Raw genomic sequence first — 72089 nt, 5'->3', positions numbered from 1 at the left:
TTCCGGGATTTCCTTCCTTATGTACAGAGATGGAAGCGACCTCCAAATCTGACTCCTCCGGGGATACGACTCCGGCTCCGTCTGCGTTTGATTCGGTCGCGGGGGTTGGGACAGACAGAGATGAGATGAGATGAGATGGGATTTTCTTCTTCTACTTGGGGTGGGAGGCGGAAGGATTAGACAGTAGCGTTAGCACAAGGAAGACGAGGAGAAGAGGGCGGAAGGAACAAAAAATAAAGGAAAATATATTGGGCGTGTATATGAAATAGGGTAAGCTACCGTGTAGGAGTACACAATATTGCGGTAGTTTTGGCGGAGGGCTCCTTCCAGATTCTGGAATTCACAAGGTCGTGAATTATTGGGGGAGAGCTTGCTTCTGTCGCATCGCAGGAGCTTGCTTCGGTGTGAAAATGAACTGCTGCCGTGGCTTTGGACTTTGGTTCATCTGAATTGCACACTACGGATTATATTGTTTTTGCGAATGGCCCGGCAGAAGCAACTCACAACGAAAGAGAGAACCAGCTTGAAAGGAAGGTACTCCCTTCCTCTGTAAATGAAGGATGTCTCAATTTTATTAAATTTTACTTGTAAAACAAGATGCATGTATATTTTGATAAAGTTGGAAACATCCTCTTATAGACAGAGGTGGTAATTTCTTGAAAACCCGACACAAAGGTCATATGCTCTATATGTATTCACACAGAAGAAAAGAGTTGCCATATATTAGTGAAACCGAACGAAGATAAGATACAATGGTCACAAAATCCCCCGTCTGCAGCTATAGCGAAGGAGCCCGCGGCAAACGTTGCTCCAAACTCACCAATACAGTAGTGACCATCGAAAAAACAACGCACAACCACACTGTATATCATATATCATGTAAACATTATATATCTTATAAATACCATCAAAGTTTATGCATACATTTTCAATATCAGGTGGTTAAACCAAATCAACAGTACGCGGGGGGGGGGGGACTTCTTTCTAAGACCAATTGAAAGATCGTGATACCATGACTAAAAATGGTGAGTAAAAGTCTTCACAAGATCATTCAATTATATTAAATAACATCTGAAGCTTCAAGAATATTATAGATAACTCACAAGAAAGGAGTACGTAGATTGAAGAACAAAGCAACATCAATGCTATACAGATTAAATCTAAGGCTTTGAAAAGATAAACTGAGAAGGTGATACATTGAAAATGTATGCATGAACTTTGGTCATTATGGTATGATATATATGTTGATTGAATGCTATATGATGTTTTCAACATGTTTTACATTGATTTCGGGTATTTTTTCATAAAGTTCCTATTTATTTGTTTCTTAACTCTATGAGGAAGAAAAAATTCTTTTCGGTGTTTTTGACTTTTCTGGAGCCGCAGGGCTTGAAAAGGGCAAGATCAAAGAGCACGGTTCGGAATTTTCGATACGGATCCAACAAGCCAAAAGTATGGCATCAGAAGAACAACAGGTCGGGAGAAGGCACGGGCCCCTACCTAGGTCGCACCATGGGGGATCTTCCCCCTCAATCGTCTGATTCACCTCAATCTTTAGATCACTGATGTGTTTTTATCGAAAAACACCTATATATACCCCTAGTGTTTTATTTCGTGACACACGGAGGCGGAGTCGGAAACAATGAAACAGAGAGACAACAGTTTGGTACTAGAGGAAGAATGGAGGAGGAACCGTTTCCGAAATCGCCTCGGGTTGCTTATCCTCCTTCACCAATACATCCACGTCACTCTCCACCATGAGAGAGGAGTAGTTCACCCCCCGGACGATTTGTGGTAGTAGCTTGATCCAATCTCTCTATGTACTTCAATAATTAGAGCCACATGAGCTACCTACGTGATTGTGGCCATATATGTATTACCTTGATGATGGTTATTATGGTGTGAGATGAAACATGTTATGCATTTATCGATGTGTTGGAACTTTTATAGCTTGGCATACTTTGCAAGCACATCATGATTGTCTATTGCAGTGGATAAATATTATTGAGTTACACGTAACGCCTTGTTTGCCCATGTCGTGAGGTGTTTGACAACACCAAGGGTAGGTAGATGAGAGGGGTGCGGAATGCGCACGACAAATAAACATTTGCATGTGCTTTATATGTGTGTTTTTATATAAAGGAGTGTGATGTACGTAGATGTGTGTGTGGTATTGTAGGGTGTAGCCGAGTGATAGCAACGGTTGCGCGTAGTGACAACAAAAGCAAAACCAACACCCTTTGATATACGTGCGTCTAGAGATAAATGGAAACATCTACTTGGGGCCAAGTGACAATACTAGCATGGATGTCATCACCCTTTTAGTATTTCCCTTCTCAACTTTAAGCTTTTGGACATGTTTCCCCTATAATTGTTACCATTTAAAGCATGACAATTGTGTGTACTTTACTATCTATAACATGATTTCTACCATTGTTGAGAGAGAAATATTAAGTGAACCCATGAACCTAGCTAGGACCATTGTTAACTAAGAAGTAAAACCTTTGTCTTTTCCACTTGCACTGTAGAGGATTGGAACATTTGTGACATCCTCACAACCATTACTTTGTTAGTTCAAAACTTGAAAACAAACAATCACCCTTTGCATGTTTAAATTTTTTTAGTGCATAGATAACTAGAAATGTGACACTCTAGTTCGACGGAATAAATTTCTTCACCTTCTTTCTCCTACGGTTCGATACCCAATACTTACACATTGAGAGGTGATACATCGATCCCCTGCACTTGGGGGTATATCAACATGTATAAACTAAAACTAAATAAAGTGAACAAAGGCACTGATTTGTTTCGCAAAGTTCAAGTTGCTTGCACCCATCTTCGTTTGGAGAGGCTATGCACGCTTGCACCCAAGTCCTCAGACTAAGCCTTATTCACCATCAACACAAGCTCTTTGTGAAGGGTGATCTTCGGACCTTCCTAAACTTTTCATGGCAAGTGCACACAACGGATTCTCGATGATCAATACCTAACCATCTAGGAGATTCAAATCTCCAAGAGTAACACTACTAGGAAAAAGGCAATCAGTGGCGCACCACATATAGCCTTCAGTGGCGCACTAGTGGTGCGCCACTGCTAACTCCTAGTAGTGGCGCACTAGGGGTGTGCCACTACTAGCCTGGATACCAGTGGCGCACTGCGTGGTGCGCCATTGACATGTCCAGCAGTGCGCCACTATTACTTCAAAGTGGTGCGCCACTGTTGGTCAGTGGCAGTGCGCCACCACTGTCTAGACGAGGTGCGCCACTGATACCGTTTTGCGTGCGCCACTGTTTCAGCGAGGTGGTGCGCCACTGCTGCGTGTGGACGTGCGCCACTGCTGTCTCCAGGACGTGCGCCACTGCTGAGGTTCCTGGTGCGCCACTGCTAGTCTCGGAGGGGATCACAGGGCAGTGCGCCACTGGATCCAGCGCAGTGCGCCACTGCTACTTAGTGGACGTGCGCCACTGATGGGCCACTAGTGCGCCACTGCTACGATTTCGAATTTTTTTTTGTATCCTGGCAGGTATTTATACAGGTTGTATATCACAGTACAATAGCACAATACAGGATATATAACACATATAAACAACAGCACAACTTATCCATACATAGTTCTTCACATTAGCCCCACATGATTCACAAGATTTCACATTAGAGAAGTTACGAGGTTACAATGCAAGTTACGGGGTTACAAAGTCGCAAATGAGCTAGTGGTTACACAAGATCGATCATCTAAAGTACAATCACATAGAAGAGAGCTAGAGTCACTACTAGCACCATCCCGATGATAGTGGTCTTCATCCGGTTCCTCCTCCGCTCCCTCCTCTCTCCCGCCAAATAGCGTGCGTATCTATCTTCGGCCTCCGCTCTAGTGGTGTACCCTTTGTAGCTGTTACCGCTAAAACGGTGAACCTGTGTCCGACACTCCTCCCAGGCGTTGTAGACTCCGGGAACCTTGCCCTTGTACACGACATACCACGTCATATCTCGCACATATATGAACAAGCCAAAGAAACATTAGTGCACGCTCATAGATGTTTGCAACGAATAAGAGCAAACTCAAAAACGATCCAAGTAGTATGAACTAAAAGGCATGCCTCATACATTGTTGGTCGGAACAAATATTAACATTTAGGGAAGGGGTCAGTGAAACCAAGTAGGATGCACAAGAGATTGATACTTGTGTCATTGCACCAGGTTCACTGACCCCTCCCCCAAGTGTATAGGTGACCAAACATTCTAATCATCGGCATTTTGAAATACGAAAGCAAATGGAAGAATGACAAGGGCCTCATACTTTGTCGGTCAAAACAAATATTAATATTCCGTGATGGCGTAAGTGAGGCCAGGTAGGATGCACAAGACATGGATATTTGTGCCATCACACCAGGCTCACTTACGTCACCACGGAGTGTACAAGTGACCAACCATTCTAATCATCGGCCAATGCAATTAAGAAGTGCCAACTCAAATAAGAAACAAGTAGCTAGTATGAACTAAATGGAATGCCTCATACATTGTTGGTCGAAACAAATATGAACATCCCGGGATGGCGTTAGTGAGGCCGGGTAGGATGCACAAGAGATTGATATTTGTGCCATCACACCGAGGCTCACTAGTGACACCCCGGAGTGTACGATTGACCGAACATTCTAATCATCGGCACTAAAATGGAAGAAAGAGCATATGCCTCATACATTGTTGGTCGGAACAAATATTAACATTTAGGGAAGGGGTCAGCGAAACCAAGAAGGATGCACAAGAGATTGATACTTGTGTCATCGCACCAGGTTCACCGACCCCTCCCCCAAGTGTATAGGTGACCAAACATTCTAATCATCGGCATTTTGAGATACCAAAGCAAATGGAATGACAAGGGCCTCATACATTGTTGGTCGAAACAAATATGAACATCCCGGGATGGCGTTAGTGAGGCCGGGTAGGATGCACAAGAGATTGATATTTGTGCCATCACACCGGGCTCACTAGCGACACCCCGAGTGTACGATTGACCGAACATTCTAATCATCGGCACTAAAATGGAAGAAAGAGCATATGCCTCATACATTGTTGGTCAAAACAAATATTAACATTCCGTGAAGGAGTCAGCGAGACCAGGTAGGATGCACAAGAGATTGATATTTGTGTCATCACACCAGGCTCGCCGATGCCTTCACGGAGTGTACAGGTGACCAACCATTCTAATCATCGGCATTCTGAAAAACCAAAGCAAATGGAATGACGAGGGCCTCATACATTGTTGGTCAAAACAAATTTTAACATTCAGGGATGGAGTAAGCGAGGCCAGGTAGGATGCACAAGACATGGATATTTGTGCCATCACACCAGGCTCGCTTGCTCCACCCCCGAGTGTACAAGTGACCAACCATTCTATTCATCGGCATATGCAAACAAAATTAAGGACCAAATCAAGTGCGGAAAACGACAGAGCCATATATATAAGTTCACAAACATAGTCGAACTAGTAATTAAACAGACATGCAAGTAAAGTGCTGGATAAAGTTTATTACAACACAAGCTCGTATTTAGTTCACAACTACATAACTAGGCTCGCACATCAAGACTTTCTTGGAGCGTGGATAAAACCGCCGCCTTTCTTCAAGCACATCCATGAGCGGTAGTCGTCACCCTGCATTTGGAGCATTGTGTCTATGTCACTGTTTGACGGCTGATAGCCGGCGTAGAACTCCCCGCGCTTCTAACGACATCTTGATGGATGATTTCACAAAACTCTACTTGGATGCGGAAGAAGTCTTGCTTGATGCCGTCGTCGGGGACCCGCGACAATTTGTTGGCCCAGTCTACGAGATGCTCGGGTAGCGTAAGCTCGCTGCCGGTCCCGTATGAACTTATCCATGTGATAGAGGGCGTAGTAGGCATCCTTGTTACTAGAAGGCGGCTTCTTGACGCAGGGAAACTTTGTTTGGTGCTTGAACACATGCTTCCCGTACCTAACATTTGGCCTCTCGCATGTTGCCTTTCGCTTTGACGTAGGCATTGAGAGCATCATCAAGTACGCCCTTGACATTCGTGTAGTTCGTGGTTGACTTACCGTCCGCATCGAGGTATGTGGCCACGGAATGTTTCGGGGTTATGGAGATGAGTGTGCAGGTTTTGTCTCGCGTAGAACACATAATGTTTAAGAACATGACGATTGAAATCTAAAAAAATCACGAGTTAGGACCGGTACGGTGAGGGGTGACTTACTCGGGAAATACGAGCAGGAGGATGTTACACTTCTTCCGGTTCGCTAGAAAGAAGTCTTTGAGGTATCCACTCGCGACTGCCCGGTCTCCGGCGGTGGCCAAGTGGACGGCACGCATGTAGAAGGGGTCGGCTATCGCGATGTCCGGGATGTTGTGTCTAATGATCCGCATCGCCTTGCTGAGCGAGTATAGGCGAATGAAGGTGTAGTGCAGCGGATAACTGTTCAGCATGGCGAAGATGTCATCATACCGCAGGAAGATCTTCTCCGCGAAGCCACTATTGACAAAGCCATGGCCCGAGGGCACCTTGGCAATATACATCGGGTATCCATGATCTTTCTCCCTGAGACGCCGCTCCTCCATAAACTGAATACCGTCAACCAGAGATCGCATAGGACCGGGTGCAGCATCGTACAATCTTTGAATTAGCATCCGCTCACCCGACACATGCACCGTCGCCTCGATATTCTTGGGCACTGGTGGCCCGTCCTTAGCATGGATAGGTGCCGGCTGGGCTCGGCGGACTTGTCGTCCTTCTTCTTTCTTTTCCGTCCCTTCGGCTTCATATTTACTCGGGACTGCATTCTCCTCTTCGCAAGCCTTCTTCGGTGTGTTAGGACCGATAACACTTCTCACCTCGGCTATCGGCTGAGTCTCGGTGAAGTCGGCAGCTGGAGGCGTCTCCTGAGAACAGAATAGGCGCCGCTTGTTGCAATAGGTTTTCCCCTCGGCGGCAGCTTGAGAGGGTTGGCTCCTGAGATCGTAGTCCATCACCCCAAAATCGAAGTTGTAGTCCAGGTTGGCGAACGTACTGTCCTCGTCCGGACCATCGTTCGGATCCTGTGCCATATGCATGTCCTCGTCGGCTGATGGCGGCACCGTTGGGGTGGTCTTGCCATGGCTTGGCGCCGGCACGGCTTGGGGTGCTGTCCGTGGGGTGGTGTCGCTCGCCCCCAAACGAATCTGGCTCTTTGGCCAAACCATGGACCAATTGAAGCATTGGTGGAGGGTAAGGACCTCATCTTCATCGGCGCCATGGGGTTGAAAGGGAGGTACCACGTCGTTGTAGCCACTAAGCACCCGAACCAGTTGAATCCTATACACGTCGGGTGCCATGGGTACACCGTGTAACTGGCGGTTGCTCGGTTGAACGATTTTGGCCTTGGCAACATCGATCAACTCGCCGTTCACAAAATGCAGGAGAGTGCATGGGACGTCGGCGGCGGCACCCTGCGGAAAACATGTAGGGCGTTAGGGATGGCTAGCGTAGTCAAAGGCAAGGATATGGAAGTCATCGGAGACGAGGGTTGGTTACCGTGATGGCATCCAGCTCGGCTAAGGTCGAGGCACCGCCGGCGGCGGGCGTGCCACTGATGGAGTGGCCGCTTGTTGGCGCGGTGCCGGGCGGCGTATTATCCGCAGCGACGGGTGCATTGAGCTGAAGTAATGGCGCCGCGGGAGACACCAAGGTTGGCGCCGCGGGAGCCACCAAGGTTGGCGCCGCCGGAGCCACCAAGGTTGGCGCTGCGGGAGCCACCAATGTTGGCGCCGCCGGAGACACCATTGTTGCCGCCTGCGGACTCACCGATGGCTCCACGTTGTGGGAGTTGCTGCCCGTGGACCGGGAACCGGGGAGGCCCCTTTTTCCTCCCCTATACCACGCGTCCAGACCGGCAACCAAGGTAGGGATGATGGAGCTAAGCGTCATGCCCACTTGGTCCTCCACTTGCCGTCGTTGCGTCCTCTGTTGGGTCTCCACGATATGTTGCACTTGTTGCCGCACTTGCTCCTGGACCAATGTCGGGATCTGCGCAACTTGTGCCTTGAGCTGTGCGACCTCCTTCTCATCGATGGTGGCCTTTTTCTCCTTTTTTCCCGACTTATAGTATTCTGACCATTTCATAGAGCATCCTTCGCCGACCACACGACCAGCCGACGTCGGCTTACTCAATGGATCCCTCTTCTTGTGGGCATTCAACGCCCTATTTAAAGGGTTGTCCCAAGGGGCACACTGCGAGGAGCTCGTGGACCCCGCGCCGCTACTAGCTTCCTTTTCACTTTTCGCAGCAACCTCCTTAGCCTACGGGAGGAACATGCATGAACCATTTAGAAATTTGGATTCATCAATAAGAATGCAACCATAAAGGAGCTAATTAAGCGGGTGCATTTCTTACCAGAAGAGCCTCAAACTGCTTCACATCCGGAGTGGTGGTGAGCTCCTTTGTTTCCGGGTCAATACGGTACCGGGCCAGGAGAAAGTTCCTGGTTTGCTTGTTTTTGTATTGCGGGAAGAGGGGCTCGAGGCCGTTCTTCACACGCTCCTCATCCGTAGCGTCCCATTTCGGTTGCGCCACCCTAAAACCGCCAGGACCAAGTTTGTGGGTGCCTAAGTTCAGTTTTCGCATGTCCTTCCCCCACTGACTAGAATCCGACGTTGACTCGCTCTCGCACTTGATCTTGAAATCAGCGTAGTCTTGCTCGGTGATCGAGGGATTTGACTCCTTGATCTTCTCGTAACTCTCACCACTATTAATCATTTTCTTCACTCGGTTCCTCCAACTAGCGAGGGCGGTGCTCATCTTCGTGAGGGCGGCATTGTGCACTTTGTTCCGCATGAGACGCTTTTACGAGCAGTCCACCGGGAACTCGTATCGTTCGTGCAGCTTCTTGAAGAGGAGGGTGCGCAAATTCGCTCGGTCAGGATGCCTGAGGTTCTCGGTGTTGATCGAGACCGTGCTCCGGAGGATGCACCCGAGTTGGGCAGCGTACCCTTTGACTAAATCAGGGGGCACCGTTGGAAGCCCAGTGGCGTTCACTTCGGTGAATGCCTGCTTCACGGTGTTGAGCACATTCGGGCGACGCTCCCTCCGTAGCTTCTTCAGTTTGCCGGTGTCATCCTCGCCGGCACCATCCGTGGTGTGGTCATCCTCGCCGGCACCATCAGTGGTGTCATCGTCGGCGGCATCGTCCGCTCGGTACTCGGATCGGTGCCATCATCCTCGCCGTCGTCGCGGCGAGGTTGTGACTCCATCACCTCCATTTCATCGGTTAGCATCCAGAATGGCTTGCTGCCGCTGCCGCCGGCCTCATCGTTGTCGGCCATGTTCGAACTAAGTAGGAAAAAATGCATAAATTAGCGCAAGATTTCACGGAAAAATTGGGCATGACCTATGCTAATCTATGGACATATGAGTGCCCCATTTTCGCCGAAACGGAAATGAATCAACATTTCGGCGATAATGGGCAACTCTGTCGATCCCTGCACAAGAAAATGACACCATATACACATGCAAAACAATTCACCAGCTGAGCACCATGGCACATACACAATTGTTCCTCCATATACACCATATGCATCAGCTAACCATGGGCAGTACAGCAAGCAGCAAGCAGCAAGCATCATCAAGCAGAAAGCAGCTAGCAGCTAGCAGCCAGCAGCAGTAGCAAGCAGCAACAAGCACCATCAGCACCAATAGCAAGCACCATCAGCACTAGTAGCACCAGCAACAAGCACTAGTAGCACCAGCAGCAAGCACCAGGAGCACCAACATCAAGCACCATCAGCACCGGTAGCAAGCACTAGTAGCAGCAAGCACTAGGAGCACCAGCAGCAAGCACCATCAGCACCATCAGGACCAGGAGAGGTGAGGTGTTGCTCACCGTGAGTCACGTGGAGTGTCCGAGAGGTGAGTTGTTGCTGCGGATCGAGGAAGATGCGGCAGCGACGGTCAGGTGCTCTTGTTCAAGGGCTGTGAAAGATGATGTAAACTATTAAATGAATAGAAAAATCAGTAACAAATCAGTAACTTTAAGAACCTACCAGCAGCAACAATCAACCTAGCAACTAAAATGGTGGTTATTCATATTTGAGTGTACATGTACAGTACACAATGGTGGTTATTCATTTCAGTGAAAACAATTGTGGTGTTACTTGTACAGAGGCTGGAATCAAAACACACATCATCAGCAAAAATACTCCAAATGTCAAGAACACAAACAATTTTTTCAGCCTTCTAGTTTTGAAAGCCTACAGACACTTGTATGCTTTCGACAGAGTAAGGTACCCAGGTTTAAAAATCTCAAATTTCATTTTACTACTAATAATGTCAGCAAACTGAATTACAAAAAATGTGAACATCTGGACACAGGTTTGATTTATAAACAATAGGCTATGGGAAGATTGTGAGTTTTGATTTATAAACAAGTGTACTTTACATGTAACAATGCTCTTAATAGCATGCAATTGTGAGTTACTAAGCAGCGAGGCTTGCGGTTCAAGGTGTTCAAATTTCACTTGTGAGTTACTAAATCAATTTTAAGCAACAACACTATCTGCTCCTAAGCAGCAGCAGCAATTGTGAACCTAACAGCAGCAGAGCACCTAAGCAACATCTAACGAGCAGCAGCACCTAAGCAACAACCTAACAAGACGAGCAGCTTTTCCATGATATTTTCCATGATTTTCCCCCTTCCTTTCTTGCTACACTACCAAGAGTCCAAGATCAATGGAAATGCTGCTACCTTTATGATATGCATATAACCAGAGACATAGCATAGACATATTCAACATCACCTAGTAGCAGCAGCAATCTAGCTAGCAGCAGCAAGCAAGCTAGCAGCAGCTGAAATAGTACTTGGCCCACCTGACAATGAATCAGTAACCTAGGCATGGAAAAACACATCCTAGATATAAATTCACAAAGATTCAGTAACCTAGGCATATGTTTCAATAGTGAGTTGTACTCTGGATATGTTTCAAATGGATTTTTATAAATTTTTCTTGGTCACAGAATTGCTTCTACAATATTATTTTGCTTCAGTTAGCACTGCAGTACCTTTCATCAAATGAATTGATAGTAAATTACTTTCGGGTTCAGTTAGCAGGGCAGTAATTCGTATTATCAAAAGCACACCTAGCATGTTACACCATAGCAAAATAGATGTGCATTACACTAACTAACTGCATTTGCAACAAAGAACTCCAATGAACTACAGAGAACCACCTTTTGTGAAATCAAAATTCCTCATTTGGTTTGCATAAGGTGCACAGACTAATTACTTAGCAATTTTGTTTTGCTTCACTAGACTATCAATTAAGCATCTTGACAACCCCTATGTTATCCATGTTAGCATGAACTGCCGATGAAACGAATCACAAAATGATTAGGCCAAGCTATGTTGCATCAATGAATGCCAGTGCTCAAGTCATTTAAAGAGAACATTTCCATCATGATTAACTTATTTTAACCTTGATTTGATGAATAGTAGAGTACTTGAGCAATTACAGCGTATGGAAACCACATTTCTACAGCATCATCATGACAGAAATTAACAACGAGTAGGAGTGCCGATGCTCATAGTGCCATGCTTCTTCTTCATTACTAATTCTTTTGCAGTTAAATCAGCAGTAGTATGTTGTATCTAATTTTAGTTTCTCTGCCATTTAGTAACTACTAATTCTTTTGTAGTCAGTAGCTTAAAATCACAGCAGCCTAACAGCAGCAGCACCTAACAGCAGCCTAACAACAGCAGCACCTAACAGCAGCATCAACCTATCTAGCAGCAGCAGCACCAAGCAGCAGCAGCAGTGCCGGCTCAAGGGGGAGCACCGAGCAGCAGCATCATCGCCGGCTCAAGGGGGAGCACCGAGCAGCAGCAGCATTGCCGGCTCGAGGGGAGCACCAAGCAGCCAGGAGTAGCACCTAGCAGTCAACCTAGCAGAGGAGGAGGAGGGGAGGAGCACGGCGGCTACCTGGGAAGGATGCGCAACGGTGAAGGCGTGTGGCGTCAGCGGTCGAAGGCTCCTCCGCGGTGAGGTCGAGGACGAGGTCGCAGGCGGCGTCAGAGGTCGAGGGCGTGCGGCTCCTCGGCGGTGAGATCGAGGACGAGGTCGCAGGCGGCGTGCGCTTCTCCTACTCCTGCTCCACGGTGTGCGGCACGGGGAGCGACGAGGCGAGAGGATGGGGCGCCGGCGGTGGGAGAGGTGGTCGCCGGCGGGGATTCGAGGGGGAGAGGGTCCGGTGGAGAGTGGCGTCGGTGAATGCGGGCGAGATCGAGATCGAGAGGGGGCGCCGGCGGGGATTGGGGAATGGTGAATGGGGATGGGGAGAAGAAGATGGTCGGGATTTGGCTAAGTCCCCGACTCCCCTTAGCAATAGCGCACCTCTAGGGGTGCGCCACTACGAGGCTTAGCAATAGCGCACCTCTCGGGGTGCGCCACTGCCTCTTTAGGTTTAGGTCAAAAGGCTCGCGGCACCTACGAGTTGACAAGATCCGAATTGTACCGCGAGTGGCTTGCTCCCCCTCTCGTTCGGTTTACCTCGGCCGGCCAGGTTCGAACCCTGGCAGCCCCAATTTTTTTCCTTTTCTTTTTAAATTGATTTAACACTATAATAAACATCCAAAATAGCATAATACACCAAAATAAAAGGCATAAATAATTATAATTATGTAGAATATTTAAAATACTATAGAATCTAGAAAATATAAATTATATGTCTATTTTGATCGGTACAATGTGTAGATTAACAATATGACATCCATTATTCATACAAGAAAATGATACATAATTATCTTTTCACAATCTTCTTGCCCTTCTTTCTCGCGGTTGAATAATTTAGCCCCGGAACTCCTTGACTTCTTCTCTTGAATGGACGGCCTTTAGGTAGGGTGGTCCTGCTTCTTCTTGTTGTGTATGGTTCTTCATCATCGTCGTCGTCATCTTCCATCTTCGGATCGCCGTACTGGTCAAAGTCTAGCTCGTTGGCGGCTCCATCCATTCCGATGATGCTCCTTTTGCCTCTCCTCACGACAACACGGCTGGGCTTTTGCGGGTCGGTAATGAAGAAGCATTGGTCCACTTGGGAAGCTAGTACCCATGGCTCATATTTCGCGGTGACCTTTGCGCCCGCTGTCTTGGATTTGGCTTCGGGTATAACCATGGTGGTGAAATGCCGGTCTTCTTTTATGACGTTCTTGGCCCACCTGACACGGAACATCGGCACATTCTCTCCGGCGTAGCTCAGCTCCCAGATCTCCTTGATCTTTCCGTAGTATCTCTGCTTGACGTCACCGGTGTAGGACTCCATCGTTACCCCGGAGTTCTGATAATCGCTCTTCATGTCCTTTTCCTCGGTGTAGAATGTGTAGCCGTTGATATCGTACGCCTGAAATGTCATCAGAGTTGTGTTCGGCGCCCGTGACAAGGCGAATATGAGTTTTTCTTCCGCGAGAAGAATCCTCGTCTATAGGGTACGTCGGCATCTTGTCCTTGAACCACCGCGTGAAGGTTGAGTTGTGCTCTTTGATTATATCTCCGTCCGTCCTCTCGTTGGCCCTGATCACCGTACGTCTTTGCGATGAAGGTTTTGTGCTCTACCACCCAAGGATCGACCACGTCTATGTGTTGTAGCGCGACTAGGTTTGCTCTTTCAAAGTCGGCGATTCGACCCTTGAAGTCGACATGCATTTCGCGGCTACCGTCGCGGTGACCCCATCCAGCGAGCTTCCCGAGATGCTCGTTTACGGGCAGGCCAACGGGGTTCTCGATTTGTAGATAACTCGTGCAGAAGGAGATGCACTCTTCGGTCGAAAAGCCCTTGGCTATGCTTCCGTCCGGACGTGCCCTGTTGCGAACGTACCCTTTGATGACACCATTCATCCTTTCGAACGGCATCATGCTGTGCGGGAACGTCGGCCCCGGTTGGATGATATCCTCCACGATATGTACCGACAGATGCACCATAACGTCGAAGAATGCGGGCGGGAAGTACATCTCAAGCTCGCACGATATCACCACGATCTCTTCCTCGTAGCCTTCTAAGTTGCCTCACGCCAACGGACTTCCGAGAGATGACGTCGAAAAAGTTGCATAGGCCAAAAAGCGTTTCACGGACGTGCGCGTCCATGATCCCACGGATTGCAACCGGAAGTATCCGCGTCATCGGCACGTGACAGTCGTGAGACTTCATCCCGCCGAACCTCTGCTTCGCTTTGTCTAGGTACCTGCTTATCTTCCCCGCGTAACCGTAAGGAAGTTTTACTCCTAGGAGACAGATCGAAAAGCTGCTCGATCTCCTTCGACTTAGAGTGAAGCACGCGGGGGCAGTAATATTCAATCTTTTTGGCATTTTTGCCCTTGCGACGACTTTGCGTGTCCTCCGCCTCATCATCGTCATCGTCATCATCATCATCATCATTAGGGCGTCCCGCGTGAAGCTCCTCCCCGATCCCAATTGATTGCAAGTCGTACCTTGCTTTCGGCCCATCTTTGGTCTTCTACGGCATGTTGAGGAGGGTACCAAGCGGACTCTCGCACACGTTCTTCGTGATGTGCATGACATCAAGGCTGTGAGGCACACGGAGGATCTTCCGGTACGGCAAGTCCCAGAAAACAGACCTCGTCTTCCATACCTTAAGCAGCGGCTCCGGCGCCTTTCGCTTCTTTCCCGGCGGTGGGCACTCTTTCCAATTTTTCAATAGCTCGTCTATTTGCTCGCCGCTTCTCGTACGTGGCCGTCTTCGGGGTTCGTCTTGACCATCGAACAGATCCTTGCGTTTCCTCCATGCGTCGTCCTCGCGAAGCCACCTTCGATGTCCCATGAACACCGTTTTCGAGGACCCGGGATCTCTATCTAGCCGGCGGTACGTTGTGTCGTCCATGCACCCGACGCATGCATTGAATCCGTGGACCACCTGCCCCGCGACATATCCGTAACCGAGAAAGTCGTGCACCGTCGTGAGCAGTGCGGCTCTCATAGGGAAATATTCTTCCGCCGCGGCGTCCCACGTATTGGCAGGCGTGTCCCATAGCGTGGCTAGCTCCTCTTTCGAAGCCCCATATACGGATTGATGTCGTTCCCTGGTTGTTTCGGCCCTTCAATTAGCATACTCATTTGAATGTACTTCCTCTTCATGCACAACCAGGGGGGAGGTTGTACATCCACACAAACACGGGCCGGGTGCTATGCGTGCTGCTCCGGCTGCCAAACGGATTGACTCCATCGGTGCTCGCGCCCAGCCTTATGTTCCTAGGATCGTCCCCAAATTCTGGGTACTCGAGGTTCAACGCATTCCACTGGCTAGCATCCGAAGGGTGTCTCAACATCCTGTCCTTTTTCTTTTTCTTCGGATCATCCGCGTCATCTTCTCCCTTCCTCATCTCCGCGTGCCAGCGCATTAGCTTTGCTTGCTTAGGATCCGCGAAATACCGCTGCAGACGAGGAGTGATCGGAAAGTACCACACCACCTTCCGAGGAGCTTTCTTCCCCTTCTTGTACCGACCGACGCCGCACTCCGGACATATGGTACACTCGCGTGCTCGTTCCGATAAATGATGCAATCGTTCAAGCACACATGGTATTTCACATGCGGTAAATCCAGAGGACACACGATTTTCTTGGCCTCCTCGATACTAGTCGGACACGTGTTACCTTTGGGAAGACGTTCCCGCGAAATGACATGTTGTCGTTGAAGGATGTGTCGGTCATTTTGTGCTTTACCTTCATCTCCGAGCCATGAGCGTTACTTTCGAGCGGGTATCCTCCGGCCTGCATCCTTCATACAATGGAGTAACTCGCGTCTACCTCCGGTTGATCCATCTTGGCTTTCTCTCGGGCGGCAGCTCTTGCGTTACTCGTCTGCTTGAGAAGCAGCTCTTGAAGATAAGGGTCCTGCACCCAGTCCATCGACGATGGTCCATCGTCTTCATCTTCATGATCGTCATGATGACCTCCATCTTGATCTTCCTCATCATCGAGGTCCAGGATCTCCTACATTGTGATCATGATCATCTCCGGGATCTTCTACATCCCGATCATGCCCGAGATCTTCTACATCCCGATCACCTCCTTCCTTATTTCTTGTTGAATTCCCATGGACAAATTCATAATCATCTTCGTCGCCTTCCCACCGATAGCCATCCATGAAACCACGCATGAGAAGGTGGTCCCGCACCATATCGGCTTTAGGGTCCATAAGGCTCGTCATCTTGCATCTTCGACACGGACATCTTATCTCCTTTTGGTTATTTCTAATCATCTCGGCTGTCGCGGCTTTCAAAAACCTAGCCACAACGCCTTCGCTCATCATGCGGACCATGGTCGCCTGCGGATATAGAGAAAATGGATATCTTAGCATACCAAAAGAAAATTTTGGCATGACCTTCCCTAAAAATAGGACATGTATATGCGTAGTATGCCCAACATTCGCCGAAACGGAAATGAATCAACGTTTCGGCAAAATATTGGCAACTCCATCGCATTTCAAATCCCTGCAAACAAAAACACATGCAACACATGTGTGGAGGCTTCGCATATACAACACATGTGGATCCGGAGGCTTCGCATACAACACACATGCACGTGACGCTTTTCGCGCATGCGCACAACACATGATCATCGAGCTTCGCACATAACATATGTGCACATACACGTGTACGTGACGTGTGCAAGACGATCGGAACCGGTCACACACAAAGCATAAAACCAACAAAGTTACCGATACGGCGAGACCTAGAGTGTTGGATGAGGTAAAAAGTTGAGATTGAGTAGGGTATTGAGCTAAGAAAGCTTCACCATTACTTACCTATGAAGAAAATTAAGTTTACCAACTTAATTTTGGTGAATGAAGAGGTGAAAATGAGGTGGGAAGGAGGGGCAACACGACCAGATCCAGATTTGGTGGGAGGTGGTGGTGGAAGAGTGTTTGGGGAAAGTGGGTGGCACATGTGAGTGGAGGGGTTAAAAGCGAGGAAATGGTCCCGGGTTAGCGGTGGCGCACCACCTAGCCGTGCGCCACTCGCTAGGGTGACATAGCAATGGCGCACTCGCTAAGTGGTGCGCCACCGCTAAGCCTCTCATCTCTAAATGGGCTCGGCCACCCCCTAGCAGATGGCGCACCTGCTGACATGCGCCATAGGTAACCTATGTAGCAGTGGCGCACCGACGAAGTGCGCCATTGCTAAGCCTATCATCTCTAAACGGGCTCCGGACACCTCCTAGCGGTGGCGCACCTCACCAACGTGCGCCATAGGTAGAGAATGTAGCAGTGGCGCACCCCTGTGACGTGCGCCACTACTAGGTTGGGGGAGGAGCTGGCCTCCTGTCACCACTTACTTATGGCGCACCACTATCAAGGTGCGCCACAACTACTTTTGTAACAGTGGCCCACCGTTTTGTGGTGCGCCACTGCTAAGTAGTAGTGGCGCACGGCAGTCATGGTGCGCCACTGCTGACAGTCTTACGGCTAGGCCTTTTCCTAGTAATGGTTAGGGGTCGGTAGGATAAGACAACTGAGAGAGACATGATTACGACTCAAGACTTGGCAAAAATATAGTCGTGAGCTGAAAAGTAGGCGGCTTGAGAACCACTTTAGCTTGAATAGAGAAGTCCACTATACATGGAAACCATCTGCAGAAGCTGTGTAGTCAATTCTTGTCGAAAACTGAATTTGATAGTGCGAGTTTTGCAGCTGGCTCTTCTCTATACCCGACTCCACTCAGTTTTCCGTACACATCTGTGTTGCTTCGAATACGATGGCCATATGCCCATATCTGTATTAGTGACATGAACCGACCAAAATCACACCTTAAGTTTCGAACATTACGGAAAAACTCATGTGTATAAAGCATACGTACACCAATGTTTGTAATTTTTTAATTATAGCAAATTATTATTCCAAAGCCATGCAACATGAAAGATGAGATTTGTTTTCAAAAACTTCTACAAGTGTATTTTTTAGTGCACACTTTTTTGAAGTGATGTGTAGAATTTTTTCACAACTAAATGTCTATATTCGAGTCGGTGTCTAAATCTATATGTATCTTCGCCACCTTCAAAGAATACTTAATTAGAAGCATAGCATAAACTTGATGCAAACAGATTAATGGTGTCTCCATTAAAATAAATAATGCCCTCTCTATATTTAGTACATACCAATTAACAAAAAAATATTCTAGAATATATTTTTGTAGACATACTCATGTTTTTGTATCACCGTACATTTTGTCCATATAAAACTTAATACTTTCCAGAAAATGCCCATGTTACAAATGGTAAATGTTTATGCATTGCCCTTTAACATAACCTTTTCTTCGACCATCCAACATCCATACTCCTAAGACGTGTCTGAAGTAGAAAAAGTTATAAACTTATATCTCTAGAAAATGATAAACTTATACCATGTGCAAATAAAATGGGTTGTGTCATGTTTTTACATTGTACCACTCTTCTCCGGTCCTTCATTGACCTCATAATTTCCACGAGGTAAACGGGAATTTCCCTTGTATTTATCCGTTTATAAATAGAACCCCTATATGAGTGTGTCCCTGCGATTTTCCGGGGACCATTCTATCCACTGTTTCTCATCCGAAAAATAGGAGCACGCGAATCTCCGAATCGATGAACAGAACGATAGGCCAAAAAATAGGGAATTTCTTTCTTCTCTTTTCATTTGAATTGCGAAGGTGGTTGTTATTCCCCGCGTGATTAGTCCCAGAAAAAATGTTTCGATTTTGAAAGTTTATTTCAGATCTTTGTCGTTCTTGCGGTGCCTTCTGAATTTCCTTTGCTTCCCCACAATTATTGACCACATTTTCTCAACCCTTTAATCCAAGAAGAACATTCGACCAAGAACCTGCGTAAGCGCGTACTAATCTCTAAGGAGATTGCCGGAGCCTGAAGATGGACAGGCCTCCGGTTCAGAGCGGTGGTGGTGGCGGCGGCGGCTGCAATGTCCTGCCTCCGAAACCCTCGCTCTCGCTGTCGCCGCCGCCGACGGCGCCTCCGGAGAGTGACATCAGCCACATGCCGGACTCCCCTGCGCGCAGCCTCGGCCACCGCCGCGCGCATTCAGAGATCATCGGCCTCCCCGACGACCTCGACCTCGGCGTCCCCGGCGCTTGCGGCGACGGGCCGTCGCTGTCGGACGAGAACGAGGAGGAGCTCTTCTCAATGTTCCTCGACACCGAGAAGTTCAACGCGCAGCTGCGCGAGGCATCGGAGACGGGGTCGTCCTGCGCCTCGGCGGGGCCGAGGCCGCGGCATCACCACAGCCATTCCATGGACGCGTCTAGCTCTTTCGACGCGGAGCAGCTGCTTGGGACGCCGGCGACGGAAGGGATGTCGACGGTGGATGCCAAGAAGGCAATGTCGAACGCGAAGCTCGCAGAACTAGCCCTTGTCGACCCAAAGAAGGCAAAGAGGTTTGCTTCTTGTTCTTTGAAATTCCATCTGCAAGGGTACTCATTGTTTATCTGAATTTAATTTCCATCGTATACTGTTCCATGCGATCTTCTTATCCAAGTATATAGTTGCATCTGTTATATGGATGAACAGAATATAGTCGATCTGAAATTTAGTACACAAAAGAAAATACACAGAACAGTACAAACAATTGTATGAGGGGATTAAAGTTGATGAATTGCAATTGATGGAATGTCACCTGAAGACCTGAAGTTGACATTTTATCAAGAACTCAACGTGTGCGCTCTGCCCCTATTATCGACTGACAATTAGAACTATCCGTTAACTACAACATCTTTCTGCTATGTTTTTCCAATTGGTGTGAGTTTAAGGGGAATTTTTCCCAAGGCAAACCTTTTGGACAAAACAAGATGTGATCTGAAGAACAAGCAAATCTTTTCCTGGGATATGGCAACTAACTATAGATCTTTGCTTGAAATGTGATTAATTGTCTATATTTACTTCTAAGCTATCATAATTCATGTGATAGGATTTGGGCCAATAGACAATCAGCAGCGAGATCGAAAGAAAGGAAGATGCGATATATTTCTGAACTTGAGCGGAAGGTGCAAACGCTACATGCAGAAGCAACGACATTGTCAACCCAGTTGGCACTTCTACATGTAAGAACTGCCACTCTTGAATTTATTTACTCATGTTGTCTCAATATGCATGTTTTCAAATGGGGGGAAGAAAATCTCGATCTATCTCTTTTGATCAGCAGATGTAAGCTTTTTTAGACAGTTAAGAACGAGGAACTAACTAAACAATATAAACAGAATAATACTCTATCCTTTGGTGTTTTTTATGTGGATCATGCATTTCCTCATGTAAATTTAAATAATTTACACTGTGTAGTAAGTTTTCTATTATGTAAGCATGTCATTCAGTTACTTTCAACTTGTAGAGAACGATATTATTTCCATGTCTCTGTTATTTTGTTTCATCCTTCTTGTTAGCTGCTGCTAGCTAGCGGTCATGCACCCCTAATCCCCCACTGTTATGGCTAACAGCGAAGGGGGAAGAAACAATTTGCCTGATCTGATGCAATTGGCCATTTTTTTTCTATTTCTGTATTTACTGAGGATGTGCTAATTATGATTTTATGAACTGTGCATCACTTCAGATATCTAACCATGCTCCTCTTGTCACATAATAAATAAACAGAGAGACACTGCTGGGTTGTCTACTGAGAACAGTGAACTGAAGATGCGCCTGCAGAATGTGGAGCAACAAGTCCATTTACAAGATGGTACAGCTTCTAACACATCTTGAGTGGCGCTCTATATATCATGTAAAGGAACGAAATATAGTTTCTCTGCAGCTCTGTGTTTTCATCAAAGACTTACCATCTGCTGTTTTTGCTGCAGCTCTGAACGACGCCCTGAAATCAGAGCTCCAGCGCCTGAAGATGGCGACGGGCCAGATGGGCAGCAACGTCGGAGGGATGAACTTCATGGGCCCGCCCCCGCCGCACTCGTTTGGAGGGAACCAGCCAATATTCCACATCCAGGGCCAGGCGGCAATGCAGCCGATGCACCAGATGCAGATGCGCCCTCACCACCAGCAGCCACTGCTGCACCCTCTGCAACTGCAAGCCCAGCAGCTGCAGCTGCAACAACAAGCTGCTGCTGGTGCTGCACAACCACCCAACCTGAAGATGAAACGGACCATCTCGGCCCCCAACCAGTGGATTGGCGGGTGGTCCGAGAGCAGTGGCAATTGAACGATGTCCGACTACTTCGACGACCTATATGGAACGCAGGAATTTCACGGAAAATCTTGAAATGTATTACTTGAGGGACTCGGGGAAAAAGATGCTGCATTCTGAACAGACCGAGGGAGGCCATATTTTTAAGAAAGTAGTTAGATATCAAAAGATCGTTTGTTCTTGGGTATTACCCAAGTGTAGATTCGTCGTTGATCAATAGCCTATATATAGGGTTCAAGGCTGCTCAGGTTATATGCTCCGTTGTTAATTCTTCATTCTTAAGTATATATTGTTTTGTTCTCTTAGGTTCTACCGGAGAAGTAAGATTTGTTTGTCATATCACGCACATGCGCTCATGAAACTCTAATTCCAATGCGGCACATTGATACCATTGTTCCACTGCATTGACCAGTGTTTGTTTAGCCAAAAATAGCGTGAGTGGAGGAACCGCCTACATATCATGTTCGGATAGAAGAAATCAGCACATGTGATCAATTATATAATCTGAAATCCTTCTTGGCATACTCAAAGTAGGATGTGACCTATTGTTGGGACCGGATCTGGCATCTTGTTCCTCAAGGCTGGGCACAACCCACTTTATTTGCATTTGAAGGCCAGTTGGATCCATCTCTCGTGGTAGGACCTTATCAGAATTCATAAAATCATACAATTCACAATATATGAATTGCAATTTGGTGACATTTTTTATTCCAACATCCAGTTCCATGAGCAAGAAATTAGGCCAAATGTATCTGAGAGGCGTTTGGTAGCCTATGCCGATTTAGGGCTCCATGTGCGCATGTTCTATGGGTGTTAGCCCGTTTGGTTGCTCGTGAAGACATTTTTGCACCGAAGAGAGAAACACTCCCCCCCCCACCTCACTATTTGGTAGACTGCACATAGACTTTTTTATCTGCTAGCGCAAGGTATCTCTTGCTGGTTGTACATATGGTAACCAATTATTTTTTCCTTCTGGGTCTCAGTATATCTAATTATTTTCATAGAAACATGTGGTTGGACTTAAATGCTGCACATGCTTTAGAGCATCTTCAACAGACGCTCAAAGAGGGCCACTCGCTTAAAATCATCGTTGTTGGGCGCGAGAGACAACAAAAAAGGAGCTCCAATAGAGGCTGTAAAATAGAGCACATGCTAAAAAAAACATGCACTAAAAGTGGTATCCAATGCGCTAAAAATACTGCCCATCTTTCGTGCCCTGGAAAATCGAGTCCACACGCGTGAATTCCATCTGCCACTTGGAAGTATCCGCGCGCGACGCCTCCTCCCGCTATGCCACTGTCGGCTGTCCAGCTCTCCTGCCCGGTGCCCACGCCTCTAGCTACGCCTGCACGCGCCACCCTGGCCCGGCCACGTCCAGCTCGATGCAATGGCCGGCTCCGTCGATACCGCCACCACGCTCTTCACCTCGTGTTTCGTACGCTCACCCGTCCTGCTGATCCCGAGCTCTGATTTCTGCTTTCTTTCTCGCGTTGGGGCAGGAGACGAGATTCTTGTTGACCTTGCTGATAAGCACCATCTTGACGACCTCCATGGTGGGCGCATCGGTGATGTGGAGGCCATTGCGGAACTGCGGCTCGACCCCGACGCGGAGTAGCCAGGAGTTGATTGACTTGATATGGTTGGGGCTGGATGTGGAATTAGAGAGCTGGGCCTTGGGTGCGAGGTGAGGAGCATGGCTGCATCTTGGGGCGGCGACGGTCGTTAACTAGGGTTGGGGTGAAGGGATTATGATTGAGAGGTAATAATAAAATGGTTATTATCTTATTTCATGTTTATAATACACGTTTATTTCTCATGCTAGAATTGTATTAACCGGAAACGCTAATACTTGTGTGTTTAATAAACAACCAAAAGTTTCTAGTAAAGCCTCTCTTTTAACTAGCTCATTGATTAACCGATGATCAAGGTTTCCTGGATGTTGTTAATAACATGATCACGCTCATTAGAAGTATAAGAATGATGTGATGAACATACACCTAAGTAGGTATAGCAATGCGATCAAGTCATTAAGTTTACATTGCTATATCAAACACATACCAAGTAGCTCTATTTATTAGACCATGAGATCATGTCAATCACCAACACCAAAAGAGTACTTTGATGACATCAAACGCTGCACTGTGACGGGTAACTTAAAGGTGGATTTGGGTACTACAAAAGTATTAGTTGAGGCTCATGCATCAAGAGTGAAATTTTTCCATCCTCATGACAGAGAGATATACTCTGGACGCTCTCGGTGATATCACATTGACACCGCTTGCAAGCACGTGAATAGGTCATAGGAATGTCATATCACAGAACGAGTAAAGAATACTTATTGGTAATGGGATCAAACTAAGTATTGTTGATACCGATGATCGGGTCCTGGACAAGTAAAATATCACGATATAAATGGAAATGGTTACGACGTTTCTGGTTCATACGGTCACAAGTTTTATCGCTGAATGGGTTGGAGTCATTGTGAATCTCTAGATCGCGTTGATGATTATTGATCAGAGAGGTGTCTCGATCATGTCCACATTATTCACGAATCATAGGGTAACACAATTAAGGTTCGTCTACGCTTTTGAGTGGATACGAAACATTGAAGAAAAGTTTGGACACCATACAGACCGTTTTGAGAATTGCCAGAATTGTCTCCGGATGTCGAACTAGTTCAAGGGGATGAATGTTAATGTTTGTTAATTAAAAGAATTGAAAAATATTAAGTACAAAAATAAAAATGTTTTATTTTTTATTGGAAAAAAACCCTTAATTTCTTAGTGGAGTTTTAAATCAATTATGGGACTTTTTGAGTGGGTGAGTGGAGTGTGCACCACATAATGAGGGAAGAGGTGGGGGCAACCTCTAGGGACCGTCCCCCCTTGGGATGCTGCCCTCCTCTCCTTCTATATATAGATGGGTGGAGCATCTCTTCCTAGTTGCTCATCTCTTGACTCTTTGGTTGGTCTTTTCTCCCTCTTCCCGCTGATCCACCATACGAGCTATGGTTTAGGCGAAGCCCTTCTCAAATTGTTTCTTCACCAACACCACCACTCCATAGTGCAGTTGGAGTGTTTCGGTGGATCATCTACTTCCGCTGCCCCGCTGGAAAGAGGGATCTGAGGTCGTCATCGAGCCATACGTGTGATCGAGTACGGAAGTGCTGCCCATTTGCAGCGCTCGTCTTCATCACGATCTTCATATCGGCAAGTGAACCTCTATATCACCCACGAGAACCATTCTCGTTAATGCTTTGTGTCTTCGAGGGTGAGTTACTCTTAAGCACGATTTATCTATTACTTGCATCTCCTAGATATGATCTTGGTGCGTTTGTGGTTGCAAACGTAGGAATTTTTTGTTTTCTATACAACAAACTCATCACGGGGCTCGTGCTCGACGGAATAGCCAGCCGGAGATGGTCTTCTGGTGGAGGCGTTGGACGGGTTAGCGACATAGAGTAGGTGTTGACCGCCGGTGCGTGCGGTGACCAGGGAAAGCCCCAACGCTCATCTAGCTCCGTCATCCCTGAGCTCGCCCTTGTCTGCGCTCCGACCCCAATCGATCGACTCCTCGCGTGGGTGAAACAGACGTAGTTGTACGGGACTCTATTGCTTTTCCAAAAAAAAAGTATATGGTTTGTTTTGCAAAATTTAGGGACCTGGTTGTGGCACATATTTTGAACACATAAATTTGTGAAGCTCTATTTTACACTGTCTGATAAAGCGTTGCCTGCTCCGCGCTGCATTTTAGCGGGTCTGAAAAAGGTAGACATAGCCGTGCGTCCAAAAACAGCAAAAATAATGCTGTAAAATTTCTTTAACGTGCGGATTTTTTAGGCGTGTGTTGAAGATGCTTACTCTAGCGGAACGCGTGAACTCCATTGGCGAGGCTGGCGACTCTACCAATTTTACTTGAACAGGAATTTCAATCCCAGCTATGAATTCATTAGCCTTGAACTCATGCCTCGATTGTTCTGAACTTCTAACATAACCGGCTCCGTGCTCGTTCCCCTTCCGCCGTCGGCGGACAGGCAACTCAGATGCGCCTCGATCGACGACGGCCCCGTCTCTCTGGGCCCCGCCCCATCACGAAACGGCGGCTGCGTCCTCTCCCGCCGCCCTCGTCCGCCGCTGCAGGCAAGCATTTCTGGTAGGTGTTGCAATTTCTCCCCCAATTTTACACTGCAATTCTACAGCTAAAATAGGTGGGCCGCAATCCATTGCAATGCAAGGTTTATGGAAACAATTGCCATTGTATAATACAAATACATTTGCAAATATTTTATACAAGTCTGTTTGCAATCATGAGCATTATCCCGAATACTAATATTTTAGGAATTCAAACTAAATTTATTCTCAGAAAATAGCAATATAGCATATGGCTGGTCCAAACTAACCATTCATGTTACAGGGCGCTTTAGATCATGGCAGTAGAAGGTTGTTCCAGCTCATAGCAAGTGATAGAGTCCCGACTCTGTATTGCCAAGGAGGGGTCTCTTCCTGCTGACATCCTGTTGGTACTAAGCTTCGTCTCAACTGCAGTGCACAATTTCTTGAGTACCCTGTCGGTGAACTGAAAGTAGGCCCTCCTTGTGGCCGTGCTGCATATCATGGTGGTGGAAACAGCGGAGATTCCAAACGCAAACCCCAGCAGTGTAAATAGGCATGTCAACGTGTCAAACCTGAGCTGATGTTTGCGGTGTCGATGCCTGTTACTCTCCGGTACACAAATTCTGGAAAGTGGGGGTCCACAAAGATTCGCATTGCCCAAGAATGCGTCTCCATCTTTTTTTTTCGAAATGGGGGTCTACCCCGGCTTCTGCATCATGGTGATGCACACATCCTTTTATTTAAAAGAGTTCAAAGTAGTATTGTTTACAAATCACTTATCATCGAGAATTGATACAAGAACCAACCATCGAAAGAAACACATAGCAAGACTACAAATCAACATAGTCTTCTAGTATGTCGCCAACCAGCCTAGCACAAGATATCCTGAGCGACCGTCAGGAGCCGTATGCATCCAGTAGCCATGGCATCCCGCTGCCCCTCCGGAGAGAGTAGGGCCCAGAGCTGGAGCCAATGGGAAACCATATGAATAACCTGCAAAAAATGAAATGAAGGTTTTTGTTAAAAATTATATCATTCCTGGTCCTCCAAATAGACCAACATAAAGCAGAGACCCCAATCCGGATAAATGCCTTAGATTGTCTATCTACTCCATTCAACCAGTTACCAAACATATTAGTAATACTGGTGGGAGGTGGAAGAGCATAAGTAAAATACACAGTGCGCCATAAGAGTTTAGCTAAAGGGCATTCAATAAAGGTGTTGAATGGTCTCCTGTTCCCCACAGAAGACACACTTTGTACACCCATTCCAATGGCGTTTAGCTAGATTATCTTTTGTTAGCAACACCTTATTACTCAAGAACCACATGAAAATCCTAATTTTTAACAGAATTTTAACCTTCCATAAATATTTTCGTAGAAAGGGGGTATGATCGCACATAATATCCTCATACATCGACTTCACTGTAAACAAAACCATTAGATGTCAAATTCCAAACGAAGCAATCCTCATCATCATTCAAATGTACCATCATTAATTTCCGACATAGTTGTAACCAGGACAACCATTTATTACCACTTAGCAATCTTCTAAACGTAATATTCAAAGGCGACTGACCAAGAACTTGTGCAACAGTGACATTTTTATGATGGGCAATATTATATAGTGACGGGTATTGTTGGGCCAACAAAGTCTTGCCTAACCAGATATCTTCCCAAAAACGAGTACTGCTACCATTACCCACTTTGAAAAAACCCCTGGAAAAAAACTCCAGTTTGACCTCCATTAGTCCTTTCCAGAAAGGCGAATCAATAGGTCTCGCTTGAACCTCTGATAATGTCTTATGTCTCAGGTATTTATTATGTAGCAATTCTTGCCACACTCCATCCTCATTAAGAAGTTTAAACAGCCATTTACTCAATAAACATCTGTTTTTGATTTCTAGCACTTCAATACCTAAGCCCCCCTGATCTTTAGGTCGACAAACAATGTTCCATTTTGTAAGCCGGTATTTTCTTTTGTTTTCGTCAGACTGCCAAAAGAATCTAGATCTATAGTAGTCCAATCGTTTCCTTACCCCAACAGGTATTTGAAGGAAAGATAACATAAACATCGGTAAGCTAGTTAATACTGAATTGATAAGCACTAACCTATCACCATAGGATAGTAACTTCCCTTTCCAGCATCCTAATTTACTCTCAAACCTTGTTTCTACTGGATACCAGTCAGAATTCTTGAGTTTCTTGTAATGGATTGGAATACCTAAGTATCTAAAGGGGAGTTGTCCAGCATCACATCCAAAGATCTGTTTGTACTGATCTTCCTCCTCCTTTGCCTTTCCAAAACAAAAAATCTCACTCTTATGAAAATTAATCTTGAGTCCCGATAATTCTTCAAAGAGACACAAAATTAGTTTCATATTAACAGCTTTGTTTAGGTCATGCTCCAAGAAAAGGATAGTATCATCAGCATATTGTAGTATAGAGAGACCTCCCTCAACCAAATGTGGAATGAGTCCTCCAACTTGACCATCTTCTTTGGCTCACTCAATTAAGATGGCAAGCATATCCACTACAATATTAAAAAGCATTGGAGACATCGGATCCCCTTGCCTTAAGCCTTTTTTTGTTTGGAAATAATGACCAATATCATCATTGACCTTCACACCAACACTGCCCCCTTGAACAAAATGTTGAACTAATCTACCCCATTCTTGAGCAACACCTTTCATTCTTAAAGTTTGTTGTAAGAAGGGCCATTTTACCTTGTCATAAGCTTTTTCGAAATCTATCTTAAATAAGACACCATCCATCTTCTTCGTATGTAACTCATGAATTGTTTCATGTAGTATGACTACCCCTTCCAAAATATTCCTACCTGGCATGAATGCAGATTGGGTTGGCTTTATTACTCTTGGGGCAATCCCCGATATACGATTAGTACCAACCTTAGTGAATATTTTGAAACAAACATTTAGTAAACAAATAGGTCTATATTGTTGTATCTGAACCGCATTTTCTTTCTTGGGTAGTAATGTGATAACCCCAAAATTCAGTTTATATAGGGGCAAATCCACATTCGAAAACTGAGAAAATAGGGCCATCAGATCATGCTTTATTACTTCCCAAAAATGCTGATAGAACTCAGCTGGAAAGCCATCTGGCCCCAGAGCTTTGTTCCTTTCCATCTGAGAAATAGCTTGACGGACCTCCTCTTCAGTAAAAGGGGCCGTCAAAATTTCATTCTCAATTGCCGATATCTGTGTAATATCATGTGTCTCCGCTTCATTTAAAGAAATATTTGTTAGAGTGGGTGCTCCAAACAATTTCTTATAGAATTCCGTAATATAGACCTTTAGATTATCTTCCCCAACAATCGTCCCCTCTTGTTGTTCAAGTTGGAAGATTTTCTTCTTTCGGTGTTTACCATTTGCTATTAAGTGGAGATATCTAGTATTATTACCCCCTTCCCGAATATGTTTAACCTTCGCTCTCTGTGCCCATTTCGATTCCTCATCCCTTCTTAATTTGTTCAGACTCTCATTTGCCTTTTTTAGTTCTTCCCTTTCGTTCGTATTCCAAAAACTTGTTTCAGCTTTCAAATCCAGATTATCAATGATATTTAATAATCATTATTTTTCTTTTCTATACTTTCCACTTTGGTTCTTTGCCCATCCTCTAAGAAAACGTCGTATATGTCTTAACTTATTCAGCCAGATATCCATTGGAGTAGCTCCACCTATAGCTGAATTCCACTCCTTTACTATCATATCAAAAAAACCTTCTTGACGCAACCAATGTAGCTCAAAAGAGAATTTTGCTTGATTACCCAGGTGTGCTTTCACTCCTGAATCAATTAGTATTGGAGTATGATCAGAATCAGCTCTAGTTAAAGCTCTAACAGTTACCAAAGGGAACTTTTGCTCCCATGAGATTGATGCTAGAACTCTATCTAACTTCTCATAAGTAGGCTCAAGTCTTCTACTCGCCCATGTAAATTGTCTTCCAGTAAGAGCAATTTCACGCAAGTTCAAGTGTTCAATAATTGCATTAAAAACAAAGGGCCACCGCGCTTTGAAATTATCATTATTTTCTCCTCACGTTTACGAATAATATTGAAATCACCACCTACCAACATAGGTAATGTTTTAGATTCACAAGTTCTCACTAGTTCAGCCAAGAATTCTGCCTTGTGCTCATCTTGGGCAGCCCCATAGACCGGCACCAGGATCCATTCAAAACCATCATTCTTACATTTAATATGGAGTTTAACACAAAAATCTCCAGTACTTACTTTTAACACTTGTAGCGTATCGGAGTTTATTCCCACTAAAATACCCCCTGAGCGACCGTGTGGTGGTAAATAAAACCAAGAGAAGTTATATCCCGCCGCCAATTGGTTCAAAAAGGGAATCGAGAAATTAGATCTTCCAACAAATCTATGAAGTCTAATTTATGTTCCCTAATCGCCTCTTTGACAAACAAATGTTTAGCAGTATCTCCAAAACCTCCTGGATTCCAGTTAATACCTTTTAGATTCTGCATTATGACAATTGTTTCTTGATTCTTTTCCTAGTGCTCTTACGAATATTGTTAGTGTCATAAATTTTGCGTTGCCTAATTTTCTTCACTTTCACCACCGGTTTGAGATGCTCGAGGTGATCATCCAAATCGAGAGTGGTGTCATCCTCATCAACCAAATCTTCACAAAGGTTGGATACTTTTGACAACACAAGAGTCTCCAAACCTTTCTTCATATTTTCATTCTCATTATTCTTTTTCTCTAAAAACGTTAGAATACGTTCTTCTTCCACCATTTTAAGCCATTTAACCGATTTACCTATCTCTCCTGCTGAATTGCCTAGTGATATACCTAAGCGATCCGCTCTCCTAGCAATCTCAGGATCTGGAATATTAATAATAGAATGCCTGGGTATAGTGGACTGACCTGAAGTGGAATATTCATCACGCAAACTCGCCATCTTCATTGCCTTTTCCATCTGAGGCATGTCAGCACTAGACTGACCACCCAGCCTTGTACTCGATCTCACAACAGAGTTAGACTTCGGAATACCCCCAAAAGCAATTACCTCCTCTATGGAAGGACAATGAGAAACCGAATCATTCTCCACTAAAGATAAAGCACACGTATGCATATTATTTTTAGGTAAACACTCAAAATGTATAGGTAACTCACCAGTATTCTTCATAAATGAGGCATCCCTCATTGTATTCTGAAGGTCCACTCCCAATTCCTCCCCCTTCTTCTGAACCATAGAGCTTCCCATAGCATAACCCAATCTTTTGTCATCTGGTTCCAAAGAACATTCAGAATTTAGCAAATCAGTTGACATAAAATGCCCCGAATCAAAAGAAGAGGAATGCGTCTCCATCTAAAGTGTCAAGTTGATTTCCCGATGGTATCATTCCTGAGAGATCATTGTAGGACAGATTCAGAAAGCTCAAATGTGTTAGTGACGTCAAACTGTGAGGAATCGGACCTGATAGATTATTCCATGTTAGATCAAGTGCCTCTAAATCCGTAATGTTTCCCAGTGTATCAGGAATACTTCCTCCAATGTAATTTCTTGAAAGGTTCAAGGCCCGTAATGCAGATAGATATCCTACTTCAATGGGAATTTCACCAGTCAACTGGTTTTGCGATAGATCAATACAATTGAAGTATCTCAATCTGAAAGCTTTGTATGATGTTAGCCACAAATTTGTACCCCTAGAGCGCAAAGTAGTAAAATTTCCTAGGAAAACTGGCACAGGGCCCGATAATTTGTTGTTACGAAGATCCAAAAACTGCAGAGCTTGAAGTTGGGACAATGATTCAGGTATTTCACCAGAAAACTGATTGGAACCTAAATTCAGAGCTTCCAGAGTCAGTAGGCTGTCACCTATCCATTTTGGAATGTTTCCTGACAAATTATTCTCTCCAAGACGAAGAAACATCAACCTGTTACATGACTGCAATGAGCTGGGCAATATTCCAGACAAGTTGTTCTTGCTCAGATCCAAGGTCATAAGGGAATTTAGATAACCCATGGTGGATGGTATTTCTCCCCAGAAACTATTGCTTGAGAAGTCTATGACATAAGGGTTTGCCTTCTCCTGCCAACAGTTTGGAAGCTCCCCTGAAAGATTGTTATTAGATAGGTTGATCACTTCCAGAGTTATCATGTTGCACAGGTCCACTGGGATTACTCCACTAAGGGAATTACCTGAGAGCAACAGGTACTGCAGTTCTGTTTCTCCAAAGCTTTGTGGCAATGATCCAGAGAAGTAGTTTTTGGACAGATCCAACACCTGAATACCAGTTGGCAAATCAGGAATGCTTCCCTCAAATTCATTGTCCCCCATGTAAAGATTTATCAGCATTTTTGATTGGCCCAAACTTGCAGGCAACTTTCCAGTTATGCTGTTCGTAGAGACATCCAAGCTAGTGACTGAAGAACAGAAGTTCCAGACCCAGCCAGGTAATTCACCCCTGATTGCTGTATCTCCTAGATCAATCATCTTGATTCTACTTTGTGATTGCAGCCAAGTTGGAAATCGGGGCCCTACAAGGCAATCATGCAGCCGTAGATTGGTGAGCTGAAAGGATGGCACCCAGCTTTCTTTGAATGCAATGGTCAAAGAATTTGATGCTAAATTTAAAGTATCCAATCTTGATAAATTGACCAAGTGTAGTTCTGATAATTTCCCACTAAATGTATTAAAGGAAATGTCCAAGTATGTCAAGCTCGATAGGTTACCGATACTGGCGGGCACAACTCCAGATAGTGAGTTCCCGCTGAGATCGAGAACTCTTAAACTTGTCATGCCCTCAAGCCAGCCAGATAGATTCCCAGTGAAGTTGTTGCCAGCAAGGTCAAGGATCTGCAACTGGTTCATACAGGGAAACATGCTCTTTGCTGCTTTTGCAATATCTCCTGACATTCCAGAAAAATCGATTTGAATCAAGTTGCACAATTTACTAGAAAATCTTGGTATTGGTCCCTTCAAATTGTTGTCCCCTAGTCTTATGAGCCTAAGCGATGCTAGTTTGCCTAGCTCATCAGGAATCATACCTGAAAGCCCACAGCTAGTCATGTCCAACTCTGAAAGAGCAGATAGCTTCCAAATCCAATTTGGCAAGGAAGAATCTAAGTTATTGCTCCTGAGATAAAGTAGCTTAAGGGCAGTGAAGTTGACATGAGAAAGAGAATTTAGGTTGGTGGCAGGAAGACTAGCATCGTTCAAGTGAAGCACTTCGAGCAACGGAAGCATGTTCACTGCCTGCAGCCAATTGGTGGAAGCAGCAAGATACAACCAACTGAGGTCGAGATACCTCAGAGACGTTAGCTTTGAAACCCAATGGAAGTTATCAACAGTGAAATGAGCCCAGGTCAAGATAGCTGAGCCTGGACAAATTACCAAGTTGCTGAGGAGCCGTCCCACCAAAACCGGCATGCGACAGATCAAGATACCTCAACATCTTGAAAGAGCATATGAATTCTGGGATGGGCACCCCACCAAAGTCACCGTAGTTCATGTTGAGGTGCACCAATCTGGTTAAACCGCCCAAAGATGGATTGATCTCGCCTTTGAGAGAGTACTCACCAAGGTCCAGCTTGACGACATGGCTAGTCTTCTTACTGCAGCTCACACCGCTCCAGTTGCAGCAGTCCTCTCCTTGCCATGAGTTTAACCTCCCGTCAGGATCACCGATGGTCGCGTTAAAGGCAATTAGCGCATCCCTCTCAGTCGAGATGCAGGCAGATATCTCCCTGCTGTTGATCACGAGGCACCAGAGGGCAAACGCTGTGCACAGTCCATGCATCTTTCCTCCCATGGCTCTGGATTAAACTGCCAAGCTAGCTGGGGAATGCATGAGCTAAGGTCTTATTGCAGATGTAGGACTTGGACATTCAGTCTTCTCTGCTAGTCTGGTATTTCTGCATGTTGCTATCAGAAGCCTTATTCAGTGTATTATACTTGCAGTTGACTGACCAATCTATTTGAATTCAACTAGTAAGACTGAAAGGTCTAAAGGTCCTCGAAATTCTAAAATAGATGGGGAGAAAGAAAATATCTATGGCGTTTATTTTGGTGGCCGCAGGTTAATCATATGTTGATAATGGAGAAGTAGTGTTATGGCCGGGCTCCAGTATGCACGGAAGAGGCCCAATAGTGGGCCGAATTAGAGGCTTAGCCAAAGTTATCTAGAGTTTAGAGAAGCTATTCTCCTATATAAACACATGTACCCCTTCGATTATAATCAGACAAAAAACATATACTGTTGTCGTTTTCCTCAGAAGACGGGAGCCCCAAACCCTAGCCGCACCCTGCCCTAGCCGCCGCCTCCTCCCTTTCGCAGCGACAGCGCCCAGCCGCCGGCGTCTGCGCCTCCAGCCTCACTGCCCTCTCTTCCATCCCTATAATCTACGCCCGAGATCTGGTAGAACCGTAGTCTCTACCAAGTAGCTATATCTTTGATGAGGATATGTTCCCCAAATTTCCATTCCCTTTTTTGCCTTTCAACTGTGAGATGACTTTAGTAGAATTACTGTTTTTCAGGCCTCTGAAGTGTCGTTTACTTCTGCACCTGCATCAACACAATTGCTCTATTGAATGCTCAGTGTTCGTTTTTTTTTCATGAGTAAATCTGACTGTTGCATTCTGAACCTGACACTTCACTGAAAGTCTTTAACACATCAAATATTCCCATAAAACACTAGGCAAGATAGTAGAAGAATTAGCACATATCTTTGTATAACTGAGGCTACCCATTCCAGTCACCACCAGCGTTTCTATGTACTTGCCTTATAATTTTCTGCCGGAAACAATTGTCACTCTACATACATGGTAGTTCAAAAATAGTAAACTGTTGGCTTCAGTTTCCTCCTGTAAAATGTTTGATACAATTGTTTTCACTCATCATCAAGACCTGGTATGAACAATAGGTTGACGTCGAATATGACGGGGCTGCTTGGGGCCACTCTTGGCCTTCCAGGAGCTGAAGTAAGGCCCTTAGGAAATGCCAACTGTTAAGATCAACACAAATGAAAATCATCACAACTTTGTCCAGATACCCAGAGTGAAGAAACAGTGCCAGATCATTCGAGAAAAGGGTGAAGTTGTCATGCAAAACAGGCTAGCTTTTGTTTTGGTTTCTCCATTTGTTTATTTCGCGGTATCTGCATTGGTTTCTTAAACTCAGCGAGGCGATACTACTTACCGGACCGGGTATGTACAACCGACGCAATCCCCCAACTTTCATCGTCAGGAGCCCTTCATCGAGCCCCTTTATCACCTAGCATCACAAAAAAAAAGGATCAAGTATGAACACCTGACACCATGCCAAACCTTCTAGTACTTAATTTGAAGCTGTAAACTGCATACAGCTTTTTCAGATTTTCTAGCAAGCCATGTTTCCAAGTTACAGGTACCCACTGAAGATGGCAAAAATGAGTTAAATACAGTAAACTGCGCTATGACAAGGATCATATGTGTTGCGGATTAAGCTGAGCTCACTATAAAGTAAATTATGGCTGCTACATTCAGGTCAATTTTGTGGTAGGATGAGTCAGTTTCAGTAGTAATCGTTTCAGAAGCGCATGGTACGCATAACAACATTGTAGAAAATACCTGTCCTGCGCCAACACGGAATATGTAGGGCTGGCCTTTCTCCAGCGAGCTGCACAACACACCAGGACATGTTAAGAAGATGAAAAAAACGAATAAGTTTTTTTGAATTTTGCAAGTTCGGACTGAACAGGCACACGCTGAATGCACTGTCAGTCGGCCACCCATAAAATGTTCAGATATCTCTCACAGTCTCACCTGTCGAATATCTGCCCAGGTGGCACCATGGCGACGCAATTTGCAGCAACCTACGTAGATATATGGCAATTAAAAAGTGATCAAGCGCGTACGCGTTTGCACGCAGTGTCTTGCATGGGATGTGTCTTGTGTATTGTACTCTGGAGAAAGAAAAGGAACAAGATGAGCACCTGGAAACCGACGGGTGGACTCGGCCCTTGGCCGACTATGATATCCTTGTACTGCAGACCAGATTCAGTAGTCACCATAGGCACCTGAAAATCGCACAAGAAAGAAAAAAGCTTTTAAGGACTAGTTTGGAATCCACGAAATTTGACAGCAAATAATTCAATCTTTGCAGGAACCAACGTACATTTTCGAGCTCCTTCACGCAGGCGTCGTCGCAGAGCTTGGGCTTCTCCTCCGGTGGCAGGCCCGCGGCGACGGCGTCGAGCGCGGCATGCAGGCAGAGCGCAGACGACGACACCCCGAGAGCCACCGCGCCGATCATGCCCCTCCGGGTGCTGCTGCTGCTGCTGCTACAGACGACGACGCTGCCATCGTCAGCCCCTACGCATTGCCCCGCGCTTGCTGCGGCAGCCCTGCAGCGGCATGGCGCTTCCGAGCAGCTCAGCGCCCTGCAATTGCTACCTCGGATGGAGGAAGCCTTGCTGCCGCTGCGGAGCCATGCCCTGGAGGCGGAGCTCGGCGCTCGGAGAAGGAGCGGCGAGGCGGTGGCGGCCATGGAGAGGAGACAGAGGAGGCCGTGCGTACGGATGCGGGGGGAGAAGAGAAGAGCCGGAGAGTGGATAGAACGGAAGCCGCCGTTCCCAGCCTCCACCACTCGCTGCGCGCGCGCAACGCCACGCACCCGCGATGTGACTGAGACTGACCGTCCAGCTTTTCCCAAAATCCACACCCTTCGTCCTAGAAAGACATCGAGACCGCATATCAAACATAACCGGTCAAGCAGTTCACCTTTATTTACTTACTCTGATTTAAATTAATTGAATCCACTTTATTTAGATAAGGCAATTAAGCATTTCAAAAAAGAAATTTAACTACACATTTGGTCAATAAAATATAAGATATGTGCCACAAAAATTATACAATTGGATTCATATTCAAAAGAAGTTTCCAATATATATTTTTTGTGAGATATGTCTTATATTTGTTAACGAAATTAGTAGTTAAAGTTTTTTCTGGAAATACGTAATTGCCCTGTAAACCGGTACGGAGAGAGTATATCTAATCAACAAATGTATCAAGGTATATCAACATCTATCTAGATAAAGTGAAGTTAATTAATTTGAATAAGAGGGAGTACTAAGATGCATTTATAAGTTGATTATCAAAGTTTTATCTTTAAGGTTGGATCCTTATGCACAAGTTGTTTAGTATTCATCAGAATGCTTCTATTCAAGGGAAGAATATAATGGATGGGGATCATTTTTAAAATGGATTCTGAAAAAGTTTATGATAAGATGAACTGGGATTTTCTGATAGGAGCTAGAGATTTCTCTGAACAATGGTGTATTTGTTCTAGGAACATTTTGCATAATGAGAGTGTTAGGGCTTGTTTGATTCAAAGGATTTCTAAAGGAATCTTGTAGGATTTTTACTCATAGGAAGTTTTCCTGTAGAGCTTGTTTTATTTAAAGGATTGAACCTTCCGAAATTTCTATGAATTGATTTCTCATAGTACAATCCTATAGGATTTCTAACAAGAGGTTAGACCTCTTGAAAAAAAATCTTATGTGTCTATGGCAACTATGCTATGGACTCAATATCTATAGAAATTTCCTATGACTTTTCTATGCTACCATAAAACAACTAGTTGTACCAATTCTCATATATTTCTTTCCCATAGGATTCAATGGGGCATGTCAAATCGAACAAGCCCTTAGTGTTAAGTTGAATAATTGGTTGGGCCCCATTTTCAAAGTGCTAAAGGGGTGAGACAAGGAGACCCATTTTCACCCACTCTTCTTAATATGGTTGTGGAATGCCTGACTAAGATGGTATCGAAGCTCAAGAAAATAATTTGATTACTGGTTTTGCCTCAGATTTAATTGATAAGGGAGTGGATGTGCTTTAATATGCTAATGATACTATTTTCTATATCCATCATGACATGATCATGGTATTAACCTGAAATTGTTGTTGTACATGTTTGAGATGATGTCAGGATTGAAAATTAATTATTTGAAAAGAGAAGTGGTGGTTATTAGGGGAGATAACCATATTATGGCATCTTACTCTGAGATGTTCAACTGCCAAGTTGGCAATCTTCCTATGAAATACTTAGAGGTGCCAATAACCTTTTGAAATTTGAAGAACATTGATTGGGATTTCTTGGATGCTAAAATGATTAGAGAAATTTGGATACTTGGATATGTGATTCAGCTTCTTGTGGTGCCATTTTAACTTTACTGATTCATGTCTCTCAGGAATTTCTTCTTATTATATGGAAATGTTTCTGTTAAATAAAATCTTTATGGAAATGTTGGATAAACATAGAAGGAGATTCTTTTGGGTTGGAAGAAAAATAAAAGAATTTATTGTATCGTGGAGTGGAAAAGGGCTTGAAGCTCTAAAGAGAAAGGGGGTCTGGGAGTGAAAGATCTCAAAAAATAAAATATTAGTCTTGTGACTAAGTGGTGGTAGAAGTTGGATCCTCAAGATGGCCTTTGCAGAGAATTGTGAAACAAAAATACTTGAGAAACTAATTTTTAGTCTCTGTGAAACCTAGATTCAGTGATTCTCCTTGCTGAAAATCTTTGATGAAAGTGAAAAAAAATGTATCTCCACGGAAGGGAGGTTATGTTGAATAGAGGTGACTTGGTTAGATTCTGTTTTGACCCTTGGTTGAATAATGTGAAGTTATGTGAAAGGTATCTTTAATTGTATCATATCTCTTTGGCTTAGGAAGTCACCTTTGGTCAAGTTTTGATATCTAACTTTAACATTCCTTTAGAAGGCGTTTGAATGTTGAATTACTAAACTAATAGAATAATATAAAGATATTCTTCAAAGGCCAGTTAGCATGGAACATGATGTGGTGAGGTGGAGCTTGACTGGTAATAAATATTTCTCAACTGGTTCTGTCTCTTGAAAGTAATCTTGCTGACCCTAATAATAGATGGATCTGGCGAGCTAAGTTTCCTTTGGAAATTAAGATCTTCTTATGGCAGTTTTGCTATGATGCTATTTTGAGTAGAGACAATTTAAAGAAAATAAAATGGACTTGTCGTTGCCTATTCGACAAGACCCAAGAGGAGGGATCCTCATGGAGGGGGAAGAAGTAGGGGCCATAGGGCGGAGAGCAATCGGGATGGTGGTACGCGATTTACCTAGCTTCGGAACACCTGCTCCAGGACAGGGTCTACTGCTGCTTGTCTGGAATTATCTGGGCGCTTTCGCGTTGTTAAAATGAGTTGTGGTTTAGTTCGAGATCTGCCTCCAGGGTTTCTACGGAGAGTCCTACCCGGAATACAAGTTGCCTAACTACGGAATATTACATTGACGTGTACGTCAAGGATCCACCTATTCCTAACTTGTCGTCATGGATCCGGCTTCCTTCATGGGCCTTCATGGATCTGACTCCTGGCATAGACCTCCAAGGATCTGGCTACCTCGGTAGGTCGGTTCGGATCCAGCTACCTCATTAGGTTGGTTCGGTTCCGGCTACCTTCGTATGTCGGTTGGGATCCGGCTCTTTGTTCATGGGTTGGACATCTTCCATCTTGATCAACAACAAGTGGGTTGTCCCGTGGGCTATATGCCATCACCACCATTTGTGGGCCATCCGTGCTTGCCGGAATCGGAACATGTCAATGGTATACCTATGAAGTATATCCACAACAGGACTGGTTCCCCTAGTTGTAACTTTTGCAAAGAATGTGATGGTGCAAATCATTTATTCTTTTCTTGTCTTGTTGCTAAGGTGACTTGGGGTATTACTGGTGCTTGTGTGCGGGCTAATAGTTGCCCTGCTAGTCGTTGGCAATGTGTGGTGTGGCTATATGCTTACATGCCAGGGGACACGAAGTTTTTTACGCTATTAAGTGCTGCTATTTTTTTGGGTCATTTCAAATACCAGGAATAAGATAACCTTTGAAGGTTTTATGCTCGGATCACCTGTGTCAGTGATCTTCAATGTTTGTTCTTTTCTTGAATTATTGGGCAGGTTTTTGTAGTGGATCTGTATGGTTCTGAAACTGTTCTATGTTGTGTCTTTGTTTATCTCAAACTTCTATTAGAGTTTGCGTTAGTGTCATCAGGTTTTTTGCCGGCGGGTTTCCTGATGGTGCGAGGGCGACCTCTTTCCCGCTCCATGTTTTCTGCGTTTGTGGTTTGTATGTTACAAAGACTTTGTATTTCCGTTATTTTCAGTAGTGGAAAGGGGCAGCCCGTTTGGAAAAAAACCATCACCGCTAGATTGAGAGTGGCATTTGCTCGGGACCTTTCGTGCATGCCTACATTCTCTCTCTTGATTTTTTTGTCAGATTATTTTCTGTCCTCCTACACTCTAATAAAGTAGTTCTAAAATTTGAAAGTTGCATAGCTTTTAAATCAACACCTCAATTTTAAGCTATTTGAATATCTATGTTTCTAGTGAAGAGAGCTCCAAAACAAGACTAATATTGCATATATCTTGAAAATATTTAAAAATCGACTTTTGAAACGTGACGGAACTCTGAGAAACTTAATGATCCCTGCTGAAAAAAATAAACAGTGAGTTTCAAACTTTGTTCATCATAGTTAGAAAAATAATTTGTAATTCCCTTCGAGTTTAAACCATAAAATATATTGATGAAAAACAATATCTAGAAAAATATCGAATGTGTTTTATTATGAATCATGAAGATTCATTGTGTTTCAAAATTTAGGTTTTGAATTTTGTTAATTTTTAGATTTAATGATTGCATTGACTATGTAGCCTTGGTATTGCGGCTCAAAATCAGAACCATGGGAAACCCTCGTTGCTATTTACATGTTTATGGTTTGGTATCTATGTCACTTTTCTGCGGATGTCTTCAGAAAGTATAAAATTGTGTCATTAAAGAAAAATATTTGAAGACCTCAATGTTTTAATCGTTTCTTTTACATTTTAGTTATAATTGCTAGAGACAGCCTATGTATTTCTGACATGTATTATTTACTACTATAAAAATAATAATATCATGGCGTTGGTTTAAAGAAAAGCATAACCAGTGGACTGTATTTTCCAAGTACCCATAGAAGTGCACTAGCTCGCTGGATCGAGTTGGTTATACTTGGTTCCTGGAACCAGCCACGGCAGCCTATCAGAGTGGACGGGCCGGGAGCAACACAATTCAGAAGAGGAAGAAGATTTTAACGCTCTTGAGAAATCGTCTGCAAGGACCTCGTGTTTATCAACGTAGAAACGTGAAGCTTCAGAGAATCGTCCTTGATAACCTTTCTTTGTCTCTCTCTAGCAGTGGTCTCTGCTCGTGCGCACCTTGCTTCCGGGAAACCAGCAAAGGTCGTTCAGTAATCTATCTGCATATCGTCTGAACGTGCAGAAAACGGGAGTCAGTTAAGCTAAGCTAGCAGCATAAATCTACAGCGTCCGTACGCACATGCTTGACCGCCGCATCTCCGGCGGTGAGGAGGAAGAATAATACGATGATGACGACCCACATAGTATTTTGACTTGTTCATGCGGAGAACATAATGTCTGAATATAATAGTATCTATGACTTTTCTCGTTTTCCACACACCACCAAGTACACCTTTCTAGCTCACAGATTGCAGGTACGCGCAAGCTGCACGCACGAGCTACCAGGTCAATGTTCCCCTCCCCCCAACTTTGATCGTTACTGCGTTCCCCTGGTCAACACCAACGAATTCCTGGCGCACACCGTACGCTGCAAGAATTCCTGGCCCTGCCCAAAATCATATATATAGAGCACCAGCCAGACCACCAACACCACATCACAAGTTCAGACTTCAGAAACACAAGAACGACCGAGGAGCAAAGCTCAGCGCAAGCACAGCAGCAGCATCTCGATCATACCAGTTCGCTTCCGTGATCAATCAACCGCGTTCTTTTTAATCCCTCCCATGGATTCATCGACGAGGCGCGCTCTTCTCGCGGTGGCGGCTATCGCCGTCCTTCTAGCTACGACGTGCCGCGTCGCCGATGCAGCGAGGCCGGCGCCGGCCGAAGATCATGCGATCCAGCTGCCCCGCGCCGGTGGCGAGGTGGCGGCAGCGTACTACTACCCGGCGGTGGAGAAGGCCAGGGCGACGGTGGAGCTGCTCTTGGCGAGGTTGCCGGCCGGGCCCAGCCCCAAGGGACCCGGCCACTAGGCCACTAGCTAGGCACACGAGCAAGAGATCGAGTTCTTGCGATTCATCCCCATTCTTTTGTTCTTGTGTTTCTTTGTCCTCACGGAGAGGAGAGAGAGACGACTGTTCATTCTTTCTTGACGAAAAGAACAACTTTTCTTTCGTTGTTTCGTTACCTGTACTATACCGTATATACTGATACTTACTGGTGATAAGTGTAGAGAATTGGAGTAACTAATACACGGATTATAGTTTCTGACAGAGTAACAGTCTGATATATTGTTCTCCTGCTGTTTCGTGTAATTCAAGCAGCAAACTTTCTGCAAACGCCCAGACCTTTGTCCAACTTTCTATGTCTCCTGAAATTCAACTGAAGCAGAGTAACCTACTGTAGCTCGTTATATGAATCCGGCCAACGCCGCCAAGAAGCCGCTGCACTGTTGTTCGTCTCTCGCCCATATCACGCTCGACCAAACCACCGAACACTCGAACAGGTGTGGTCAAGTGAGTTCAGCTAGGATAGAAGGATACGGCATTTGGGTCCAACGGGGAAACAGGTTATCGGTCGGGAGGAGAAACCGGCTACTTTGATGTGTGTCTGCTTACCGATGGTCCTGAAGTGCCGGAAAGCGCAGTCAAATGATTGAAAAGATGAGATTTGGGTTCAGTCAAAATACTTTCCCCGGTAGCTATGGGTAGGTGACCAAATTATCTGCTATAATTATGGTACCGTGAAATGGTAACCCAATTGTTGTGGTTTTGTGATCTTTAGTCTCCAATTAACATGGGTTTTGTCATATGCCTCGGTATGAATTGAAGGTTTGGTTGAAACAATACGAGTTACACTATTGACCGTGAAAAATCATTATGTTGCGTCCTATAAAGCAAAGTCTGTACTATTATTTTAGGATTGGTATGTCGCACTTTGCACTTTTACCTTCACTAGTACAAATGCCCGTGCGTTGCTACGGATGCTAAAATTTATTTCTTAATGCACATATATAATTCACAACACACGTAAATGCGTAACACTTTTTTGAATGTGCGTGAACAATTGTCGGACAATATGAACTTTTTTTTTCTAATCCATGATTTATTTTTGCTACGAGCGAGCATTTTTTAGCACGCGAACTTTTTTATTTTGTATTATTTCAAACTTAGTGAAATATTAAAATTTTGAGATTCACCGTGACCGGTTATTGAAAGCTAACTTTTTCTTAATATTTAATTTTAGATAAACAAACATAATGCATGAACATAAACCTTTGTGTCGCATATGTAGTTCGTTCATTCACATGCTGAAGATCAACACAAACAACTAACTTGCTTTATATTAGACAAAGCAACTTGCCATCGGGTCGTTTACAAAAACATGGGGCTCCTTTGAGTTGGAGGATAGGGAAATCAAAGGAATATGGTAGACATGGGCACAGGAAAGGATGGAATGCATAACTATTTCCTCATTGGTTGTGCAAAGGAATTGAAGAATGAAGTCTGAGTGGATTTTTATTTTTTTGTAGGATTTGGCTTGAAACTGAGCTCCAAAGGAATAGTTCCTTTGACTTTCCTTTCCACCGTTCCTATGAATCAAAGGAGTGAATAATAGCATCTTTGAAAAAATTTCTAACCCTCTACTTTTCTTCTACATTTCTTCCAAATAAAGGAGCCCTTAGATCTTCCAAAGCATATTAGATCAATCTTGTAAGCCATTATTTTAACACAGAAGGTGGGGCTAGGTGGAGTCCCACCCTACTGATGTTTAACCACACTATGAATCACCAACTACACCAGGAATTGCGACAGGTTGCTCTGAATCGCCGCATTGGTGGTTTTCTTCCCCTCTAGTGCGCATCCACCGAGTCGAGATATCCTCCTCCAGCTCGTCCCTGGCCTGTCGCATTACCCCATCCGCTCCGATGTGGTCATAAGCTGCCATCTCCTTCCGAGGAGCCACCGACCCTCAAGCACCACCACCACCATGCCTCAGTCCGGCCGCCGCCACCAATGACTGCGTTGTCTTCCTTACGCCCTCTCGGGCTTCCCTGACCCCTCCTCTGCCTTCCTACTGAGCATGCGGAGCTATAGCGCCCCTTTTATCGCTTCGCCTTGGCCTCCCCGCTAGAGCTTGCCGCTAGTTTTTTCTGAAGCATTAGAAGTTCTACTGAAGCAACCAGTACACAAAATTAGCACATTTACAACTTAATTGGTTGAAGATCAAAAAGATTTGCATTGCCAAATGTTCAAGCGAAATAAAATTTAGTCTTCATTTCTTTTGGTAGTATAAGGTTTAGGCCGCAAATATTGTATTACAAAGTACATAGAATTATCTCTCACTCAAGGGTGATTAAAAGATGGGATAACAATATTTAAACCTTTAGCCGTTAGAGCCTGAAGTTGATCCATGGACTATCTGAACAAATGAATAAAAATACTTTTTTTTGTTTCTTTAAATATATTTTTAAGACATAAGGCAATTTACAAAAGTAGACTGGTTTAGGCATAAGCTACAATGGTCATATGACTTGGTTTTACATTTTATCCTTGGGCAAAGTAAGCAAATAATAATCTTAGTATAACATACGTAGACTAATGTCTTAGATCTTATTAATTGCACAATTTGCATGGATTGAACAAAATGACGATTCGAAAGGTGGAAACTCAACTAAAGAACATGCGTGATGTCTGATGTACCATGACGATTCCAAAGGTGGAAAATCACCTAAAGAACATCACGTGGATTTTGGAATGACGATTCGTATGATTGATATCTACACCATGGCGCGATTTTATTTATAGAAAGCTTCACTATGACCCACATGTAAACCATGGCTAGAGTGTAAACCATCTTTGCCTGATTGAAGTCATAATGTCTTAGTCTAAAATGGAAATATCTTCCACGAATTGAATTTTATATAAAAACTGGATAACATTTAGAAGTTACAGATTTTCTGCCAACTCCATTATGCAACAAGATTTAGAATAAGAAATTTCATTGTACAAAAAAAGCTATCAATTCTTGAACACATGCCAAAGCGTGTGTCTTTGTGTATTAGAAGAAAATCGCAGAGAAAGCGGGTGGTACACCAGGGTAGCGAAGCTACAAACGGTGAAGCATAGTACCTTATTCATTCTCATGTTGTATAATCGCATTCCGGTAACTCATCTATAAATAAAATCTCACATCCTTATCTAAAATATCTTTCCTGAGCACATGAAAGAGTCCAACCATCCAAGCAGGCATTCCTGCATTCATGGAAATAGGAACACAAGGAATTAAATTAGAGGAATGCCAAACCTGGGAGTTGAATGACCTGAGTTTCTTCGTTGATGGAGCACCACAATCATCGCAGATCCAGTTTAGAAGTCCAGGACTCTCGTGTGAAGAGGTGCTCTTGCATGGGTCGCGGATCCCTGGTTTCAGCTGAGATGAGTACGGGAGCATCGTGAGTGCGGATGAGCGGAAGGACGGGCGGGCGTGGGATGGCTGGGTACCAGGGGTCACTACAGGAATCTGCCGCTGCACCGACGGTCGAGAGCCCTCGGCCTAGCCATGGAAGGCCGTTGGTGTATCCTACGCCGAGGGCTGCCGTCGGCGTAGCCCCTCAGCGAAGGTCTCCCTCGGTGGAGACACACCGGCCCTCGGCGTAGAACTGGCCCTTGCCGTAAATGTTGGATGCCGATGGTCGTGCCGGGCTCTCAGCGTCTGAGCTCTCGGCGTAGCAATGGCCGGTGCGTCGTTTGAACTACAGCTGGAAGCGGAGAAAATTTAAACTACATGTGCATGTGCATGATTGTTTGCCCTTAATTTTTTGAAAAAAATATTTTTAGGTTCACAACTATCTATTTCATCATAGATCTATAAAGAGTTTTAAAAAATTATGCATCTAGGTTAGAAAGTTCATGCCCGCTGTTTTGGCCGCATTTTGAATCGAGCACAACTAATTCAAAAGAAATCAAAAAAATGTGAAACCTCCGCACTACATCATCTTATGTTACTTAGTTTCTAAGAAAAATATAAACTTGGCGTATCGCAAAAATAGGAATGCGCTACGCCAAGGGTTGCCGTCAGCGTAGAGGGTATGTGTGACGTCACGTGCTTGGAGTAAAAAAGAAAAAAAAAGGGTGAGGCTATGCCGAGGGCCCGCGGTGCGCCGAGGGCAGCCGTCGACGTAGCGTCGCCTATGCCGAGGGCATTACTACGCCGACGGCCTCGTTGGCAGGCTGGCCTGGATGGACCATACGCAGACGGCCCCGACTTTTGGCCGTCGGCGTATGGCTAGGCCGTTGGCGTTTTGGCCCATTCCTGTAGTGGGCTTCAGGGCAGCACGGTCGGCAGGAATCACGACGATGCATCACACGGAGGCTGAGCTTGATGCAGATGTAACCCGATTTTTTGTGCCACTTTTAAGGGACAAGAAAGTGGATTTAAGAATTGAAAGGAGGATATTTCGGTCTGCATCATGAAGAAACAATTTACCACTATATATTGCACAGATGAATTTCAGAGTAAATTTTTTTGAGAGCACAATATACCACTTTGCTTGCATCTAGATGCAAAAGATTCATATCAAAGAGAAGTGCAGAACTGCATATGGATTTTCATTGCCTTTTTACTGACTTTATTAACCAAACCAGATTTAGTCGTACTCCTACTTAAATACATAGCAAGCCCAGATGTTTAGGCATTCTTCAAGAAAGGAAAATGGAATACGAAGTAGTGAGGCGCAATATTATTAGTTGATGATGGCATGTCTACTGCTTTGCATCTACATGCAAAAGATTCTTATCAAAGAGAAGTGCAGAACTGCAGATGGGTTTTCATTGCCTTTTTCTTGACTGTATTAACCAAACCAGTTTTAGTTCGTACTCCAACTTAAATACATAGCAAGTCCAGATGCTTAGGCCTTCTTCAAGAAAGGAAAATGGAATACAGAGTAAGGAGGCGCAGTATTATTACCTTGTGGCTGATGGATGGCATGTCTGCTGCTTTGCTTGCATCTAGATGCAAAAGATTCATATCATAGAGAAGTGCAGAACTGCCATGGATTTCCATTGCCTTTTTCTTGACTGTATTAACCAAACCAGCTTTAGTCGTACTCCAAACTAAATGCATAGCAAACCCAGATGCTTAGGCCTTCTTCAAGGAAGGAAAATGGAAGACAGAGTAGGGAGGCGCAATATTATTACCTTGTGGCTGATGGCATGTCTGCCGCATGAATCTTACTGCAGAAACGTTGTAGGTACTCTGAGGCTGGCGGCATCTTCTCCATGCGCTACTGCGGGCGTCAGTGAGGAACGCCCTGTCGCCAGGGGCTCAAAACGTAGGTGGAGGGCGGTTATGCCACGTCGGGGGTCCGCGAGGTCGCCGGGCGTCGAATGCATCGTCTGGGCAGAGGTTGAAGGCGGCATCGGATGGACCAGCGAAGCCCAGGATTGGGCACGCCGCGCGACGACGACCGCCCCGTGGAGATGGTCGTGGAGCGTGTTCTTGCAGCCACTTCACCACACGCGATCTAAAAATCCAAATCAGGGTTTCAGCTTTCGTAGAAAAAGAGGGGATCAGAGAAAGCAAATCTCACCTGGCTATTGCAAACCAGATGTTGATCAAATCGAGTAGCTACTCTGGTTTAAGAAGGTCTTTTCTTTTGTTGGTGCTACCGTTGGCCGTGTCGTTGCGCCGCTGTCGAAAGGAGATCGAGATGTGAGGCGGAGGGGCCCACTACGGGAAAAGAAGCCGTTGCCGTGCGAGGCTTTGGACGGCAAAGAGGCCTATACGCACGGCAACGGCTTTGCCGTGCGTGCACTCACGGCAAAGTGTGCACGGCAAAGGGTGGCCCACGGCAACGTCCCGGCCCTTTGCCGACCATATTTTCTTTGCCGTGCGTCGTTTATTGGCTTTGCCGTCCTGGATTCTTTGCCGTGCGCATTTGATGGACTTTGCCGTGCACATTAACTTTGCCGTGCGGCACTGGTGAGTTTGCCGTGCAAATGAACTTTGCCGTGCGCCCCGCTCTAACTTTACCGTGCGTATATTGTTTGCCGTGAGTGCCTCTTTCGGCGCACGGCAAAGATGTCTTTGCCGTGCGGTGCCTCACGGCAATGATATGCCTCACGGCAGCGCCTGTTTTTCCCGTAGTGCCGCACCGTATGAGCGATTGGAAGCGGAGGTTAGGTCCAAGAGTGTTGATGGCCTCCTGCTCATACTCGTTCACGCCCAGCGGCATGTCCAGGGCCGGAGCTCCATCTTCATCTCGAAGGCCATGCCGAGGTAAGACGAGGAGAGAAATCCGCATCCACCCCAAACGCTGCCGCTAGGAGGAGGATGAGGACCGAGGTAATAGGGTTAGCCATGTGCGGGGTTGCAATAATGAAGCGACACTATTGGGCGGCAATACGTACTCCTTCCGTCTCATTGAACCCGGCGTAAAAAAAAAATTCGCCAAAGAACAGGCGCGGGGCGCAGGGCGTGTTTTGCTCCTGATCTCCCCGTACCCTCCTTAATTAATAAAATGATGCATGCTCCTCACAAAATACGCTGCGAGAGGATTTATTGATTCGCTCCTATGCATGCACTCCTCGCTAAATCTCCTTAATTAACGAGACGAGCCAGCTTCCTTTCTTTCCTACTCCCGCATGAATTTCTTGATTCGATCTTTATGGACTGCATGCAAGAGTCAGGTTTAAGGAGATGGAGAGATTTTCTAGGGGCAAGTTTGGAAGGTTTTTTCTGTCGGATCACCTCGTCCTTAGTAATCGCCCCAGAAGAAACGGAGGGGTATCAGATTTGATTTGGTGGGAGGGTAAAATTGTCTTACTAAAAATATGCTTGACGAAAGCACTCCTCGCTAAATCTCCTTAATTAACGAGACGAGCCAGCTTCCTTTCTTTCCTACTCCTGCATGAATTTCTTGATTCGATCTTTATGGACTGCATGCAAGAGTCAGGTTTAAGGAGATGGAGAGATTTTCTAGGGGCAAGTTTGGAAGGTTTTTTCTGTCGATCGCCTCGTCCTTAATAATCGCGCCAGAAGAAACGGAGGGGTATCTGATTTGATTTGGTGGGAGGGTAAAATTGTCTTACTAAAAATATGCTTGACGAAAGCTACGACCGGAGGAAACAGAACCAGTTCCTCCTTTTTATATAGTAGAGATATAATTAGAAGCAATGGTAATCACGGAAAATACTTAATATGTGGTAATTAATCAATCACGATATATAATATACGGTGAGCAATACATGGTAATTATCTTTTATTGGCACGCGAGAAGGATTCATCCCCGTCGAGGACATCGACGACTCCATCTATCACATCGTCGTGATGGCACTAGCATGACCGGACCGACGGGCAGGAGCCTCACTAGCTATGGGTAAGTGAACAATACTTAATATGTGGTAATTAATCAATCACGATATATAATATACGGTGAGCAATACATGGTAATTATCTTTTCTTGGCACGCGAGAAAGATTCATCCCCGTCAAGGACATCGACGACTCCATCTATCACATCGTCGTGATGGCACTAGCATGACCGGACCGACGGCAGGAGCATCACTAGCTATGGGTAAGTGAAAAAAATTATCTACTATTATGGCACCGTGAAATGCTAACCCAATTGTTGTAAAATTATCCGGTTTTCTTCTAAAAATTAGATGCTCTCTTCTTCATTAATAAAATGAGGCAAAGCTTTTGCATCCGTTTGTAAAAAAAATCCCTCATGTTCCTGGTTTAGTCAAAATCAAATTTATAAAGTTTGATCGAGGATATAAGAAAAACATCAACATCCATAATTTTAGATACATATAACATGAAAGTATACCTTGTGAATATTCTAATATAATAAATTTTACATTATTGGTGTTTTTTTTTCTAAATATATGGTCAAAATTTACCATATGTTTGTCTTTAACTGGACCTAGAACGCGAGTTAATTGTGAATAGAGAGTGTACACTATTGATCATGAGAAATCATAACACTGTGTCATATAAAGCAAAGTAATCATTAATACTAGGATTCACAGTGAAGGGATGAAATTGGGCCCGTGCATAGTATGAGCCTATATTTTTTGGCTGGTGCTTGTGCTTAATATCAGAAATTGCTCCGTAGACAAATAACTTCTTGGTTTTTTTGGGGGCTAATTAAAACGGTTTTTCTATGTTTTAGTCAACTGAGAGTTTCTTAAGTCTAAGTCACTTACAAAAAAGTGCTTGAGTTGTACTTTTCTGTTAAAAATTGCAATTGCACTTTTTTGCCGGAAATGTGCAACTGAATTGAGTTGCACTTTTCTTTAAACTGCAGTTGCACTTTTCTAAGGTGACTGAGACTTAAGAAAATCTCAGTCAACTAAGACATAGACACACCCTAATTAAAATCACATTGAGAGAGAGAGAGGACGCCTCCGTGACACGAGCTTCACGACATAGGTGGGAGAGAGATAAATGGAAGGATGCACCCTATAACGGTTATGGTTTTACCTCTAGTGCCGCACGAGTGCAGGGGGATGGGACGAGTCGGGTGACGTCCTGGTTGCCATTGATACACACATCACGCAAACTGTTGTGGTTGCACCAGTCGCAAAGAGTGCCGCACCGTTCCTTTGTGATGGCGGTGAATCATCACCTCTCCACTGTTGTTGGTCTTAGTGTGCCATTTGTAAGATTATGACGGACATCTTGAACATTATTTAAATAAGATAGGATGACGTTTAGGGCACAAGTATAATCATTCTATCGTCTGACTTTTTTCCGATAAAAATAATATATTAATATCGCAAAGATACTAGTTACAATAAGAGTCTGTCCAACAACGCAATATCCAAATGACATTACTATGCACACAACCTCAAATGAGAAAAAGAAGTTAAAAAAGAGAAGTCCAGCTACAGTTATTTATTTCTTATAACAGTCAGGGCGGAGCTCCCATTTGGGCAAGGTATGGCACTTTCCCTACCTTGATTTTTGGCAAAAGTCGAGTATATATATATACATATGTGGATATACTATCAGTTTTGTACAGTTTTTTAAGGGAAAACAAAACAAAAGATGAGTTGGTGGACGAAAATGAACTATTTATGTCATGCGATTCGTTCGCTCGTGATAAGGACCAACCTCGATCCTGATTCCAGGTCCAAAAAAGAAAAAAAGAAGCGATCGTGAGTCAGTTTCGTCTCTTTGTCTTCGAGGCGAGTCATGCCAGATGTGACTTTCGCCCAGGAGACCATGACTCGTCTTTGATCGTTTGCGCTGCCGGCTGTTCGTGCCCTAGCTGCTTCCTCCCGACGAGATCCCTCTGACTCCCTCGCCCCCCGCCAGGCAGCCCATCCGCGCGCCCCTCTTGTAAATCAAGGGCGCCTAAGGGGGAGGTACAATTGTAGAATTTTTTTTTCAATTTGCTGAAGTTTAAATTTGTGAATTGTGAGCTCGGTAACATGAACAAACTACTAATGCGTTTCATTATCAAGATAGAGTTGCCCAACAAGATGTCCGATAGTTGGGTAAATGATTTAATAGTGTGCTACATCGAACGAGGGAATATTCAAAAGTCTTGATCTTCGTGCAATTTAAAAATATTTTCAAAAGGAAGGTAAAGCTTTACCATTACCTGGAACTTCTAGACAACACTAGTTGAATGCCCGTGCGTTGCTACGGTTCCTTAAATTTCATGCTTCTAAATATGTGAAAATGTATGCATTGTAGATATTTAAAAATGATTTAATTTGAATATAATGATATTTTACTACCCATCAAGTCACCGAGAAGTTGCATTAACAATTTAAACCTTATAGAAAACTCCCAATTATCATTATAGACTCTTGTCGTCATTGCTTGTGGCAGTGATGACACTTTAGGCAATACCACAAATCTAAGGCATTCACATCTTCATGGAGAAAAAATATTATACGGAGTATAACATTGTAAGAAGTGTTGTAACAAAGTTGGTGCCCTTAAGAGAGTGCAATTTAGGATTAACAAAGAAGAACAAAGTACAGAAACCATTTCTTCATAAAAAATATTTGCTTGCCATTTGTGCTTTACATCAACTTACATGTAGAAAATTCAGTAATATCATCGTATTAGATAGCGAGGGGAACAATCGACATCCCAAATATCATATACCCAGTTCTTTTTCAAAAGATTACCCTTGTCTTTGTTTATGCTTCAGATTAGAGCAAATGACTCAGTTGACATTTTGTACAAATTTTACGAATGGAAGCTCTTATTTTCATATTTCCGTATCCTTTCTTAAACTATGAATCTATTTTTTTAAAATAAGTCTCTTCGCTTTAAATATGGGTATTCCTACTACTTCTGAAATTTATTCTGAAAAAGAAAAGGGTGATGAAAAGCATGTCACGCCAGCGTCAGCAGCCCCGCGCAGAGTGGCCACAAGGGATCACCAACTCCTCCTGCTTCTTCAACATGGAGAAGAGCGACAACGCCACCATCACCAGTCCTAGGTTGATCACCGATGCCACCAACAACCCCTCCTCGTCCATGGCCTGCATGTAACAGAATGAGAACTATCCTCAAGCAGAATTTCCAGAAACCAAAAAAAAAAAGGTGCATGTAACACATTTGTCTCAAATTCTTACTATTAGCAATCCCTCTTCAAAGTTCATTACAGAATTAGGTGAATAATGCAGTGAATAATGCAGTGAATAAATAACCCCTGACGCAATACCTAGGTATGGTTTGATATGAAAACTCCAAATTAAGGACCACATTATCAATTTCTGATGATTATTCTCCAGACCTAAAAGGAAGCAGCGGTATATACATACTGTGTTGGCCGTAGAGCACAATCTTGATAATCTTGATTTGGTCGTAGTGGAACCACAACACGATGAACAAGTTCACCACTCAGTGCTCACCAGACACTGGTGGCCGTTGGAAACGCCACATCGACCGCCTCAATGAGCAGGGAAATCACACACCTGACCACGTTCAGGTCTAGTATAGAAATGTTTGATTATTCGTTTCATATATAATGAAACATAACATCTACAAGTAGAAATGTGTTGTCCCTTTCCTTTCCTCATGTCTTTTCTTATGTAAGCATTGATCTTATACTGACATCAAAGAAAATGGGAGTTCTAATATGAGATAGATTGTTCCATACACCAGTGGATATGTTCATATGCTGCCGTAAATCTATAGGTATGTTCGAGTGGAGCATACCATTAGACATTGTTCAAATACGACTCTTCCCTATATGAACGCCGAGATTCTAGCTGATAACAAAACATAGGTACAAATCATCTTTGTGCTTACTACATCCGCCCTCTCTTTGCTGCCCATATAATTGACATAGAAGAATCACAGGTCATGGAGTGTACATAGAATCTTATCATACAAGAGAACAAATAAAAAATATCGAAACATACCTGGCATGCCATGCTTTAAAATGGTAAGCTCCAACGCAGGGGCAACAAGGGACCGCTGTGTCTCTTCCTTATGTCTCCAATACACATGTATGCGTACAAAATACCTTCAGTAACCTTACATCAACTTCCTTATCACAACCAGGTTTCGACAAACATACATCAAAGATATATTCAGGGTGTTGTCTAACAAATTAGACATAAGCTACCAAGCAAATGAGAGTTTCTCTTGCTCATGACAAAGTGACCAGCTGTAAGCATTCTGGATTGTCTAAAGAGTACCAACGACCACTGCCACATGCAGGCTCTTCAAAAAAAAACATCTCATGCCATTTTCTCTTTTCTGAGACACTTGGATTCTTCTAGAAGTCACGTTGGTGACATGCATAACCTGCTTCAGTCTCCCATACATCTATTATGTTCGGTAATGCATTTTCAAAACACGCATTAGGTAGCTCAATTTTGGAGGCATAATGTTTCCTTTAGAAGGCATTACAAATAACGATAGTTCTTCAGCAGAACCAGATACACCATTGTTATTTCGTCATGAAAAAAGACCATAATGAAAGTGACCATCTCCTTTCAGGTTAAAATTATCAATACTATATTTCTTACAGCAGAAGCATTTTTACCTGATCACATATAATGAAGAGCACTTATTCTGTTAATTTTTCCTTTGCTTGGGAAGTGCTCATGTGTGTACTATATTAGTTGGATTGATGTACATGCTTTATGCTCTTTTCTCAAAAGTGTCAACTGAAGATAACTCAGTGAATTTACTATCATCCTCTGAATTCGAATCAGACACATATACCTATATTTTGCAAGCATGGTAAAATCACCCATTACTAACATCTCAAGCTCATGTGTGTACCTATCTACCTAGCAACAATTGTGAAGTAATCTAAAACGAAAACCATGTCCATACCTGTCTCTTAGTTGACTTTACAATGAATCCGTGGGGAGGAAACGATAACTTTACAATGAATCCTTGGTGATAAAATGAAAATCATTGCAAAGTAAACTAAGCGATACAAGTTCTATATTCACACAAAACTTGTGAAGAGAACAAATTTGCAATTATTTTGGATTTCAGTCAACAAAGCAAGGTCGTACCATTTTGTAAAGAATGTAATCTAGAAAAGGGAAATGCACAAATTGATTTACAGAAGAAAAATGCGGAAGTTTAACTTGATTCAACGGATTTAATCCTCTCAATAGACAAAACATCACTTTAATTACTGAGCGCCCATATTTTGAGATGATAAAGTGGAGAATCCCATAATATGACTAACCGCTTAGGCTGAGGAGTTGGAAAAAACAGGTTGGCAACAGTGGACCAAACAAGAAGCGCTTTACAGCATACCCAAATGTAGTATTTAGGAAAGCAGAGCTTCAGGAGCACAAACCTGAGATTAGGGAAATCATCTCCGACTTCTATCCTCATCTAAAGCAAGATGTCGGGTAAAAGACAGGCAAGTTCTATAAGAGCCATATGTGTTAGATAGGAAATACAATTATTTACGTTTTTTTTGTTCGCCATTTACACTTTGTAGAGATAAATGCTGAAAATGCTTCAGTTTTGTATCAATACCATCTGAAGCACGTAACCTGAACTTACCTTCAGAAGCCATCAGACCGGGAATTACAAGTGTACCAAAAAATTATGTTATTAAGCAATCAAATAATCGAAAAAGAAAGAGCTCGCATGTGGAGGCGTGCGACGAAACTAAATCCGTGCCTCCGGCAGCTGCGGTTGCTTGTGCGACCAACAATCTCTCCCTGTTGGCCATGGTGGCCTGATCTGAGAGAGAATAGAGATGGGAGGGGACAGGGATATCAAGAAGAATGGTGTCAACATATCTCCTCCATTGAGGCCACCAAAATTGCGTGGGAGGCTAGAGGGAGAAGGGAAGATGGTGGAGAGAGCGGGAGGCTGCAAGCTCACCTGTTCGCCGACGGCGCGAGAGACTTCGTTCAAGAGCTCCCCGAAATCCCGTCAAGCTGGAGCAGGGAGAATCCGCCAGCGAGAGGGATGATGCAAGGGAGTGGCGGCCGGAGGAGGGATTGCCGCGTGTCGGCGCCTGCGTTGGGTGGGCGGGCATGAGGCCGAAGTGGAAGGTGGCGGCAGTGACCACACACCACGGAGTGGATCGCGGGCGCCTATGGAACACGATGCCAAACGGAGTCTCCGCCCCATCGCCAGTCTTAGATCTTGGAAAAGGGGAGATGATGAGGAGAAAGGAAAGACTCGATTTCGGGACAAGAATCTGAAGTTGATGGCGTGATTAGGAAAATAGTAAGGCATTTATGATAATGAGTGGATTTTTCGGCAATTGTTTGAATGCCGGTGCGAGAGTTGAGAGGGCAGGAGAGGATGTTTACCAATCGGACGGTTCAAGTTTGAGCGGAGATGTTGGGATGATTTGACGGTCAGGATGCTTTCAATGACGACCATCAAAGTGCGTTGAGTGTCAAACGACCAACTCCCATTTAATAGTAAAGATAAAGCTTCATTATCGGTACTTTTGTAGGTTATACTTATATTTGAATATGTTGCTATTACCATAGTACCGAGTAACTATGCTTACCATCATATAAATTATTAATGTGTCGAGACAATTTATTCTTTTACGTTATTTTTTTTACGTTTAAAATTTCGCTCGACCTCAACTTTTTTCCGTCCTTCGCCACTGATAACAGTAGTACAAACACCTCAAAGTTAACACTTGAAGTTCAAATTTTCAAAAAGCGACGCCTCCTAGCGGCAGGCAGCCGCATCGATGGCAGATCTAGGCGGGAGCCTAGACCTATGGCTCGCCTCTTTCACCCCAAGCGTGATGCCTAGGGGAAAGCTGCCGCACGGCCAGGGGCGTTGCCCTAGCCGTCGCGCAACAAAACTCCATCGGCGCCATCCCCAGCCGGCACCAAGGAACCACTGCCACGATGCAACTCCCGGCCCCTTCGTCTCCTGGCCTGCCGCCACGTCGACCCTCATTAGCGGCAGGAGGGCAGGCAACCAGAGCCTTGTCTTTGGCGGTGCTAGGGTTTCATGCTGGTGCTGCCCTTGGGGGAGGGGGGTTGTCGATATGGGAGCGGGTCACACATCTATGTATCGTGTGATTGAACATACATAACACAGTATAGAACAAAATTGTGTCGAATTTCAGTAACATCCCGACAAGGCTGAGCGATTAGCTGTCTGGAATTTTTAGTAAGGGATATTCGTCCGGTCACGGTAGAAAGCTCGGCACCCCGAATCTTTTGCTTTTCATGTCAATCGAGGCCTTGCAGTTGCGGGAGCCTAGACCTATGGCTCGCCGCTTTCACCCCAAGCGTGATGCCTAGGGGAAAGCCGCCGCACGACCAGGGTCGCCGCCCTAGCCATCACGCAACAAAAGTCCATCGGCACCAAGGAACCACTGGCACGATGCAACTCCCGGGCCCTTCATCTCCTGGCCGACGGCCCTCACTAGCGGCGGCAGGCAACCGGGGCCTTGTCTTTGGCGGTGCTCGGGTTTCACGGTGGTGCTGCCGGGGGGGGGTCGATATGGGAGGGGATCACACATCTATATATCGTGTGACTGAACACACATAACACATTATAGAACAAAACTGGGTCTTCTTTGTCGAATATTCAGTAACATCCCGACAAGGCTGAGCGATTAGCTGTCTGGAATTTTCAGCAACTGCAGAGGATATTCGTCCGGTCACGGTAGAAAGGTCTGCACCCCGAATCTTCTGCTTTTCATGTCGATCGAGGCCTTGCATGCAGTTGCAGGCCAGTGCAAAGTTTGGCTTGGCAGCATCGTCGTGTATCCCAACTGGATCAGCGAAAAATACAAGGTTGCGTGGCTCTCCGATGGGTGCGTGCGGCACCCTGACAAACACACGTCGCTGTGCACCGTTCGCATTTCCCCTCGAGCTGTCGTCCCGGCCTGGGCGAGTTTTAACCGAGTTCGCATAAAAATGTTACTAGCTCGATCACCTGCACGAAAGGTTTGTTGCTGCTGAGCTGATTTGGTCATGGCTGGGAGCATCTCCTCTGCGCTGCTACTCCTGCTCAACATGGCGGGCGCGCTGCTCGCCCCGCGCGCTCCTGACAGCGTGCCGGCCGGCGATGACGAAGGCGTCGATTTCTTCTTCTTCCCCTTCCTGGTGCTGTACAAGAGCGGCCGCGTGGAGCGGTTCATGGGCACGGACACCGTGCCGGCCTCCGTGGACCCGGCCACCGGCGTGGCGTCCAAGGACGTGGCCATCGACGCCGCCGCGGGGCTCGCCGTGCGCCTCTACCTGCCCAACAGCACGGCGGAGAGGCTGCCGCTGGTCGTGTTCTACCACGGCGGCGCGTTCGTCACGGAGTCGGCCTTCTCGCCGACGTACCAGCGGTACCTCAACGCGCTCGCGTCCAGGGCCGGGGTGGTCGCCGTGTCGGTGGACTACCACCTCTCGCCGGAGCGCCCCCTCCCGACTGCCTACGACGACGCGTGGGCGGCGCTCCGGTGGGCGCTCGCGAGCGCGCGGTGCGGGTCCGGGGCGGAAGCGGAGCCCTGGCTGTCGCGCCGCGCCGACCTCACGCGGCTGTTCCTGGTCGGCGACAGCGCCGGCGGCAACATCGCGCACAACGTGGCCATGCGCGCCGGCCGGGAGGGCCTGGACGGCGGCGAGACCATCCAGGGCGTAGCGCTGCTGGACCCATACTTCTGGGGGAAGCGCCCGGTGCCGTCGGAGACGCGGGACCCGGCGGAACGGCGGTGGCGGGATAGCACGTGGAGCTTCGTCTGCGCGGGGAGGTACGGGGTGGACGACCCGGTGATCAACCCGGTGGCCATGGCGAGCGACGAGTGGCGGCGGCTCGGGTGCGCGCGCGTGCTGGTGACCGTGGCGGGGCTGGACGTGCTGGCCGCGAGGGGCCGCGCGTACGTCGCCGCGCTCGGGGCCAGCGGGTGGGGCGGCGATGTGCGGCTGTACGAGACGCCCGACGAGAGCCATGTCTACTTTCTCTTGAAGCCCGACGGCGAGAAGGCGGCCAAGGAGATGGACGCGGTGGTGGCCTTCATCAACGGTAACCGGCCACTTGAGAGTTCAGGTCTCGGCAATTTCGTAGGAACGCCCACAAAAGAACCGGAATGGGATTCCACTTTGTATACGGCCATATAGATATCGCAAAAAGATACTAGTAGAATTAACTAATATCCATATCGGTTTGTAAGGGTTACTTAATTCAAGAATAGATTTAACCATAAATTTCTGAGCACTTTCATATTTTTTTCCATTTGAATTAGTATTTAAAAGTTATGAAGGTTTTAAAAAGTTTATGTTTAAAATATTCAAATATTTTTGAGCACTTTTCATATTAAAAGTTTTTCCATTTACACTAGTACAGTATTTAAAAGTTATAAAGGTTTAAAAAATAAATAGGAGATTTTTTGAAAACTACGAGGTGTGAGGTAGTCGTGCGTAATCTACATTCAAAACGTGAGGACCTATCTGCAAAACAACGGCCATGCACCATCTAACACCGCCACATCAGCCTAGAGACTGGACCCCACGTGTCAGAAACGGTGTCAATTTGAGATCAATACGCGTTTAGTGGTTTTTGCAAAATCTACGAAAAATGTGGTAGTTTTTTGCTTCCAAAACGTAAAGCGGTACCAAAAATTCGACATTTAGCCAGAGATGTGGTGGTTCTATACTAACAATTCAAGATATGGAGATGAACGCACACATGTGGGCTCGGAAAAATTGCAAAAAAAAAATCCATAATTTGGAACAGTTTAATGTATATCACCTCGCCCGTTTCCGCCTTGCCACACCACCTTGATATCACGTCCCACTTATCAGAATCGTCATAAGCAACATGCATAAGCGCAGTCAGTGTTATCTATTAATTATACATACGTAAAATTATACTCCCTCCGTTTCAATCTATAATGCCTATAGATTTTCTGCATTTATTTCATAATATAAGAGGATCTGATCCCGTGCATAAAATCTAGGAAATGATTTACGTGGGGTGGAGGGATGCGGGGAAGCAAAAAATAAGGAAACCGATCTGATCCCCTGCATAAAATCTGGGAGCTGATTTAGGTGGGATGGAGGGATCGGGAGAAAATCTAGGGATTTTCTTTAACGATTGAGAGGTTTTCGAGATTCTGTTTTGACTTTCCTTATTTCTCTCCTATTTCTGAGATCGTGGATGGACTCGTTAGGGGATTTTGTGTTAAAAAATGACTTGCGCTAATTACCGTGCAGAAAATCTATAGGCATTATAGATTTAAAGGGAGGGAGTAGTTTTTTAAAAACCTAGCTGCAATTATCGTGGTTATTTGTAATTTTGTCAAGACATGATCATGGCCGGACATGGGCTTAACTACCGTCCCTGGAACTCATAGATTCAGAAAGTCCAAATAAAATTTGATAGTTCTCGTAGTTGAACTGACATTCCTTTCGCTTGATCAATTCTAGAAATTATGTTCCAGAATGACGATCTGTGACGGCTGGCTGCTGTGCAACTGTGCAAGGGTGCTTCCAAGTTCCAGCCACGGCCCACCAGCGAGCATGTATACTCTTGCCGTACGGAGTTCTTGACGTTTTTATATTCTGAACATGTGTGTGTAAAGCGGTAGATCTAGAGTTAAAAAGTCCTGAAAAAAAAGGCAAACAACTGACAGTCCAAGGGTCAACAGACGGCTCAGTTCTTTTGGCGGTTTCTCGAAGAAGCTGCCCTCTCCTCAGCTTCCTGGTGAAGCCGGTTTTAAAATTTTCCGAGGCTTCTAAAATAGCTAAGGCTAAACTAATTTGAAAGCCTCACAAAATTTTGTCATCGGCTTTCCCAGGAAGCTGGGGGAGGGCAGCTTCTCGGAGAAGCCGCCAAAAGAACTGGGCCGAAGACAACCATCGCCTCTGGAAAAACCTAGCCACGTCCACTTCAGTCTCCTCCATTAAGATTACGAAATAACTTTGGTATTTACAAGTTAAGGTTTGTTATTTATCTTTAGATGCTTTCAGAAAAGTACAAGAATGTGTTATGGAAAAAAAAGTTAAAAGATCTCAAAGATTTGCTAGTATCTTTTAGATTTTATTTTGTAATCTTTAGAGACACCTCGTGTATTTCTACCATGTACAATTTATTACTATAAATATATGTTGTATTGATTGTCGAAAAAATGATCTTACAAAAAAAGAGTTAAAAATTAAAACCTACAAAATACAAGCTAGAGACTATTTCGTTCCAAAAAAAGAGATTTACTACTCCCTCCGATCCATTTTATTTGACTCAAATTTAGTATAATTTTGTACTAAATCCGAGTCAACTAAAAGGGATCGGAGGGAGTATTAAAATTGCCCTCCCGCGGGATTGAACTAGTGACATTTCGTTCCAAAAAAAAAAAGAGATTCAATATCAAAATTGCCCTTTAAACTTTATTTTGTAATTAGTGGTGATATCTCGTGTATCTCTACGATATACTACCTCTGGGCTGATTGAATCGACGTATATGCATGCCCAGAACTATGCCCACGTCGATTTAAAACAACGAAGGAAGTACTATTTATTACTATAAATATACATGGTATTAATTGTTGAAAATTAAATTCATGTAAAAAAGAGTTTAAAATTAAAACCTGCAAAATTACATGGTAGAGCCAGCTAACTATTTCATTCTGAAAACAGAGATTCAATACTCCCTCCATCTCAGTTTACTACTTTTTCCCGTATCTCTAGGTCACCAATTTAACCTGTATAATTTAAATTATATACAGAAACTCAATTCGGCACATGGGAGCATATGCTCCTGCCATTGAAAAACATTTTGAAATGTCAAAAAAATTCGAACAAAAAATTTGCATTTTCGTATCGACATTATACGTACGTACGTCAAGTTTTGCAAAAAAACCAATATTTTTTATGACTTGTGTAAAAAAGACAAAAAAACGTCACGTACACTGCTTTTTTTTGCACCAAAATTTGTCTTTTTTACACACGACACTAAAAATGTTTGTTTTCCGTGGAACCACTTTGTGAACGTGTAGAACTTCGAGATGTACCTATTAAATTTTATGTCTGAACTTTTCAATATTTTAAAAGTGTATTTAAAATAAAATTTAAAAACCGGGAGCATATGCTCCCGGGTGCCAAAACACCACTCCCAATATAAAAATTATATTCTTAGAAAATAGAACATCTAAACTTTCTCATACTCACGATCTAGAGGTAAACGCACGCCTAATAAACTGTGAAAACTGGTGAGAGAGGGAGTACTAAAATTGCGCTCACCCGGAATCGAACTAGGGCCATTTCGTTCCGCAAAAAGAAATTAAATTTTAGAATTGCCCTCACGCAGGATCGAACTACGGACCTTCAGTTTACAAGACTGACGCTCTACCACTGAGCTATAAGGGCTATTTGATTATTTTCAGCAACTGAGCTTAGTAATCCTAATAAGTAGCCTGCAAACTTGCCACCGGCGTCGACACGAACTCATTACCGGTATCGGATTGCTGACGTCCACCAACCACCACCCTGCGGGCACCCTCCCTCGATCTATATAAGAACAGCACCCACAGCCTCTCTCCGGGTATATCCAAGACTCGAACCATCCACCGTCCCATCTCCGAGCTCCTCACGATGTCATCTGTGTCCGAAGAGTTTGGGGATATACATCAACGTCGGCAGCGGCCGATCCGTGCCCCTCCTGCGGCAACACCGGTCTAGTCAAGTGCGTCGAGGTCGACGGCACCGGGACAGCCCTCGTGGTGATGGACGGCGGGGAGGCGCTGGCCGAGCTGGTGCGTGTGGACGGCGGCGGCCGCGAGCTACGCGTGCTGCCCAGCGAGAGCTTCCTCGACGCCGGGCACCGCGTGCACGTGGTGGACGTGCATGGCGAGCGGGGGGTGTTCATGCTGCTCGTGGCGGTCTGCCTGCATGACGGGACCATTGCCAGCGTCCGGGAGATTTGATGCTCCGCTTATCTTATCTCAGACGGAATTCGTGTACTTGTAGCAGCGAAATAAGAGAAATCGATTTAGCAGCTCTACCGTGAACCTCCAAATAGGAAAACAAATCATGTTTAGAGCAAGCAAGAGGCGTCATGGCGTCCAGTTTCCATTTGAGTAGGAACTATTGTAGAGAGTCCAAAATGTTTTCCTTCAAATTTATCCAAATACAAACGAATATTTTGTAATTCTGCCTAGAGGAATTTACGAAATTTCAGTGATTTTGATGGTAAGCGATTTTTCTTTGGCTAAACGGAATTTTTTTGCCTGGTTAAACGTAAGGATTTGCGACTACGTACATGGAATGGATGGAGCCGCGTTGGGGTTGGTGGGTGGAGTCTAGTGGTCCCCGCAGGTCTACTATCGGGTGGCCGTTTCTCGTGGAGGTCAACGGCTACGCATGCCTCTACTATAGGGTGGGTGGGGGGGGGGGCTCGGAATGGTTTTGGCAAGAGATTAATGATAATTGATAATATTTTGGTAAGAGGGAGGAAGGGTGAACCAGGTCAGCTGGTCCCCGTAGATCTACTAGCTGACGGCTGTTTCTCGCGAGGGTGAACGACCTACGGTACTAGATGGCCCTGGTTTGCCGCATGGTCCCCACACCCCTAGCCCTACCTTTGACTAGTTGGCGTTTGTTTCTTGGGGGAAGAAGGGGCAGTCATTTTTCGCTTGGGTGAACGGGCAATTTTCGTTACTAGTGCCTGGATCCCACATGACAAATAGGGAAACAAAGAACACAATAAATATTTCTTGTGAATAAATGATCACAGGTCTTTTTGTGGCCATCCACCCCCCCCCCCCCGCACCAAATAAAAGTAAAATTGGTTATATAATTTACGGGTATATCCCCAATATCCACCGGGAACACAAAAGAAGTTGCACATACTATATGATCAATCCCAGCCATGTTGTCATCATGATTTTTGGAGGGAAAAATCCCCTACCCCACCCCGCCCCACAAAAAAAATTACAGTAGTTTGTATTTTGTACCCCATATGTCTACAGTTCGCAATCCCGGTCTATGGTGGATTATCAGTTCGTCGATTGTCTTCTTGCTAGCCATTCCCAATGTCTTCAACAATTAGACAGTGACAGATTGATAATAAAATTGGACAGTGACAGAAAAATGTGGAATATACTATGGTTTTCACCTTTATATGTTTTCCTTCCTAGGGAGAATGGAATATGACACGCTTTGTTCATCTACTGGTAGAAAATATGGTCTCATTGTTCGAGGTAGTACATGAGCGATATCCAAGATCATACCATTTTTCTTAATGCGATACTCTGTGCATCCATGAAAATTCCGTCACTTAAATTCTAGGTATTTCGACTTTCCCTTACTTAGAGAAGTATTAGAGAGATGTGTTACATTCTCTCTACCCTAGGACATGATACTCATATGAATGCTTATCAACACAACCTACAAACAAAGTATGCATATTCGTAACCGAAAATACCTATCGGAACCCGGGTACTCCCGAGGATGAAAACAATCCAATTAAAGACCACCACGTGTCAGATCTCACATGTATTTGATTCAAGTATATGATGTATATTTTTACCGTATCTGACAACAGCATACGACATTAAGTCCCCTCTCCTCCCGAGCAACTCCTCCAGGCTATCCATTCCCCACCCCCGTTCCCACCACCACGCGCTGCCGCCGTCTCGCTCCAGCGCGCCTGCTTGCCGTCCTCAAGCATGTCGTCCAGATGCTCACCCGCACGCGCCTCGTCGACCTCCAGCGCGCCTCCTGGCTGGCGGCAATGCAGCGGCTGCGGGCTAGCTCGAGCGGTGGAGGGGGGCTTCTTGGCCGAGCTAGCTCGGGTGGCGGAAGGCTTCGGCGGGACGCATCGTCCTTCAACGGTGAGTCGAGATGGTGGTGGGCTGCTGTGGGATTTATTCTTTTCCCTGTCCCGTTTTGCTGCGGATTTGGACCACGCGCATGGAGCAACCAAATCCCCATCCAGTCCTGGCAATCTCCGGCGAAGGGTGAGCAGGGGAAAAATCAATCCTCAATTAGTGCCCTGCCTCCAAGAACTTCACTATAAGGCAAGACAATGATTCCCCAATCCAATCATTCTTTCTCGCCTCAGGCATTTTGCCCACTCCACCACCTCAGAAATCCCAAGAAAACCACAGCCTCCGAACCAAAATCGCTCCTACACCGCAGCAGATTACAGCCTTGTAACCATCACCTGAGAAGAAGAAATTCCTGAAGTTCAGGTCAAGTCCATCTACCCATGGCACGAGCAGATCTCAGCTGGCCACGATTCATGTAGGCCACCAGTTTTGTATGTAAGATCTGGGCCAGTTATCTTGATCTGATTTCCTTTAGTCTGGCGGGTTGGTTTTGTACACAGATTCCATCATTCTGATCTGGTACATAATTATGTTTATTTATCATATGGACCTGATGCAAATTCAGGATTAGTGAATACTATGCTTTAATTGGTGGATTCTACCACAATGTTTTTTTTTTTTGTTTTTTTCTGATGGACTAGTAATGGTTTTAGAAGCAATTGTTTTGTGACCTCCATGTCTCAGTGCATGTTCTTTCATTTCTTTATTTCTCTGTAAATTTTGATTCTCTTCCTTTCACTTTGATTTTGGGTTTTACAATAAATGAAGCTTAATCTGGAAGTACAAATATTTTTTTTTCTATCTTCCAAGGCCATGGAATCTATTTTTGAATGCACTTTCAAGACACTAATGCTTACGGCATTTGATTCAGATTATGTATGAAATTTTGAAGTTATACCTGGTACAAAAATAATGCATTTCTTACTTGATGAAAATAAAGATCCTTAATTAATTTGTAATAAATTAGCAAAAAAACAAGGGGAGCACTAGAAATCGGATGCCGATTCCTAGCTTCCCATCGGACTAGGCGAGCACCCTACGATCCTTCTTCTGTGAACCGTGCGATTATATGTGTAGGCTGCTTCGCATGCTGCTTCCTAAAACTAACACGTTAACTGCTCCCGTAAAGCTGCTCCCCTAAATCACGTCCGATCTAATTGCTAACGCTAATTAAGTGGAACTTTTTTTTTTGCGAATCTAATTAAGTGGAACTTGAGTGCATGGAAAATTCAGATTCCATGCTATATACTAGTAAGCTTCCTTACTGATCAAATTGTGTTTCTCAAGTTTTTCAATATTGCTTCCACGTAAAGAACATATGTTTACTTGTGGTGATTCTTTATTTCCAGATTGACTAAATTTGGTATCTACTATAAATATTTTGCTGTGATCGGACAACAAGGTTGCTTAACTGCGAATCAATGATCTTTCTCGTTTTCATGGTTTCCGTTTAGTTTTTCCCAAATTTGAAAGAATATCCTTCGAATGACCAAATAATTGCTTCTTCCAATGAAACAAATACGTGTGTTTGCTTCCAATATAGTAACAAATACTCTTTTCCATCAATATTGCTTGGCAAAAAGAAGTGTTTGCTTCAAATGAAACAATATATATTTCTGAAAAGATAATTCAATTTGCATCTAGAGGAAATAGTATTTGCATGTACTAATATAAGAATTTGCTTCCATATATACAATAATACGGCAACGGTAAGTCGCTCTACATGCCCCTGAGACTATAAAAGCACGCCCACTAGACCAACACATGCTTGAACATGGCACCGGTGTGTAGATCCGAGAAGGAGTGGCGACGATATCATAGCAACGCCTGCGAACAACGATGATGGTGTTGACAAAGAACAGTGGGGGCTCATCAACGACCTGCAATCATCCCCTGGTAGAAACAGAAGTACATATAATAGACATGTGAAGCATGGATGCTCGGAATCAAAACTATGTTCCTATCAGCAAAGAAACTTAGGAAGCATGGATTTTGAGCAGCAAAATTGTGTAGTATCACAACATGTATGATACTAATCTGAAGCATGATTTTTGAAAAAAATACTTTGCGAGTTTCAAGGTATATGAGACTTATTGGAAGCATAGAAGTTTCGAGACACAAAAAGGCACGCTTGCCCCAAAAGATTGGGTTCAGATTTTTTATATATACAGAGTATAGCCTGATCAGCTATCTATAATGGTTGGGAAGCATGTCCAAAATAAAAGCTTCTTATAGATGATATAATTTGCTTTCAGTAATATTAAAACTTGCTTCTTTGTAAAATAAGAATCGGTCATAAGGTTTGTGCCTTCTGGTCACAATGCTATTTTAAATAACAAATGCAAAAGGTAGAGCATAGTTCTATTAGGCATAACAACAAATGCAAAAGGTAGAGCATGGTTCTATTATGCAAACTTAAAACAAGTACATGCTTTGGAAGCATCAATTTATGTTGTCTCAACATAACTAGTACCACATAGAAGCTTCAAAGTCTCAAACATAACTAGTAGCACGAGGGCAATATGTAAAGTACAATGATACTGTAATTAATTGACTAACAAAAATCAAGAAAGCACGGTTATATGTCACAAACTATCAAGACCGAACAAAAACATGCATTATATACATGGATATTTCGAATCAAGAAATTAAAGCTACCCCAATATAAATCATATGTATGTGAAGCAATTGAAATCGGAAGCATGAACATTTCTACCCAAGCAATTAGTTCCTTCACAATATAACCAGTTTGTATTGGAAGCATAGATGTTCTGAAGCACATAAGTAGTGCTACCTCAGCATTACTGATCTGTGGTGGAAACATATAAATTTCAAATTAAAATTGGATATGCTTGCGTCCAGCATGTGGATACATCTTCCTCTCATGTACGTACCAGTTTGATCTGAAACAATTTGTTTTTCTTGTCAGCTTATGCATGTTGCATGATGGGCAAACACACGGTATATCTTCAGGTTCAGAAAGAAGAAAATACAATCTGCTGGTGCCAGAAAAGTATACTTGAAATACAAGAGTATATTTTTTTTTTGTAGGATATCAATCTCTCATTGCACAACAAGCAGTACATGGAAGCACAAAAAAATCTTGCCGCATCACGATCATCACTAATGTTACTACACATAGATCTAAGAAGCTAGCAGATGCAAGATCTGACCACATGTCGGCTATAGCCTTATGAACCGGTTGGTGAATTTGATTACGGAAATCCCAAGTGGTAGATGAATACATGGATTTGATGTTCCAAAAAACAATCAGAAATAAGCGCACAGAGCTAGGTCAGGTGATATTACCTTGTCCCTAAATCGTGTAGTCATTAAAGAAGAAATCCCCGCAAAAAAAAGAAGAAATCAAGAACGCAAATGTGAGCGTTAGAAGCAGCTTACAACCCACAACTTTGGTTGGATTGAATCCTCTCCGGCCTGGTTGTGCCGCGTCTGCGCCGGTCGCCGGCCAGTGATGTCCCGATGGCGGAGCTTCATGCGTCCGTTCCGGCATCCGAGTCCCAGCAGGTGGGGGCGGAAGCATCGGCTCAAGGGTAGACATGGGTGGAGCCGTGGAGAACATGGCCGCTGGGGCGGCGTGGAGAGCCCATGGATGACGATGGAAAGTTCTTGCAGGCACGGAGGTCAATTTGGGGATGGGGGAGTGATTTGGGGAGACGTTTTGGAAGGTACAAGGGGAAAAAAATGCAAAACCAAACCGTTCGATGGGAGACGAGATGGACGGTGTGGGAGAGGTCCGACGGTTTGACAACAATCGGACTCAGATATGTAGTATTTACCATAAAACAAATCAGATTCTTCCATTTTCAGTAGATCTCAGCTTCCACATTCAGCAGGTCAAAAGTATGCATGCACAATAACTCTGCATGTGCAATAACTCTGTACGCAGCAGTGGACCGAAGTTTCAATTAATCCCATCCCACTTGCGTACGAGGCTGTTGCGTATAAACATGCGTATCTGCCAATCGAAACAACATGAAAGATTCGTATTCACTAATGCCTATATTACGTGCTAATCTCGTGGCAGCAATCAACGCGTGGGATGTCGACCTCGCGCGTTGCCGGGTCCCAATCGTGCGGGTCGTATTCGTAACCTGTTTTATAGTCCTATATTCGGGCCACCATGTTTATGAGAGAGTAGTCAAGTGAACTCCTGAACCCCGGTCCACTTTTTATCATAAAAATAACCGTTCAATTGACTTCAATAACATTTACGTTTTCTGCAGTAATTTATTCCAAGATAAAAACACTTATTTTACGTGCATTGTAGTTTTCATTCTAGTTTGCATGTTCGATCTTAATTGTACACTTAAGTTTACCATTGCATTTAGTTTTATCTGTTTATCTAATATTTTTATTCAAACTAGTATATGTCATGTTCTTTGACAACCAAAACAATGGAGTGGGGAACACAACAATCAAATTTGGTTTGGAGGATTGTTTGGAAAAAGAGAGATAACTAACGAAACTCCCTGGTGTTTGATATTAAACTCCGCGCCGCCCTTGTGGTGAAAAGAGTCGCTTGCTACATTACTCTACGCTTGAAGTACAAATGAGATGATAGACACATAATTTGTTGCCATCAAGATGCTATCTCAACTAGGTGGATAAAAATAAAGGGGATTGGGGGTCCTGGAATGTGACAAAGAGCAAGATTATAAAATGACATCGGGAGATCGAGCTATCTGCTAGTTTAGTGGGCAAGGAGAAAGGATACTGACGGCAATAGACTACACATATCAATTCACTAGGACTCTAAACGCAAAGTGTTGTAGCAAGTGACTCTTTTCCCACAAGAATGACTTGGGATGGAATATCAAACACAAGTATTCTTGTACTACATTATCCTTTTTTTATAACAATACCTACAACTATGAAAGCAATTGTAATGTGTCCCCAACTCCACTGTGGTAGTTGTCAGGTACAACGACGTCCGAAGAAATTGTTGGTGGGGGAAATAAAGTAAAAATAGTAAAAGTAAAAGCAGTAAATGTTGTTCTTTTTTAAAAATAACTTAAGGTGCAATTTTTAAAAGAAACAAAATTTCTTATGTTTAAAGTGAACGGGATTCAGAGGTTCACTTAACCTCTCTCTCCCATAAATATGGCAAAACAAAATAATATCTTCTAGACATATTATATGCATGCAAGTTCTGTTGTAATGTTTGGTCAATATCCCTATAAGCACCACGTTCTAATTTAGAGATTATTGAACAGGTCTCTCCAATACCTCCTAATCAAGTGGGTTGTTCGCATACTTAGGTTAAGTGGTGAAACCGAGTATTGCGTGAAGTGGTCATATGATGTTGAAACTACTCATGTACGTGCTTGTAGTTCATCACAATACAACTTTTGTTGTCACTAAGTAGTTAGGCATGTCACCTTTTTCATTCTTTTTAATGAGATAGCACATGCAATGGCGGACCCAACCCAAAAATCTAGTGGGGGCCTTAGTGAGCGGGGGCCTTATTCCTTGGTTAAGTAGGGCCTAAGAAATAAAATACTAAGCTTTAAAGCTGTAAAAACAAAAATTGATTGGGGGCCTAGGCCCCCACTGGGCCCAACGTGGATCTGCCTCTGAGCACATGAAAGATTAGAATCATAGCCGTCCGAAGTTTTGTGTCACTATCCATAACTTAGCCACAAGTGTTACTCCATCTAGTACACACATTCCCGCTTAAGGGTCCTAGCATATTACTTTGATCTGAACATGTACACAAAAATGGTGTAAGGACACGCATCAATATATGAATTAAACACATATAGAAATTGCATGTCATATAACTCATCCCATATCAAAACATTCACCATAAAGGACATACAAATATGATCATAATCATGTACATGATAAAGCTATTGCCACAAATCAGTAGTCCAGAGGTGGACCACTTCCTTCACATCATGACGGCGATGTCAAAGATTTTGGAGAGCTTGAAGGTGTCACTGAAGTATGTGTCTTCGATATGCGGTCATGCCAACACACTTTTAAATGATATTCTTGTTGTCATCTGATTAAGCATTGAACTTATGTTTCTTGTCAGAATCGTCATTTATGCATTTCTTGGTGTGCTTTGGCTAATATATTTTGTTTCATAGCTTTTAGCATTGCACGCTAGCCCTATTTTTTCCCAAATCTTAGGTCGGCCAATTTTGCCTAAGATTTACTAGTAAGAAAGTTGGAAGCACAGAGAAACTGCAGCGGTGCAGCCTGCAGGGAGCCGAGCCTTTTCTGTCCAGCATGGAACTGTGTGTGCAAGGCTAGAGTACAAGGAAACTTTCCTTGATTTAGTTGCCCAATCGGACTCGGAATCGGATGACTGCCTTCACGGCGAGTCCGTCACGAACTCGAGCAAGTATCCGCTACCTCTCATGACGAAGCCCCGCTGCTATATATATGAACACACGCCGGCGATCTCGACGAAGGCACGCAACAGATCGAGAGAACCAGTTCGATTGTATTGCATCGGTCGGTCTTTCTTCCGGCCAGCATCGATCATGGCGGCGTCTCGTTACACGCCGCAGCTGACGGCATGGTGCGCGGGGGAACGCGACTGCGTGGAGCACGAAGGGACCGTGTACGCCGTGCGGCGCCGCCGCAGGGAGGATCCCGAGGACGGCGTGGTGGGTGAGGACGAGCGCGAGCACGTGGAGATCGGCGGGAAGGTGTTCGCGGTGGCGGAGGAGAAGGAGGTGGCGGTGCGCGGCGGCAAAGTGGTGCGGTGCGTGGAGTACCCGGCTGGTTCCGGGGCGGCGCTGCTGCGGCTGACTGTGACGGAGGGGGACGAGAAGGAGGTGGCGGAGGTCGTGGAGCCGGACGGCGAGCTGCGCGTGCTGGACTGCGGGGGCTCGTACCGCGCGACGGCCGCCGGCACGCGGGAGCACGTGGTGGACGTGCAGGGGGAGGAGGAGGCGTTCGTGCTGCTCGTGTCCGTGCGCGAGGAGGAAGCCCGCATCGTGCGCGTCCAGAGGCTCAACTGATTTGACCCCGAACCCCCATGAAGAAGGGTTTTGTTCGCTGTTTTGCGTACTCGAACCATGTGGTACACGTGGTGCAATTAAACAATTGTTGTACAAAAAACAGTGAATCGTGTGTGGAAGTGGACCGCTAGTTATCGTTGTGTTGTGTTTCTAACTTTCTATTACCATTTTCAAAATATACTACGGAGTACCTCCGTTTTAAAAATAAGTATCTTAATTTTCTCTAGATACAGGTATTTAAGTTGCAGGTCTATCCGTATATGCACGTAAAGTTGCGACACTTGTTTTCGAACACATGGAGTATAAGTTTTGGATCGGATGTCGAAAATTTATTTCTTTTACACTACACTAACACCTGGCTAATTCTCATTCTCTTTAAATGCAAGGATTGCAAGGATTGTATGCAAGGAGTATGTAGTTGTCGTGGCATGTTGAATTTCACATGATTCGAAAAGAGAGGAATAGACATTTTTCTATGAAAACAAAGAAAAACATGTGGAGTTGGAATAAATGGGAATTTGCTTTAGAATTATATGCAAAGTAGAAATAGGAAAAACCCAAACAAACTTTGGAATCCTCAAAAATCCATATGAAATTTGTTTCCACCAAAGAAGGCCCAAGAGCTTGCAGCGACGTGACCGCAGGTGATTTTGCGTCAATACACGTGGGTACCACATGCCAATATCGGAAGACGATGGTGGCGGGCTCTCATCCTCTAGCCCGACTGGCAGCGGCGGGGTCCTCTTCCTCCCTGCATGGTAGTCGAGGGTGACGAGGACGTGGTCGCGAATCCGGAGGGCCTGGAGTTGAGGAGTGGGGAGGGGCTGAGTTGCGACGGGGATGCCGAAGTTCTCGACGGAGCCGTCGTTGGAGTCGGACGAGCTGTTGTAGAAGTCGCTCATGGCGGAGGAGAGGGTGGGCAGCGGAAGTTTGGAAGATTGGATCTAGGTGTCTGATACCATGTTAGAGCCTGAGCTAGGTAGAAGAGATAGGCGATGCAAGCTGAACTTTATTGATCAGATGGTGCAGCTATATATAGCAGTACAACCGGCGCATATCTCTCAAGTAACAAACTACGGAGGAGATCGACTGGACTAGTACTTATCTAGCTAGCTGTTGTTACAGATATGAACAACTAACAAACTAATCAGATATGTTCGCTAACACTTTGCACATTCTCCCAAGCGCGGAATTCCTCGAAACCATGATATATGTGGCGGGATGAAGATGGAGAGTACTTGTTGTATTGCAAATAGTATGGGTATATACACATTGTTTTAAGTAATACTAATAAATAGTCAACAAAAAGTAAAACTAATTGAAAAATAAATATAGGTTAAATGAAATAAAATAGAAAGGAAATCAAAGGAAAATGCCATATAGCGCATGTCAAAGGGAATAACGCATGGAAAAGGCGGCGTTGCCATGAGTCCCATCAGTGCGCACGACAAAGGGTAAGGCACAA

The 72089-nt window shown here is 44.5% G+C and overlaps 4 protein-coding genes, 1 non-coding gene and 1 pseudogene across 5 annotated transcripts in view; 2 read left to right on the top strand and 4 right to left on the bottom strand.

Moving 5' to 3' along the window:
- Positions 1-296, bottom strand: part of LOC124647951 (autophagy-related protein 11-like) — a 6054-nt gene extending 5758 nt beyond the window's left edge. The window contains exon 1 of the mRNA XM_047187825.1: positions 1-296. This exon is cut by the window's left edge and continues 1336 nt beyond it. The gene's annotated coding sequence lies outside the window, so the exon portion shown is untranslated.
- An 18281-nt stretch (positions 297-18577) lies between these two features.
- Positions 18578-21427, top strand: LOC124679369 (transcription factor RF2a-like). The gene is made up of 4 exons (XM_047215146.1): positions 18578-19428; positions 19959-20091; positions 20636-20720; positions 20839-21427. The coding sequence occupies exons 1-4, from the start codon at positions 18908-18910 to the stop codon at positions 21192-21194; spliced, it is 1095 nt and encodes a 364-aa protein (XP_047071102.1). The 5' UTR covers positions 18578-18907; the 3' UTR covers positions 21195-21427.
- A 4131-nt stretch (positions 21428-25558) lies between these two features.
- LOC124649872 lies at positions 25559-33091 on the bottom strand (annotated as a pseudogene).
- Positions 33092-34153: 1062 nt separating this feature from the next.
- LOC124647844 (peptidyl-prolyl cis-trans isomerase FKBP16-3, chloroplastic-like) lies at positions 34154-35821 on the bottom strand. Its single transcript, XM_047187739.1, has 6 exons — positions 35435-35821; positions 35253-35336; positions 35083-35132; positions 34888-34936; positions 34478-34552; positions 34154-34283 (listed from the first exon to the last, which is right to left on the bottom strand). The coding sequence occupies exons 1-6, from the start codon at positions 35804-35806 to the stop codon at positions 34170-34172; spliced, it is 744 nt and encodes a 247-aa protein (XP_047043695.1). The 5' UTR covers positions 35807-35821; the 3' UTR covers positions 34154-34169.
- Positions 35822-56703: 20882 nt separating this feature from the next.
- On the top strand, positions 56704-58007 carry LOC124679362 (probable carboxylesterase 2). The gene has a single exon (XM_047215136.1). It carries the CDS (start codon positions 56787-56789, stop codon positions 57918-57920), a length of 1134 nt encoding a protein of 377 aa, XP_047071092.1. The 5' UTR covers positions 56704-56786; the 3' UTR covers positions 57921-58007.
- Positions 58008-61092: 3085 nt separating this feature from the next.
- On the bottom strand, positions 61093-61164 carry TRNAT-UGU. The gene has a single exon. It is a non-coding gene; the product is annotated as a tRNA-Thr (tRNA).
- Positions 61165-72089: the final 10925 nt, after the last annotated feature.

Source organism: Lolium rigidum, chromosome 1, assembly GCF_022539505.1.
Source record: "Lolium rigidum isolate FL_2022 chromosome 1, APGP_CSIRO_Lrig_0.1, whole genome shotgun sequence".
Classification (NCBI taxonomy): Eukaryota; Viridiplantae; Streptophyta; class Magnoliopsida; order Poales; family Poaceae; genus Lolium; species Lolium rigidum.
Note: the sequence above shows the minus strand (reverse complement) of the source record. Positions and strands in the feature narration are given on the sequence as shown.

Bases quoted from the DNA above. Each gene is read 5' to 3' on its own strand.
- LOC124679369 (XM_047215146.1), top strand. From the start codon at position 18,908: ATGGACAGGCCTCCGGTTCAGAGCGGTGGTGGTGGCGGCGGCGGCTGC. The intron at 19,429-19,958 runs GTTTGCTTCTTG...TTCATGTGATAG, and splicing joins GACCCAAAGAAGGCAAAGAG to GATTTGGGCCAATAGACAAT. The intron at 20,721-20,838 runs GTACAGCTTCTA...TTTTTGCTGCAG, and splicing joins ACAAGTCCATTTACAAGATG to CTCTGAACGACGCCCTGAAA.
- LOC124647844 (XM_047187739.1), bottom strand. From the start codon at position 35,806: ATGGCCGCCACCGCCTCGCCGCTCCTTCTCCGAGCGCCGAGCTCCGCC. The intron at 35,337-35,434 runs GTACGTTGGTTC...TGCGATTTTCAG, and splicing joins GCGTGAAGGAGCTCGAAAAT to GTGCCTATGGTGACTACTGA. The intron at 35,133-35,252 runs GTGCTCATCTTG...ATATCTACGTAG, and splicing joins GTCCACCCGTCGGTTTCCAG to GTTGCTGCAAATTGCGTCGC.
- LOC124679362 (XM_047215136.1), top strand. From the start codon at position 56,787: ATGGCTGGGAGCATCTCCTCTGCGCTGCTACTCCTGCTCAACATGGCG.